Here is a 72,089-nt window from a genome sequence, read left to right on the forward strand (position 1 = left end):
TGTTATCCATCGTGAGCTTTGCTTGGTCCAATTGCACCTGGTGCATGCAATACCGAGCCCTTGTGATATACCATACGATACGATGCAACGCATGTTGCACACAACCACATACAACGTGCATCACATGGCCCATATTCGTACACAGACATCCATCGTGCGATGGGTGATGCATCCGATGCACTACATCATGCGATGTATAGGGCCCGTGCTCCCCAAAAAAAATTTATATTGAGCAGGCATTAGAAAAGAAAATATGAGATAGATTTTCTATTTTGCCACATTTCCTCTTGTGCTTATCTTAAAAAATAGAGAAATCAGAGACTTTTGATTATGCTAATGGAGTTATCAATCCCATGATCGATAAAAAATCAAAAAAAAATTCACATGTGGCATCCTCTTTCTTCCTCATTTCTATAATATGATTATTTTTTTAATTGGTACACATTACATAATCAGATATTACACATTAAGTAAATTAATCATCTAATAAACCAATGTACACATCTACATCATTTCTAGAATATAGTGTCCACTGGTGTACAATACATAGCTAGATGAAATATACATAGTAAATTAATTATTTAGCAACCCAATACATACATTCAAGCAAATTGATACAAAATTTTCGAAACACCATATTCATTAGTATACAATATATGGCAAGCTTCTTTGATATACATTCAAGAATGATCCAATACATACTTCTAGGTAAATCAATACTTTCTAGAATAAATTTTTTACTTGAAGATGTGTACCGATCACTCGTGGCTATATATCAAAAAAATTTGCGATAGCAAGTCAACAAATATATATCATCTAACCATATAGTATGTACTAGTGAATATGAGTTCCAGAAATTATATATTAATTCACTTGACAGTATGTATTAGCGGTTGCTAAATTACTAATTTGTTGAGTGTATATCATCTAGTTATATACTGTAAATCGATAAATTTTATATTTTGAAAACTATATATCTAATTATCTAGAGGTGTGTATTGATTTACTTAATGATTAATTTACTGGATATATATTATATAATCATATAATATGTATCAGTAAAAGATATATTCTGAAACTGAGGAAGAAAGAGAATGATGTGCTTTTTTCTTTAATCATGGGACAGTTGACTCATTAGTAGGAGGAGTTTTTGACTTTAAAGTTTCTTTTTTAGAATAAATATTAGAAAAAATGTGGTAAAATTGGAAGTGCCGCCCATATTCTTTTCCATGGTGCCCGCCCCATATGATTCTTGTTCACAGACAAGGAGACCTTGACATTCCTGCAGCTTCTTTTTGTCTTTTTATTCTTCTTCTTGTAAATAATCTATGTTTGCATGATGAGGGAAGCTTCTTTCTTCCTCCATTTTTCAACAAAAAAACACAGTGCAGAAGATAAAAACACAAATGGTTACAAATGGTTACACAGCAATTACAACCTATGCCAAGGAGCTTATATATATAAGGTCCTTCAATTATAAATTGCATAGAAACTCATCTAAACATGGGCATATTTAGTTAGGGAGAGTTGGACTCTAGATTAGGGATGGAAATTAGTGACTCCCATTCCAGCTATTTAGTTGAGGAGAGTTCCATCCCCATTTTAGAGAAAAATGACAATGCCCCAATCTCCTAAAATTCAATCCCTACTCTCCTCTAGTATTAAAATCTTATTTAGATTTTAATTTTATTCATGAATCAAACATATAAGAGGATATAACTATTCTGATTTTCATTCCAATCCATTTCGATTTCGATTACAAATCAAATGTGCCAATAGCTCTTAGATATTCCTTAGGTGAAGAGAACATATGACCCTTGATCTAATGCATTTGTTAAACCAATGAAGGACGAGATGAGGCACGTGTTGTGACGTCTAAGAGTCTATTTAGATGGTTGGGCTCAAAATCCTATTGAATTCATAGTTGAACAACCAAAAATATAGATTTATAAGCTGTGTTTGGTCTATTTTACAACTATTTAAGACCACATTTTGAGTGAGCTAGTCTAAATACCGTAGGGAGAAAAAGAACCTCAAAAGATGTTCTGAATGTACAATTATAAAATAGGCTAAGCACAGTCTATAATTCTATATTTTTTGTAGTTCAGCCACAAATCTAATGAGATTTTAGATCCAATTATTCAAATAGATCTTAAGGTGTTTCTCGTACATCAACACATCTTCTAATTAATAACTGTTACTTTGGCTTTTTCAAAAAGTATGAAGTTATTATATTCACACTTTTATTAGATGGAACCAACAATCATTTATGACAAAGGATTTTTCCAGGTGGAGATGAGTGAAATCAATTCTGCCGCTATTGTGGGGGAAGATGTGACCAATATAGCTGATGGGATGGAGACCGGGGCTGTAGACCTTGAGGTTAGGTTTCGGAATCTGCTTATTTTCCCCATTAAATAAGATGACAAGATAATGTTTGCATCGTTGAAATTGATACTTGAAGTAGGTGAATGCCTCATTATTTCCTATGCTAATCCAAAATATTATTATCTCTCTTAACTTTTTTTTTTTTCAATTTTTCTTTTTAAATTAGGATGCAGAAGTTATGGGAAATAAAAATGATGGTATTGTTTTTCGTCTCGATATGAGTTGGCGCCCTTGTCAGTAGGAGTTCTCCTTATGACAATGCAACAAAACCATGGTGTACTAGATCTATGTTACGTGATACATACATTAATTGTTTGATTAATGCATGCATAAAAATACAAATACACAAAGTCGTTTGGGATTTACGTCATGCCACCCATCATCTATTCCGGTAAGTGATCCAAAACAAGGTTGTATTAATGATAGTTGATATCATATCCTGCACAATATATGGTCTGTAAATATCCAACTCTACCAGATTTTAGTTTCTCGATATTTTATGATCTGTAGTTCATGATGAATAGTACGGATTTTCAATTTATATATTTTTGTTATATACTATATTACGCTTATTACTACTATTATCCATTTATTCAGGCTACACAGGCCCTTCTCCCCTTACCTGTCACTTCACTGTTCAAGTCTATGCAAGCCTTCGATTCCACTCGTTAAGTCTCCATCTCTGCTGAAGACCTCTAAGGATGGGAATCCTCATGGACCCTTGGTCTTGCTCTCCTCCTGTTGTCATCTTTGCGAAGTACTAATCCTCCGTGGTATATTTCCCATATCTCTTATTTTCTACCCACAAACAGGTAGGACCCTTCGAACAACTATCATAGTTGCATGGACTGGAAACGACTACCACAACGGCCCTCTACGCAGAATAGAAAAGGACATCATTCATTTAAATCCATTAGTACTTGATGGCTATATCTTATTTTATTCAATAATAGCTTGGAGAATTGTTTGACTTATATTAAAAAATTAGATGGAAACATTGTGCAATTACCATTAGTTTAGCAAGAGTTTAGGAACTTCTATGTTGATATTTTATAGTATATTGTGACCACATAACAATCTGACTGCAGCCGCTCTTCTTTTTTTTTTTTTTATTAAAAAAAAAATACAGGCGCAGCTTAACAATGCCAAGACTCTGGAAAGTCAAAATTCTGATAATGAAAAACGACGAGAAACCATGTCAAAATTGGCTGGTTGGGCATTTACGATTTCCTTTGCCGCTCTTTTTAGTGTGTTATCAGCAAATCTTAGAGAAAACAAAGGGGGAATTCACGTATTATTCATATTATGTACTACGTCACTGGTAGGCGCTCTCTTATGCAGCATAATTATGGCGATGCTTGTACACTTGGAGGCCAACTTCCATTGCCCCGCATGCGCTCTTGAGGTTATGTGCTATGTCACCTTGGGATTGCTGATGTTATCAGGGATCCTTGCATTTGCTTTACTGCAAGTTTTAGCTCTTCACAAAGCAACGTGTTAAAGTTTCTTTTGGCATGGTGGGGGCACGACATTATAGTAGAAATAATCAAGTGTAAAATATATGAATGAAACACATTTATTCTGCATCTCGATAACATATGTTGCTTCTTCAAAGCTTGGTTGGATGGGCAATTGGCAGGAGTTCAGTGTTTCTTGTTAATTTCTTCACAAGCTGTGGCACTTCACTGGGAATTATTATATGTTTGGTTCTGTTGTGCAATACACAGGAAATCATTCAGGACAGTGCTTCCATGTGTTCTGACTCCAGTTTATCAGTCAACTATTCTACAAGGGGGATCTGCTTTACAGGTTATTTATGTCAATGAATTCAGCATCCATGTGCTTGAATGTTATGTGATTATTTAGAATCAATGATGATATGAATCTCTCATTTTCTTTCCGTCTACTTTTCATTTGTTATTTCGGATCTATGTTCCTTTTCTTTCCTATCCATTTTTTTACCAAAGTAAAAGAAGAAAAATCTTTGCCTTTTCATATGTAGAAGATCTGGCATGCATAACTTTAGAATTGACCGTATGCTTGTTATACAAAGCTTGTGGATTAAATTTAAGTTCACACCGAAACCAAGGTTATCCCCCATTCCCCCTGGGTTCCCAGGCCTTGATGGTGGTGTAGGAAAAAAAAATATTCCTTTCTCCTTTCTCTTTCCTTCTCTTGTCTTTTTCCCTTCGTCCCCACTCCCCCCACCCTCTCTTCCTCTCATCCTTTTCACACCTGTTTCTTCTCCTTCTTCCTCCCAAGTCCCTATACGTCCACCAGCACCACCACCTCTCACACCTCTCTTTCCACTATCCCGTGCACAGTTCTTTCAGCCCTCTTTTCTCTCTCCCCTCCTTCCATGCGCCGCCAACCGCCTCTCATATCTTCACCCTCGACCCTCTCACCTTCTTCACCTCCAACATCCCTCACGCCCTCTTCCACGAGAAAATATTCATTGCAACAGTGATACCACGTCACCGTTGTAAGAAATCAATAAAAAATTAGAAATGAGTAAAATACATGGGTAATATGAAGTATGATTTACAAGAATCGATATAATACATGATAATTAATGAAATATAAAAATTTTTATTAATTTATTTTAAATTTGATATGATACCACCGTTGCAATGAATATTTTTTTCTCTTCCACGATCTCTCTCTAGCTCTTTCATCTCCATCCACACGTGTGCATTAGAAAAGGTGCAATTAGACCGCGCCAAAGCCCACGGTGGATAACACACCACGCTGCCCCTCGTATTTCACCAATTCCCGATCACACACTATCCAACATGCATATGCTTCGAGATTTATGCTGCTTCACTTTGATTTTGTGCATGCAATAATTTCTCGTATTAGCGAGTGAACGGTTCACTCAAATGGCACAGAATAAGTTTAGTGGCTCGTTTCTCTAACTTATAACTATAGTGAGTTAGAAAATATTATTATTTTTATCAAAAAAATATAATTATTAAAATTTTAAGAAATTTTAAAAATTATTTTAAAATATTGGTGTGGTAATAATTCAATATGTATGTAAAATTTTGGATTATTATGTCCTAAAGGTCCCGATGAAATTATTAGATTATCAAGTTATTGACATTCAAGATAAGTAATATTTTATACTTTATAGTATTTATTTGGAATTCATTATAAAATATATCATATTTAATGTTGTGCAAATTATTTTGATAATTTTAAATTTCATTGTGCATAAAATTTTTTTGAATATAAAAAATTTATTCATGCATTGTATTTCTATTAATTAGACTGTATGGTGGGACCTATTATAGTTAGATCAAACATGTAAGATTATAATTATTGCATGTTCGGATATAAAACTTAAAGTACAGAAAGTTTTATATATATATATATATATATATATATATATATATATATATATATATATATATATATATATATATATATATATAATACGCGTACGAGTGTAAGTTTTAGAAAGTTATATATATATATATATATATATATAATACGCGTACGTGTGTGTATCATGACTCTTGACTGATGGATCTGGACTACTAGGAATAAACAAAAAACTTGCTTTACCGAGTTACTTTTGGTCATTTAACCACTCAAAACAAACATATACAAATGCGCAGGTGCAATACCGTGAGTTGCCATCTACCCCAACCAGATACGATAATGAATTTCAAATTTCAAATCAGGACATGTATTGGCAATACCTTATCCTTGTATAACTTGAAAACATACTCAGCACAAAGACCGATCAAATTTAATACACAACAAGATAAAGAGTACACATATACAATGCATACAAACAAACATACTGATAAGCAAGATAAACATATTTATAAATTACCTTGCTTCTTCCTAGAATGAAGCAGGTTGAACTTCAACTACTCACGTAGAGCTATCCAGACCTTCTAATTAGCGAGTTCCCTATTATATCAACGGTCATACTGGCAAACCCGTCCATGTTGGGGACCATGGTATTAGAATGAACTAAGCCTAGAGAGATGAAAATTATGGAGGTCATCAGAAATTTGTTTTTTTGATATCCTCAATAACAAATGATAATCTGGAAGATCATTTTGTCGATGTCTTTACATGCAACTAGCATCTAGCTAGCTTGAGAACACACAAATCAACATAAAGTTCAGGATAACAATGAGTATAAAGGGGGGGAAATTAAAATATACTAAAAGCTTGCATAAAAAAATAATTTTCATTTATCAAATTTATGAATGAAAAACAGGTAATATGTGAAACATGAAGGCAGGTGATAATGATTCCTATACAAAAAAGCAGAACTCACTTTATTTTTTCTGCAAAAAATAATGCAAGTTCTTCAACAAGTGGTGATAAGTATAAAGAGACACAGAAATGCTTTCACAATATTTTATCAATGCTTAAATCGTTGACTAGTGGAGAGACATCTGGTTTATACTTGAAATTAGCAATTGCATGACAGGTATTCACAATTTAGAACACACTTAACTTTATAAAAGAGTGTTGGCACCAATTCAACCTTTACAACTCGAGTTCAGTCACGGACTCCCAATCATGATGAATGTTAGACAGGTAACTTTCTGAAGCTATAATTCCATTTCTGACGGGAATTCAGGAGTTTTCTCTCTGCTTGTCAACCCTTCTCAGGACAATTTGGTTTAAAAACTGATATGCCTGGAATCCAGCCTCTACTAATGTCATCTGAACTGATCAATGGCAGCTCGCCACATGGTCTCCATCAAAAGTGCCAAAAAGTTATTTAAATCTTCTCCAACATGCGGTGGTTACAACTTCGCCCATGATTGTATACACTTAATCCTCGCGATATATGAGACAAAATTCCTTCCTAACCTAGCAATCGAAGGGTCATGTGTTGGAGAAACTCCAGTAATCCTTCAGTGTGGACTTTCTTTCCGGTTTTCAGGTCAAACAATTAGCGTCAACTTCTTCTTCCAAGCACAACCACTACCGAACCACTCTCACCAGCTCATCCCTTCAGCTCGGAGCTCATCTGAATTCTTCAAGCACGGTACTTAGATTTGGCCGCAACAAAAAGAAAAGTAGAATTTGTTTCCATAAAATTTTGTAACTATAAATGCATATATGTAGGAATTTATCGTTCCTTCAGGTCAATTAGAAGATCAACCAAACAAAACCAAAGAATTTGATCTAAACTGACCAAAATTGAAACTTTGATCTCATACACATAGAAATATAACATTGAAACATTGAACAGCTCAGACAGTACCTGTGGATAAACAAAACCTTTGGATGCAGAGTACAAGGCCTCAAGTTTGCAAACACGACGAGCCTGCTCTAAGCTGATCACGTAACCCTGTTTCAATCCTCATATGCTTCTCATTTGCACTCCAGTTATACCCGTAGTATTTTCCCCACACCATTCAAGAAAAAAGAAAAGGGGCCGGGGCTCAAATTTCATTAAAACCCTGAGATGCGATAACAGCATAAAGAAACCAACTTTCTGAGCTTTGCGACCGTATAAACCTTAAACCCTCGGGATTCTGGAGCTTTCAGAGTTGCTTTCGTGGAAGCTGATGAGGGAGAGGATGTCCTTAGCGACGGAGATGACCTCAGGATTGATGCCATCACTAGGGAGGAGGGTGATGGTGTAGCTTCTCCTCGGTGGTGGATGGATGGCGAAGAAGTGGAAACTTGTGAGCCTATGCGGGGGAGAATATCGCCTGAAATTTAAGGAATGCTAGCAAGTTCGCCTACAAAGCCACCATCGTATACCCGCAAGAAAGTAGAGAGAGGGGAATTAGCGACCAAATCGATATTCCATTCCAAACATGTGCATTCAAATTCTCATGCGCCCACACAAGATCTCCCATGGAACAGTTATTTATGTTGGTTATATAATGCATAATAAAAATATAAATAAAAAATTAAAATAATTCTATCTAATTATTATATTCACAATTCATTGATTGCTAAACATTTATCAAGCTATCATGTGTTAGAAAATGAAATCTAAATATCATAAAATTCTAATTCAAGAAACATACAACATAAGTTAGTGTGCATAAACTGTTTTGTACAATTTAAGTGGGATGTAAGTTATTCAATATGTTTAGAATAAAGTATAGCAACAATTTTTCTAAGTTTGGACAAGAAATACATTGACCCCAACTAATTTTCAATTAGACATTATGAGCTAGCCATCCATCCATGTTTTAACATTGTTAATCGACTATGAGAAATGTCTAGGTTACCCTTTATCTTCATGAGGCCACCCATGTTTTTTAAACCCCCATGCTCAACCGCGACAAACAGCACCTTGTATGCCACACTAGAGTAACCACAAAAGAAGAGATCCTGCTGCTCGGCCATCCGTACTAACCCGAGGAAGAACCTGGCAAACAATTTTTTTTTTTTTTTTTGCTAGAAAAATGATGGACCATTTCAAGCCCAATTCCACCAATATCAGCCCTCCCTCCCCTCGGTTGGTCCCAGATTGCTCCCACCAGAGGAGCACCACCGATAGCCAGAGCCCTGCCATGTCATCACTTATTGACCATGTAATCACCTATCTAAACATTTTTGACCATATAATCTGCCATATAATCAACGGTTAATGCTAGTAGGAATTTTTGGTGAGAAAAAGTGACCTAATTCGGGAGGAAGGATGACGTTAAAACAGTTGCAAAATAATAAGAACTGAATTGGAGCTTTTTGGAGTTTAGAGTCCTATTAAAATACCAACCTAAATTTGGAGGATCAAAAGCATAATTAATCCTAAAAATAAATTAAGAGGTATCAAATTCATTCATAATTGCAAGTTTACGATGATAAACCGGATAAATAGATGCAAAAAGTTAATTATAAAAATATAATTGAAAAAAATAAAGGCCAAAAATGAAAAGGGTACGCACGAAAACATAGGGGATTAATCTAAACAGATCCAGAACTTGTTTCAAAATGGATAAATCAAGTGGTCTAAGTAATTAGATCAATTTGAACTAGACTACTCAACATAGTTGAGCTAGAGTAGTCTATTCTAGATGCTAATGTGATAGCTGGTATGGCAAATGAACTGAACTGGTTTTGCCTGCCAATGCTGACATGATGGATGCAATGCCAGCTAAGTGGGTAGGATGATGTAGAAATTGACTTGGCATGGATGATGACATGAGAACTAATGTGGTAGCTAACATGTCCCGTATTTTGTTGATGTAGCACTGATTGGATCCTTATGTTAATTGGTTCTAGATTGGAGCCTCCTTATGAATTCATTTAGAATATGCCAATCTGACCTCCTCTCCTTCTTCCTCATAAGGACTTGGGTTCAAGCCCTAACTACGACAATTGTGCCACACCACTCTGTGGAAAGAAGTTGATGGTAGTAGAGGCTTCCCAACGATGGAGGTGATGACCACTCATGGTGCCACAATGAGAGAAAGTCCAAAGGTTGCTGTTCCTCGCAATAGAGATTTTGGGTAGTAAATAAAGACTAAAATAGCAATCTCAATGGGCATGATACTTCGACACAATCGACCTAAGATGATGAAGAATCATCGGGATGAAAGGAGATAGAAATGCAAACCAAGCACAACGATCAACCACAAATCAAGAAAAGACTTGAAAGACGATTATTGTTGGAGGCTGAGACTGGCACCACCGTGGCCATGAGGGAGCTGCAAGGCCCCAATATTGCTCCAGCAAAAGACAAGTGGGCACTTGAGATGGTAGTGATGGTGAGAGTGATGCTCATGCAGACGAGGATGGGGGTCCTAACGTATGCTTTTGATGATGAATCATTTTTGAACCACATGTATGGCTTCTTAAACTTATTTTCTTGAGTCCACACAAGTTAATAGTCTAAGACATTGTTAACAAAGAAGATTTGGTTCAGAAAGCCTAGCAAAATCTTTAAAAATTTTATTTAATGAAACTCCTAGTATTCCAAATGATCCAATAAGAAATACATTGTTAGAATAAACAAAAGCAGTAAAAAGGATTCTAGATGCTTATAGAAATTTATTAATGATTTAGAAAAACAAGAGAAAGAATCTAAGGAAAAATAGATAGATGATCATGATGTCCATTCAACAAAAACCAAATGCATGGTGAGGTACATAGTGATAATGATTATATACCAATTCTATTAGTAGTACTAATATGACTAGTATAGCGATAAAGCAATAGAGGTGGCTTTGATATGCTCATCACAACAATTGGATTTTCACCGGAATAACAATCAAAGAATCTTTCCACGCCCAAAGACAACATAATTACTTGAAAAATGTATCAATGGAACGAACATTTCCCCAGCATTTTTTTCAAGGTGCACCATGCCTGTCATATGAGCAAATTATAAAGATCTTTCCTTGTAAATGGATAGATGATCAGTACATTGTCTACAAGCATGGCTAGAGAAAGCGGCGCACTAAGTATTGTAAACTTTTAGCGTATGCGACAACACTTAAGCACGTTTCTATTGCATGGACCAACACCAAAATTAACCGAATATACAAATGTGCCCTCTGTATTTATAAATTACAACACATTTCATATAGTTCAAACATGCTGCCTAAACATAAAATTAGCTAAATGACAACATGAAGCATACCGCCTACACATGAAATATACAACACGTCTCATATAGATCATACTTCCCTACACATGAAATTAGCTAAATGACCTCCTCTTTTGGTATAAAGCTAAAAAATCTGTTCGAACCCTGATTGCATACGTTGTTGCTGCTGCATGGATTAACACCAAAATTAATAGAATATAGAACCGTATGTTCCATGTTCATAAAATAAAATGCAACTCATTTAATTTAATGTGCTGCCTATACATGAAATCAGCTAGTCTTTTTTAGTTCCCCAGGAGAAAGCTACAAAGCCTGCTTGGAATCCCGAAAGACTGCTAATTTGCCTGGAAGAATCAGCACTCCTCAACAGTCTATCTCATGATTCTTTGAAATCGTAGTGTTTGTCTGTAAGTCTTGGGCTTTGCTTTCATGAAATAAAAAAATGCCAAAAGGAAAAATGGTAATTCATATGGGTCTCCAAAAGCTACAAAACTTGTGCCAACTGAGGTCACTTCTCTAGCAAGATGTGAAGAACTATTAGCTACAAAATAATAGGATGATCTTCAATCACTCCAATTACAACTCCCCTGGGAATAGCAGACATATCCTGATCGTAACATGTCAAGTACCTCTTCATCTAGATCCTCAAGTTCACCAGCATCAAGCAGCTTAGGATATAGAGGGGCAATGCTGTTGACACCAGCTTCAACTATTTTCCACTGACCAATGCTTGCAGCAAAGCTAATAATCTCAACTGAAGATCTTTTGTCTGACTTCAGGCATGAAACCACCACTTTCAAGCTCTGTTCTCCGACATCTTCTAAGCACCAAAATTCTGCAAGTGAAGAAAGCTCTACATATGCCTGCAGCTCATGGAACTGCTGCTCTGCATCCATATTGCTCCATATACAATCAATACTAATACTGGGCAACTCTCCTAAATAAAACCAGCTGACTAATTTAACCAACGCTTCCCAGCCAACAGGAACTTTGATGATCTGTGAATGGCTGCATGCAGACATGAGTTTTCCTAGAGCATAAGAATTTGATAGAAGTACAGCAGAGGAATACATATTTTTCTAATTGAAGGACAGTGAAAATTAAGATGAATTAGAAAAATTATACAAATCCCAAAATGAATCCTAAATAAAGTAGGCTTTTACTTTTTCCCCTGTTTGGTAGAAAAAGACCTGAGCAACAGGCTACGGAACAAGGGGTAGAGTTCACCCTAGGACCCCCAGACAACCCCCAACTCTGATGAAGGCAGGATGCATTTAGTTTTCATAGATCTAGAATTATTCATGCATGGGAATGTGTTTTTGTAGATTTTAAGAGCAAGCGACATAAATATAACTACGTAAGTTTGATATGGCAATTGATTATAGTTACCAGGCAAAAAGATATATTGATAAGAAGTGGCAGATTAAAAAATCATTAAAGTTTGGATATCAGCCATAAAGATACATACTTATAAACAACAAATCACATAGCAGATTGAAAGTCCTGAGCACAAACTCTTTGCAAAGATTGTTATGAATTACAATATAGGGCCACAAAGGATACCTAACCGTGTATGCTCATGTTCTTGGCTTGTGTCGTTTCACATAAAGGAAAAGAAAAGGCATCATCTTACTATCAGTTATTAGAATATCAGAGCATATAGTTTCTTCTTATTCTATCATGTTCTGATCTTTCATCATTCTCGATTCTCATCCTGGTTCATTAGAAGATTGACAAACACCCTCACAGGCATGTATGATATCAGAGCAACAGTGCTGCTAAGCTTTGTGCAATAAGCAACCCTAGTTATGTTTTAGTTATGTTTTATCAATTAAGAAATATGGTTCGTGTAACTAGAAATGAGATCATGAAGCCAATCCAATCAAGTCCAAACCCTAAGAAAACTCGAACAATTTACAAACAATTTACACAAAGCCTTGAGCACACGCTCTATGAGGAACATAATCAAATAACATTCTACAAAAGCATCATTCTATCCTTTCCATAACCATGTTCATACAAGCTGGAGGATGGAAGGTATTATGTGGCTCAGATGTGCCAAAGTGGCATCATGATTGTGACATGAAGTTAACATGCATAAAGGAGATCTAAGAAACTCAAATAATTAATTAGTTAGTTGGGTTGACAACTTCTAGTGATCTGTTGATCACTAGTAGATTCCTGATGCTATAGTGAAATCAGCTGCTACAAGTTTGAAATATATATCATCTTTCCATCCAGAGATGGGAAACAAAGCTTGTCTAATTGCAAGGATGGTAGAAACCAAGATCTACCATGCTATGCGGAACCAGTGGTTCAAGACATACCAAATCAGACTGGTAAGGACCAACATGGTTTCAGCTATTATATTGGTGTGCCCCTCTCATGCTATTAAACCATCCTGGCTTGTTTGCACCCGACTCGATTCCACGCCATTGAATCAGGATGGGTTAGTTTGCACCCGTCCATCCAAGTCACTCTCGAACAAGCCACCCTTGGCTCACGTCGATGGCTCTCCTGAATGGACCCTTGCCTCCCCCCATGCTCATGACCCTCGACACTGCTCGCCCTCCACTCACTGGCAAAAAGGAACGGACCCCACTTCCTCCCTCTCCATCTCTCTCTAGCACATGCATGGGGTCAGATTTAGGCTTTCAAGCCATCTCTCTTTCAAGACCCCCCTAACCGCAACAAGGGCTTTCAAGCCCTCTTTCTCTCTTGGCCTCTCTCTACCCCTCCCTCTCTCTCCTTCCCTCTCCCTCTCCCTCCCTCTCGGACTCTCTCTCTTCCTCTCTCCTTCTCCCTCTCCCCCTCCCTCTCTAGCTCTCCCAGTGTCAACACACCCTGGAATGGCATCATACAAACCCGTACCATGCTGAAAGGATCGCCAACTAGCACCCCCTTCAAAAATGGTTTGGCAAACCTTGGTAGAAACCAAGGTTTGATATCTTAGTACCAGACCCCATGGCGAGACCATCCGATTACTATGTCTATATATGGTACAGTATAGGATGGCAAAGCGTACATAGTGTTAACATGGTACAAGACTACATACCGGTTTAGTACCGATACAATTTAGAACATTCAGTCAATATGGTATTGAACGATACGGCAAACCTTGGTAGAAGCCAATCTTTTTGCTCAGAGAAGATAATAAAGCTTCCGGAAAAGTTTCTTTCTAAAACTACTTCCAATTATACTTCTAACAATACATAAAACTAGACTAGTATAAGAAAATGCCGTACAATTTATTACTCAGTCTTGCAAAGGCCTATAGTTAACTTTTCCGGATTTTGTTGCCCACACAGGGCTTACAATTTAGCCTTCATCAAGAAAAGCCAAAATGTACTATCATTCGAACTGTTTCTAAAATTGTTAGTCCAACTAATAAGTTCGATCTTGATTATTAATCCTTTATTTTCAATATACCAGTCCTTGGGCATAGTTTTAGTAGCAGTCTAGGCTGTCACATTAAGTCCTTATAGGGAACAAATACAAGGAAAATAGGTGCTATGCACAGCTTAATGCAACACTTTGTGTGGGGTTCAATAATTAAGATCAATGCAAAGCAACTGCTGCATGAAGCTGATCTCATAATACCATCTACAAAGTTCACTATATTATATAAGTTGATTGTAGTCCAACAAAGATACCTCTTTTTTTTTCTTTTTTTTCTTTTTTTTGTGGTTGCATGGCAGTTTAAGAAGCTACATAAGAGCTTATATCCAGAATTGGGCTCAACCAAACTAGTTGATGCTTGAGAGCAGCTCCTAATTTTCATGAATGATCGACTACTGTGTTCATCAGTCTATGCACAAAACAAAGTTCGAGCATAATGCATTTCTTGAATATATGGTGAGAATATGGTGTATAATGTCCAGTAGCCTTGCTGAGCAAAGATTTTCAAGATTCAATATTTGGGATAATTGTAGAGTGTGGTACCCTTATCGCTCCAATGCCAGCTAACAATTAGCAAGCATGAAGGATCCCCACTGCAACCAATCTCATATTCATATCATACAGGACCTATTTGGGCCTATGCAAAAGTTGATTGCAATGATCTCAAAAGAAGACAATCCCACTCACTAAGCCTTGCAAAGGAGAGTTATAAAAAGGAGACTCAACATATATACATATATATGTGTCGAATAGAAACATAGCACATGCAAATGCATGAAAATCTTCAAATGCCAAATAACAAAACAGGTAAGATTTTTGATGATTAAGATGCCATATATAATATAACTTATTTAATGGGTTTATAAGAATAATAATAATATCTTCAATTATTTTTTCAAAGAATCAGTAGACCGAATTATTGAATCCATTTTTTGAGACTATTTTATGGAATAAAAACAGATTAAAATTTAAAATTATATTCTTGATACAGTTTTGTCGAGCCCTGCATAACAGGTCTGAATAGATGCCTGAACACCTAATCTAAGAGTATTATCTGTGGAGCAGGGGAAAGTCTTTCAGGAAAAAGCAATCAAGAAAAGTTTGAGGGAGTGAAGGAATTCATGACCCGGTTACCCTATTTTTGAAGGATAACATAAATCACTTATATAATAGGATTTGTTATCCATTCTCTTAAAGCTTGCAGTCATCAGCAGCCTCCCAAGATCTGTCAGATTTTTCTTGAAAACACTCTCTCAACAACTCCCACTCATGGAGATAATTATCCTAGGATAATAAACTTGGGCAAAGAAGCCACCAAAATACAGTCATCTGAACAGCCTGCATATGAAAATTTTGTTTCCTCGACTTCGATAACAAAATTATGTTTACTAATACTAGGGATAATTCAAAGATTTTTTAACAAAAACAACAATACAAAGACAGAAAATGGTTGCACATATTGATTAATGTCGAAATATCTTAAATTTTTAATGGTTATGTTGTTATTGTGACTATAGAATGAAACATGATGAATTTAAAAGAACCTATATTCTGCATTGGAAAATCAAAAAAAAGAGTCATGGATAGAAAGAGGGAGTAGTTGGATAAGTTATCAAATATACAAATTTTTGAGGAAGTGGATCCATGTCAAACCGGTGGCCAAAATAGGAATTCTTCAATGCATTAGAGTATGATAAAAAAAAATTTGAGGTTAACATTAATACTGAAATGTTGCTTAACATTGCCAAGAGGGTACGTTGTAGTGTTCTATGCTTTGACATGTTGAATTAATAAAACTGAAAACTTATCAGTGACAACCTTGGGTTGGGAACAAAAAACAAAAAGAAAGGAGGGAAGAAAATGCTTGCTCATAAACCTTTATGGGAAGAATACCCTTAATATTTTACATTATAACAAGATTTAAAGGAGAATGATGACAATGGTGTTATTGACGAAGTCATTATTTTTAAAACAAAATATTATTTTTTTAAACCTATATAGCGATTCAACGGAACAACCTTATTTTACACTGATGAAATTAGGTTACATGAAGGACCTCAAAGGCATCAAAGGATAAAGGTATGATGACAATCATCCTAGTATAAATTGACACCAGCTCATTGCAGATGTCTATAACATATCACTGACCTCTAGAGCCATGAAAATGGCAGTTTCAATCAAGGTTCGCTGAACCACTACTGGAGGTTGTATTGGCTGGCAACCAATTTGTTACAGATCTATACTGTGCGGTTCCAAAGCATACCAAAAATAGGGTGGAAGGGGAAGGGACAAAAGGAAGAGGAGAGAGAGAGACATAGCAAGAGAGAGGGTGGAAGGGAGGAAGGGTGAGGGCTGAGGGAAACCCTGTGCGAGAGAGAGAGAGAGAGAGATGGGGATGCTTATCAGTGACACTAGGAGAGGAAGGGGAGCAAGTAGCACTGATCAAGCCGAAGGGGGGAAGGGGGGAGGTGTTCTCAAGCACCATTGCAAGCAAGGGCGAGCTTCTCTTAAACACTACCACGAAGTGGAGGCACTCCTCGTTGGACAATCACGAACTGTGAGGGTGGGAGTTTTTAAGTGAACCAGCCCTGTCTCGAATAAATAGGCTGAACCATCTCGGCCTGCGATTGATCCAATTCAGTATGCCCCGAACGGGTTGATTCGGCATGGTTCATCCATCCTTGGTTACAACGTTGTAAAGGCCATTGTTTTAAACCATGAAAATCCCAACAGAAAGATGTTAGGACACTGAATAAAAGGAGCAATCTTCTTTCCTTAATAAGCATCATAGTAGATATATGACTTTAGTATACTTTGCATGAGACAACAAAAATTTCTAATCAGCATTCAAGATTCTTGAAAATCAAAGGGACTCGGGATTCAAGATTCTTGAAAATCAAAGGGACTCGGGAGAGGAGCTGGAGGTTAAAAGATACACCTCTGTTGTTGGCCTATGTTGGTGTCCAAATTTTTCTCAACATTTTGGCCTTATCTTATGATTTATTATTTTAAAGTTGCATCTTTGTAGAAGCATAATGTGTATTAATTTGAATGTTCAAATCATCCTATTAGATGTGCACTTAAGTTTTTCTATTGCTAGTTTATTACATAACTTTATTTAAAAATACATTGAAAATCAACATGTGTGCATGAACAATTGAACAATTAGGGATTTTTTTGCACCTAGTCATCCTCATTGTTCAGACCTCCACAATCGATGTTCTTAGTTGTTCACAACTTCAAATCTTGGAAAACACCAAAAAAAGGATTCAAAGGCTTCCTCATAAAATACAGAGTGATATTGATCTATTCCAAACTGCTTCAATCTTGATTTACCCCAATTTGGTGTAGGATGGATGGATTTTGGTCTGATCAAACTAAAGAGCACTTGCTCGGTAGTGTTGGCAACTAGCAGGTATGGTCGGTATTTCAATCCATGATATACACATATACAAAGGAATATTATGCGCCAAAAAATATCATGATAGCTCCAAAATTAGAAGAAAACTCTGATAATGCCATATCATGAAGAGAACCTTTTGCCTTTTCCATTTACCTTCAACTTAGGTTCCTATTTAAGCATAACTAAAAGAACTCGAGGCTCATCTAGTCCTTGCACACTAAGGTCCAATTGACATTGCTTTTAGAGGGCCAAAAACTGCTTCTTGGAGGCCCAAAACCTCTTTTTTGATGATTTTGAGGTGTTTGGTAAAAATTTTGGATTGACATTTTACTTCCTCCAAAAGCAAAAAAACAAAAAAGGTCTATTAGGAGAAAGCTCCAACTTGGAGCTTTTGCAAAAACTTTACTGAACTACCAAAAGTTTGTTTTTATTTTAACTAAAATTTCATAGAGACGAAACCCACGATAATACAATAACATAATAAGATAACAAAATAACAACATAATAGTATTGTAATATTATAACATAACAATATTATTATTTTATTATAATGATTTATTATGTTATATTACATCACTATATTACATAACACAACAATATTATTGTATGATATTATATTATATAATAACCATATCATGATAAATATTATAATATAAATAATAATAGTATAATATCTTATCAATAATATTATTATAATATAATATTAAAATATGATATTATAAAAAAAATTATTTTAGTATTACTATTTAAATACTAATCATATCAAATAAATAGTTATAAACTAAGAATATTATACAATAATAATTTTTGATAATATAAGCAATATGCAATGCCCTTTGTTATCATTTTCTTACACTAAAAGCACTTTCTTAGTTTGATTACCAAACAAATGTTAATGTTCCACAATGCTATCACAACGTAATCACCGAACAGCAAACAGCTTTTTATTACCAACAACAACACAACCACCCAAAGCTATAAAATAAAATCTCCACTACCTAAAACAAGGGCTAAGACTTTTCAAGGAAAACCCCTCCTAAATAAAAGCAAAGAAAGTTCTCTTCACTCTTTCCTATAATCTCTTCGACTCTCATAAAATTTTAGTGATCATTTATTCATCAACAAACTTCCATATCTCTCTCCCTCTAATCTTATATGCTCAAAATTCGCATGAGATGATCTCTGAGAAACCAACACTGATAAATTTGTTTTGCATCACAAACAACAAGCTTTATCATCCCTTTGTGATCTTTCATCTTCATATCATTTAGCAGGTTACCCTATCTCATTATGACCAAGGTGATGCCTAACTGTTATACATTCATTATTATGTCAAGGAGACCACTTCATAATTCAACACTAAGATAACGTCTTTAATGTACTAACCTGCACTACCATAATCAATGATGCTATAGTTTTAATGCGACCAACCCACTTAGATGTAGCCATGGCCTTCAACTCTAGGGTTTTCTATGATAACACCACTAATCGTCCAATAGACAAACATGAATTGGATGCCCCTAACAATAAGCATTAGCAAGACATTATACAGAAGTTCCATCAGCCAAACTACATAGAGAAGGCAAAGTGCAACCAAGAAGCAAACTAAATTTAGTTGCTTTCAACTCGGCCCACTTGGCCCAAGTTTGGACCATTCCTAAGCAAGGATTTCTACATCACTAGGTTGCTAAACCCAAATTTTTAAACCAGCTTGAAATTCACACTAAGCCCTTGTTGAATAACAATTTCACATGCCCAACCCAAACTTCTACAAATATGCACAAAAAAAAAAAAAAATATGACATATTAATATGTGGCACAAATATAGTTATAACTATGATAATGATCACTTTGCAAAACACTTCCTTTGTCCAAAATCCAATAAGTCCACCTGAATCACCTCTGCGCCCATTTCTCCACCTCTCTCACCTTTAACCCCTTTCCTCATACCTCCTCCATGTTATACCCTCATCTCTCAGCACCTCAATCACCCATATCTCTGTTCCATGTTCCTTTCACCCCTTCCTCTCAATAGCCACTCACGAGACTACAACCATATTGCTCTTTGATCACGTATATTCCATCTCACTCTCTCTCTCTCTCTCTATCTTTGTTGCTCCTAGTGCCAACTGTCACCATACTTACTTGTGCAATGAATCCCATGTCTCTCCTTCCCCTCTAACCTTAGAATTACACTTGAATTGTCAGATTTGTTGTCTCAGGGTTGATCACCTCAGGCAGGGCTATTCCCAAGCTTGGAATGTTCCACTCTTGACTAAGATCGAACAGAAAAATATAGGAATGAAACCAAAATGGGTTGAGCTTGGGTCACCATGTTGGACCTTGACACTATGCCACGGCCTCGGCCAAACTTGGCCCAACCTAATAATTGTCTCGGGCTAGTTCAAACCCTAACAATTAAACCTTAGACATAAGCACACCACAATGGTTTTGATTTTCTTTTTCGTAGGCATCACATAAGATTTATAAATATGCAGGAAAAGAAATCAGTTCTTTCTAATGGTACATTAGTTGATGTAAAGCATTTACATCAGAAGTCATGTATATGTTGATAAGCAAGGTCTGGAAAAACAGTATCAGGAACAATACCAATTCGGTGTAGCAGAATCGGTACAGTATATCAAGACAGGCTCCCAATACATTTTTCACACTCCTAGTCATGGTAGTTCTGCTAAGTACGGATACATTTAGCTCATATACAAAACTGAACCTCGGTACGATATCAGTACCTTACGCTAAGGTATGGTACAGTCAGCACAACAGACCTATTAAGTATAACAAGATAAGTGGTCTTATAAATTAATGTGCTTATTGATAATTTAAATTTTAAACCAAAAATCACTTCTACTCTTTTTTAATTATTTTACTACAACCCTCATGATACAAAATGTGCATACAGTTTCTATAATATAGTAAGACTTTCAAGTTGCTAAAATTATTAATAATAAAAAAAACATAGTAATGGAATTAAAATCACTCATTACTTTTCAATCTATTTTCAATTTTGTATAGGCATGCATATTTATAAAGAGGTAGAAAAATGCCCAATACTGTTAATTTTTCTCTTACCTGTCATGCATCCCTGATTGGAATAATGCGCGTAGATAATCACTACCAGAATACAATACAATTTTGTGTGCATGCTTGTGTGGTGATGAAGATTGGCACAAAGTACAACTCCAGATCATTCCTTCAGCTGCCCTGGCTTCCAAAATGACATCTCTGTGAACAAGATAAATGGTATGTACTTGAGCTAAAATTCACCATAAGTAAACCCTAATTGTGAGAAATATGATTCATTAAATAACAACTTCCCAAGAATACTTTCATGATGCAACTAACAAGCATGACCTACTTAAAAGACCAAATGAAAGATAAAAACTAAAATGCATGGAGATATATAATTTGGTTATTGACAACCAGAATTTCAAAGTCAGCTAACACAATGTAGCTATCTTCCTTCTACATTATGTTTCATTTATTTTCAGTTGCTCTATCATTCCAATAACTATCAATGCATCAGTATAACGAGACTCACGATAACAAATGTCCAGTTGGTTCCAGTGCCCCATTGAAGATGCAACTGGGACTACTTGTGCCCCATTTTGGCAACTTTCGGTGAAGCATGTCTGATAGAGACCTCAAACCACAACACTTGGCAAGAACTTTTAACGGCTTCACAAGGTCATCATCCACATGAATAAATCCTGTATAAACATATTCCAAGATCTTCTTTAAAGCACCACTATCAACACGATCGGACATTCGAACTTCATGTCTTGATCTTCCCTTATCCTTCCTACTCTCTTGCTCTTTGGAAGATCCATCACCCCAGGTTTTCTCCTTCTGAAAAGATTCTTTAGGAGGTAGCAAATATGGGCACCTAGCTGCAAGAATGGCTCCATGGACTGTAAGAGATTGACCATTTGAGAGTAACAATTCCAAATCAGCAAGTACATCCTCGTGAAGTGCTCTCTCCATCTTTCTGCCAATCTTGCTTGGAAAACCATAAAATCCAAAGAAACTCAAAATGTGTGCACTGTACCATTGAGGACCAGATCCAAAGATGTTACTTGAGATATACTGAAGAATATTAATTAAATCTTGAGATTCACAATGTTCACACATTGTGCAAATAACAATCTCACCGGATGTTAACTTATGGTGATTGCACGAGAGATTGGAGAACTCTATCAACTGAGAAAGTGTCTGGAGACTATAGAATAAAAGAATGTCTTCACCTTCCCAGTCTTCCACATGGCTCCAACAGCATGTTTTTCCATCAGAACTACTACGCAGATGAGAAGCAACACTAGACCTACTAACATGTATATCACTATTTAAGCACATCTTAATAATGCCAGACAATATCTTTATACCTTCACTATTGACAATGAGCTTTTGATACAGAGGTAAAGTTGAATAGCATGCCAAACTCATAAGGTTATTAACAGCACGAAGACTTTCAGACAATAATGAGACTTGTCCAGTAGCATTTAGTTGGAGGGAAGCTAGAATGCACTTCAAATAGGCATCACCAAAAGGTCCCACCATATCTGACAGACAGTGCCTTGCTTGTCGTTGAATGTATTTGGACGATGAAAAGACCATCAGTGAAACTGCCCTTAATACAGGTTCCAACTCAGACGTATAGGAAGATGATGAATTGCAACATTTCTGCATCAAATCTGCAGCCACTGAGCTATATGCAAATCATCCAATCAGCATAATGCACATTTTAACAACATATTTGAAACGAAAGAGGCAGAGATAAAATGCCTATTGGCCATGGTATATTCAAAAACACATTGCAGAAGTAAGGCCAAATATTTACCATGCACAAGAAATAAGAAGATTCAGGTAGCACAAGTTTCCTCGAGCTCTAGGAAGAAAATCTTCTTCATAACGTACCACCAAATTTCCGAGTATATCCCACACATAGGGTCTTGCATTTGTAACATAATCATTTACTCGAGCTATTAACTCTTGCGATGAGGGTGCCAAATGAGTTAGATAAATAGTGCTGCAATTGCCAAGAATAATATTAAGAAGGATTACATGGATATCATGATTCCAAAAACATGAATGATGATTCCCAGCCCAACAAGTTAGTAATGCAGAGCGACATGCTTCCATTACTAAGGCCATCTGATCGGTAGGTATCTTCTTCGAATTTGATGACCTCCATTCACCCATTGCATCAATGATTCCTCTGATAACAGGTTCACAATATGAAGTGGTTACCATAGTGCATCCTTTTGCAGAGCCCTGTAATGAGCAAAAAAACAGATCATAATGCTCTGTAGATCCAAAATTGTCTTAAAAAAAAAAACAAAAAAGCATAATATAAATATAGTGTAAGTTAAACCCATACAGTTAGACGTTGAAGAAGTGTTAAAGCCTTCACTCTAACACTGTAATCACGCATCTTTCCCATGCTTTGCACAACCTGAAAAAGTAGCTCTTTCCTTTCAAGAAGCTTCACTGCCCCATTACCACATAGAGCTGACAGACATTTACAACATTAATTTTACTAAAAATGAAAAGCAATAGACTTGACAAAGAGAAATCACCATGGAATAAATATACCTAGCACAGAGAATAGCTCCAGGACAGAAACTACAACTGATGTATCAGGGTTTGCACAATTATCTCCTAGCTTGGCCAACAACCTAGTGTTATTCCATACATGATATCTAGAGAGAGGCCACCTCCACAGAATGGTCTTGAGAAGAGATGTCATCTCTGTGAAATACTCAGGTGATTGAAATCGATCTTCAGAATCTTGAAATGCAAGGATAAGATTGCCAACTGTGCCAGCTTTCTTCAAAACATTCCAAACTTCCTCGTGACTTTTGCCTCTCACTGGCCCTAGGTTTGTCAGGATGTAGTTCAATGCAACTGCAGATGAGATTGCAACGGGTAATCGACATAATGACAACAAGTGTGATAAAGAAATAATAACCTCCAACATAGGATATTGGCAAATGGATTTCCCTAAGCTCTTAACTAACTGCAGGGTCACATCACCAGCCAGGTTCAACATTCTCTCATTTTCTGCTTGTAGAATCCCTTCCAGAGCTACCAGCATATCAAAAATGGAATCCTGGAAAGATAATGACATGCTCTGAGAACTAAATTACAGAAATAATGGGCCCTACCTTACCATACCGACACTCAGTACACCGACTTGGCACTTATTGACATAGTAACACAGGTATGGAGTTCAATACCGAGACGGCAAACCTTGCATACACATTAACAATTTCGTCTGTTTTTGACTTTTTTTCCTATCATAGCACTTTACACATCTTTCAAATGTTGTTAAGAGATCTTTCATACATTAAAACAAAAATTTAAAGCTATAAACATTGTCACAAATTGAAAATAAGTCATACAAGCATTTGCAATATTGTGCATCATGTCATTTAAGCTAAATACAACATCCTTACACTGCATTAACATCACATTAATGACCGTCCTTGATAAAAAGACAGCAATTGTTTATAAATTTTGGATTGGAGAAACAATAGAGACAGAATAGGGGGGAAAACAGAAGGCATGTGTGTTGAATCATAGTTTGTTGATCGGTGTCATATTAGATTAAAATTCTGAAATCTAAGATACAAACATCATCTTTCCTGACTTTTGGACCTGAAAATGCTTGGATATAATAAAACTTACAGCTTTTCTGATTCAAGAAGCTCCCTAGCATTTAAAGCCACCATTTTGACCCAATTCCAAAAATCTCGAATTTGTTCTTGAGTTAGACTGTTGACCTTCTAATTTTGCTAGGAATTTGAATTTCAGAATATATCTATTGAATTTTAAACAATATTCATGTAAGTAAGAATTGTTTACGAGTTACAAGTGTTGGTGCAAGAGCAGATTCACTGTGGGAAGAGCAGGTCTCTTAATCCTTTTTTCCCCTTATAAGGAAGCAAGTGTGGGGACAAGTTTCTAGGGAGATTCCAGAGTGGGTGAAGCATGCTAAGCAGAAGATTCCTGCTACTAATGTTTACTTTCACCTTTCAATTGCCTGCCTGTTGAGTTAATAGTTATAGGCTGCCCACAGAAATAAAAACCTCCAGCTTCCTCTCCAATGCAACGAAATGGTGACCAAAAAAGTGATCAGAACCTTTTGGCTTTGCACCAATCAGCAAACTGAACCATATCAAAGTAGTATTGTTTGACATAAGGCAGTATAGTACTGGATACCTTGCACTCTGCAGGGTATCCCAGCGATATGCCTTGTGCTGGGCCAAACTCCAATAATCACATGCCTTCATGGATATAAAATTGCTTTTTGACATTCCCTAGTCAATGTAAAGATACTAGCGAGCAGCAAAGGATTCTGTGTTATAGTATTATAAAATTGTATATCTATCACATAACATGCAAAAATGATGACCATCCATCTTGCAGTGTCCCATTAGCACTAGAAGAGACGTTTCCAAATATCTAAACAAAACAGTCACAAATAGTCAAAAGAGAAGAGGAAGAAAAATCTTCATTGTGATGCAGCTAGAAACATATTTTAACTATTGAAGACTCAAAACTTATAATAATGAAGCACATAATCATTCAAAATGATTTATTTCTACTTTAACAAATACAAAAGGCAATCAAGATATTCTCAAGATTATTACAAATTTAGAATTACTCATGAATATATGTCGGGCAAATAATTACACAATTTATTACAAACTACTTGTACTTTCAAGTGAAATCAGGAAGCCAATACTTTTGTCTTGATGCTTTCATCCAACATGCACCTTTGTTCTGGCAAACTGGTTCTAAGCCACTTAGTCTCTAGGCTCACAAGCATGTGAATCCAATCTAGATTAGCTGGTTTAACCCAACATAGTAGAGATATCTCTTTCCTTTAATAATACTCATTTCTTCTTTCTCACTAAGGATATAAAAGGCACCTTCTCTTTTTCCCTCATCTCTACAGCCCCACCACCTCAAGCCTCACACTGGCGGTGAAAATAGACCAGGTAATACCCGGCCAAATTTGTTTCCATACCCAAAACTATATGGATATGGAAATAAATTTCAGCATCTGAGATTAATACCATATATGTATCCATATCCATTAAAAAAACAAAGGATAAAAATATTGATAGACAACTATCGGATGCATGGTTCTATTTCCAATCCTATTTAGGCTTATATAGCTCGCATGAACCTGAAAAGCAAAGAAGCACTAAGATTAGAATCATCTTAACTTGATTTACCTTCTATACAGAGATACCTTTGGTTTGGTGGTTCTAGAGTTTAACTATCCGATTTATATCCATATTGTCAATATCTAATTTGTTTTTGTATTCATTTAATATAAAATATGGATATGATATTTTAGCATCCAATAAATATCCATATCCATACTCATCAACCAAGAATTGATACAAATATAGATCATTGATATCCAATCGATATCTGATCCATTTTCAGCCCTATTTTGAACTGAACATTGGATGAGATGGCTGATTGTTCAGGATCCTCTTGTCCTTGTGCCAATGAAAACATCCATGGATGACATAAATGATCTTTTGCTCTCCCATTCCATCTTGTCTCAAATGCGTTTTCCTTTCTTTCTTCTTCAGTTTCTGATAACCTGTGCCTGCAGGATGCTTCGCTCCTCTGGTCATTTCTTGCTGTCTTGCTTGGATATGTATCAGTTTTATCTTTCCCTTTTCCTATCTCATTTCTCCAGATCATGTCTAGTTGCCCTGCTTTCATCATCACCATTTTAATCCATATTTTCTTGTCCATATTGTCCTTGTTCTGTGATTTTAGGCTTCTATATCCATTTCAACCAAAAGAGAGAGGGATTTTCACCCCGCCCTTACATCTTCTCTTAGGTGTGTTTCCTTCTTTTCTCCTCCCCTTTTTTTTTTTTTTTTTTTTTTGCAAAGAGAAAATTTCAGAGATTTCTCAAACTCCTGCTTGCATTGATATGTTCAAAGTTTGCATCAGTTATTGAGTAATTGTCGATCAACTCGTCTATTTCTTTTCACAAGAATCAATTGATTTGTCATTAAACTTAGCTTTTATATGTGCATAGTTCAAATAGTTTTTGATGATTTAAACTAGACATCAATTTTAACTTATATAAACAATTATACATATAATAAAAGATTCTACAAAATGATAAAATTTGGTAATGCTTAAAATCATGACTACTAATTTTATGCAATTGGTGAAATGCTAAACAGGGTAATGTTGCAAGAACTTCAGGCAGATTCATCCCTATTTGGGCTTTTCTCAGCATGGCTATGGCTCAAAAATCTTATTATGCAGATACAAGATTAGATTTTTTTATCTTTTCTAAACTAATAACACTATAGAACCAGCCTATCTTTCCAGGATTGGTGCATTGACCTAAAAAAATACTGTGCATCTGACATTTTATAAACTTTCTCTGAACCTTTAATGCTTTGGCTGCTTTGGTTAAATACAATTGGGTTAAATAAAGAATGAACTTTATGAAATAGATGCATGACCAGTTTATAATTTATTCGATAAAAAAGAAACATATGAAGAGAAAAGCTTTAAACAGAACTCCTAAAAAGAAATCATATTTCAAGGATTCAATACCATATGTTTCTTGCAATTCCCATTACTTTGTTTCCCATAATTGATTAGGGTGATTCGGCATGCAACCTTATTCTCATTTTTTTGTTTTATGCAATAGTGCAAAAGCAGCAATAATGAGATATTAGTGGAGATTCAGATTTACTGTTTGAATTGGCTTCTGTACTGCAAGAGGCAGTAAGGGTTTTAAGGGATCCAATCTTCTCTTTAGATGAGATAAACAGAAAAATAGCATCACCATTTTCACCGGACAGCACAGGTCAGCATTTATTGATGTCAAATGATGGCATCAGCAAACAAGCTAGAGATGCAAATTGGCATGTTTCAAGGCGCAACTTTATTGGTTTATCAGCAGTTGAGCAGAAGTAAATGCTAGTCAGTCATCAAGTTGCTAAGCAGAAGCAGGTTTGCCGTGCTTCTTGGGCTAGTCTTGATGAGGCTTCAAACCTGGTAAGTTATTGAGTTGTCTCAGATTTGTGCTCTCACCACTCTAAGCTATTCAGAAACAATAATTTTGCTTTTCTTTTGGTTAGTTATAAGTTACATGCAACTATTTTGATCTCCAAAATAGCATAAAATAGCAAAATGCAAATTGTGATGGGTTGACCTTGGAGAAAAGGAGCACTTGGTCTACTAGACATACACCAGATGAAAATAAGGCTTTTACTCTATCCCTATCAACCATTGGCAATATCGTCCTTACGCCGAAAAGCCTTCTTTCTTTCTTTTGGTTGAGATGGGTAACCACTCTACTGTGGATATACCCCCAGAGAATAGAGCCCAAATGATTGGCCGCACCAGTAGCTACCCAAACAGCTGCAGCACTGCATTCTACGCAGCCAAAAAGCAAGTTCAATCGCATACCAAACATGCAAATACTCAATCATCGGTGGTATTCGCAGTTTCATGCCTCATGGGTTAAATCTCCTATCAGATTAATTTGGTTTTTCTTAACATTTCAATAGGAAAAAAACAAACTACAGGTATCCAATAACCAGTATCACAAAATAGGAATTCACAAATTTATGGAAAAAATAACGTGCTGTTGCTGCTTCCTTTTTTTTTTTTTTTTTTTGGGTCGCGCTTCTACTGTACTTGAGTTTTATCATCACTTATATGGGGATATATCATTTATTTTAATTTTCTTAATGCTTCTGGAATCTATTTTAATCCATTTACAAACTTCTATTACAATGTATCAGAACATTTCCTATTTATGATTTCTTACCATGTGCTGAAAGATTGTTGAGCCAGTCCCAAAGAACAACTAACAGATATGAATGTGCCAATGAAGATAGTATGAGTTTTATGGAGGCATGGTCAGACATCAATTTTTTATTCCAGTTGATGTTATTCTACATATGAGGATAAAAAATGACATGATATTCATATGCATGTTATTAAGAGTTTCACACTCTCCCCTTTACAATACCATGTTTATGTTTTACATGACAGTGCTCCGAAATTTCTTTGATCCAGATCTTTCCTATCATTGCAATATAGTAATGGGTCATTACATAAATGACATTACACCAAACGAAGTCATGGGCTCAACATTCATGCCTCTGTAAAGCTAGGTGTCTATTTACAATTTATCTCTCAGCAGATGCCATCTGCAGAGCATTTCATCGTAACCACTCATGTTAGACCACACTTTAAACCAATCAACACATATTATGCACCTGTTTGGATAATCTTGTAAAATCCCACTAGATTCATCAGATTCCATACACCCAATTGAAGATAGAGAGGGTGGGATGAAGGATGAGGTGAAGGGTGGGAGGAAGAAGGAGAGGGAGAGGGCAGGAGGTTGGTGGGGGGAGAGGCCCGAACACCGCAAAGAAAAAAGAATAAACACTTGTGGAGGTCTCATTTTTTTCCCTCCACCGGAACGGGCTTCAAGATGTCCTGTTTAAGTGGGTTGGTTCATGCCCTTTATACTTTTATATTGGAAATCCTGTTCCCAATCCCACAAATCCAGCAGGATTATCCAAACAGGACCTAATAGCATAAAATTTTCATGCATGGAAGAAAAATTACATGCTTGAACTTATAATTAATACTCTGTCTTCTTTACCACAATTACAGATGAATGTATCAGGTCATCAAATTCTTTCATACTTTGGAGGATCTTAGAATCAACAAACCTTCTAGTTAAGCTTCAGCTATCGAGTATCGACAGCCTTGTATGGACCATAATGCAGAGTACCATAATTCACCCTTAGCACTGACCACTGGACCAGTCCTTCCTGAAGAATTCCCTCTCCATAACAAAGCTTAGTTTTTGTTTGCTCCCAGGATCAATCAGTCTAGGCAGTCAATCCAGTCCAGCCCACCAGTTAAGTTAGCGGTGGATGGAATCTTCCAGTAATGAATGAAAAGCAGAATGTTTCTTTTCTTTCTTTCTTAATCTTTTTGGAGGGATCGAAAAATTTTTATTTTGTATATTTTTTTTTCTATTGGAAATTCTATACTGTGCCGGCTCAAGCAACAACATAGAGAGCAAAGACAACATATATTTCTAGGAACATGCTTTATAAGTGTATCTTTAAGCAAGAAGCATGAAAAATTGATTTAATCACAAAGAGTCATAAAGGAAGGCAAAATCCATATGCTCATGCATGGAATATGGAGTGTAAACAATAGTGATACCCCAAGGTGAATATGATAGCAATGTCCTTATGCTCAATTAAGAATAGATGAATGCAATCCAGTGTAACTACTATGATTCCAGCAAAAGAATATCTCTAATATTATCTGTACTATTACAACATCAATTTCTTGACATGGGAAAAGTCATGTCCAGGTTAGGATTTCTAGAGATGCAGTTTCTCCTTTTGGGAGGATTTTTCCTTTGGCAGCCTTCAAAAGGATAAACTTTGCATCTTTACCTCCATGATTTTCCTTTTCATTTTTGTCATACTACCTTAGTTTGTCTAGGTTAAAAGTTAACTTGTTCATCAACAACATTATCCTCAGTTTATATTAATTCTTTATGTTTCAAGGTAAATATATGAATTTGGGTGTTCAATTTCATATAGAAGAGCATATCTGTAAAAATCATTGAAAGGATAAAATGATAATAAAGCAGTCATTGGAGGATGTCATCTAATAGCGGAGGTGTACATAGAACTATAAGATTTTGGAAGGACAACCATGCAAGTTTCAGACTTTTGGTAAGTGCTTTTAGTACTTATCACTTTTTGAGGCGAACACAGCAAAGCACTTTTTGACAGGCATGTATGCAAAATCACTTTTCTCCCTCAACAAACAACAGTTTAGCTTCTGCTTCCTCATTGCTCATAAAGGCTCAACCTCTCTCTCTCTCTCTCTCTTATAGACTCTACCATCTAATACTGCCTATTTAAAGGAGGGGGTCAAAAGAAAAGTGTTCTTTTGAAGGGCATAATGTCACTTTAGCCTCTGCTTCTTCTATCTTTTTTAGGGCACATCTCTTCTATCTACAGCTATTTAAGAGGGGAAGGAGGAGAAAAGGAAGGGAAGGGCACCAGCCAAAAGAGGAACTGCATCCATCAAGTTAAACAAACTATAGAATTATATTTAAATCAGGTTGTGGGTCACAGCTGTACAGGCTTCCTTGCGTGTGCATTGCGCATATACGATGCTACTCTGGATATGTCAACCTTAAATAAAAAGTATAGAAGTGCAAACAATCAAAGTTTAAGAACATTTGCTGACCAGCACTTGAAAATGACTCCCATAGTGAGATGATGAAAATCATGATTGAGGCACTTTGCTAGAATACATATTTCAGTTCAAGAGACCAGGAGCAACCTAGTTAGATTCCCCTATAATTAGAAAAATCTAAGCATTTGCACATTAGATTCCCCTGCATGTATGTACGTATGCATTCTATCTTCATGTAAACAACAATCCAATACCACAAGCTGGAAACAGAGGTGCATTTGCACAATTGGATGACAGTAGCTAAAAAAACATTCTTCTTCTTCCCTAGCAGAAATTTACTTTCATAAAAAGACAGGAATACCTTTATAAGAGGATGCTGTAGTAGAGAGAAAGACAAACAATTGATAAATGCAGCCATCGTTTTAAGAGCATGCGCCTGTATTTCAGCATCCATGCACTGCCATTTCCTCATTTTGTTACCACAAAATCTGCCACATGAAAAAAAAAATATGTATATATACATATATGTTCTAAAGTTCCACAAAAAAGATCCTAAAAAAAAAAAAAAAAAAAAATCAGAAACTGCATTATAAATCCATAAGAAATCATCTTAACGCTGGGATCCAAATAAGAAAATTTGAAATAAGGTCGGAGTGGCATCACATTGATCCAATGGTTTATCACAAGATGTCATGTAGAAAGATGTTAAAAGCTTCATTCTTCAATTTTACTTTTGAAGGGCTTCAACTCACTGCTGGAACCAGAGTGATGAATGGCAATTGGCCTCTGTAAATTTATCGATTGCCTTAAGTTCTCACCAGAGTCAACATTTACCACTGACAATCTGCAATTTTTCTTGGGAATTGGGATTACCTCTTCTTATATCTTTACCCATTGGGGCATGTTCCTTAAGTTGGGTTTTCAATGACCCCATGAACCAACCTCGGTGTCACACCATCCACAGTTAGTTTTCCTTTACCTGACCCTATCTGACCCTCAGTTCACTATCTCATGCCATCTCAACTACAACTAATGCAGCCCAAGCTTGAGCCATATCTATATAATCTGTTCATCCTTTCTATCAAAATACAAGTCATGAAAGGCGCTAAATCCTACTGATATACAAAACTAAGATCTGGAAACATAAGAGTTGTCAAATCCTCTATTTTTCTTCCCATCTACCCATATGCATCCCTCTTTCAGAGCTTGTATCGGTCTCTCTCTCTCTCTCTCACGCACACACAAAAAAAAAAGGATCCAAGTATCCAACAATTCTTTAGTATTCAATCACTAAACTTCTTCAAGTCTGAATCAGACATTGTCTCCATGCTTTCTGGCTTATCAAAGGACAACACCCAGACTCAGCTCCAAGACATCTAAAAATTAATATTTCAAAATCGAGCTACATATGAGCATTGGAATTTCAAAACCCAACTAGAATTTTGACATAGAGTATTACAATAATAGATAAACAAACTACAAGTTTCAAGGTGACATGTATAGAAAGAAGGCCCTTCATTGCAAGAAATAGCAATGCACAACTACATATAAAACACTTCATCAACCAGCTGATAAAATAAATATCAACCAGCTATTAAAGTAATCCAACAAAGGCATATAGGGCTGTAGCCTAATGGTTGCACAATGTGTTACATGCACTTGAACATGAGAATCAGGTGCAGGTGCATGTCAGTGTGTTTAGGCTTTTTATTCTCTAAATTCCTCTTGGAGACTCATAACCAGCTACCATTACCATGTCTAAGTAATGCTGCAGGTACTCCGGGTAAGTTGAAGGAGAAAATTACCAAAGGTTGGACCTCTCTTCTATTGGAAATTGTTTGTAAGTGTTTGATATGGGGTAGTTGTTCTGTCATTTCTTAAATGACTGATGGCATTCCCACCATTATTTTCAATAGTAATCATGATAACAATAATAATAGTATTAACAACTATAATAACAACAACAATAACAACAAGCCAATCAAGTTTTGTACAACTCGTTTTGAAATGCCCATGCAGATTGCAAATTATGAAACAAGTAAGAGGAAAAGACAATAGAAAGAGCATAGTACCATTTAGAGAAGTGGTCAGATTTTCATTAGCAAACTAGGGTACAAAATGAGAAAGTTCCTTAGAGATTTTCAGGTTAACCCCCCAAGAAGTGAAGGATTTGATGGTAATTCATTAACTAGTACAGTGGAGCTCTGTCTTAGGGGGGGACCTTGTTTCAGTTCCTGCTCAATATAGCAAATGCATAGAGGTCCTTCCCAATATAGCAAACGAATAGAGGAAATACCAAGTTTAGGAGTGTTAATTAATAAGGATAGAGATTGTATTACTTGGTGAACGAAATTTCATAAATATATAGCGATGTGCTAACTAGTGCAGTTTGAGATCAGACTTCTTCTTTTAAAAGTATAAGACACTAAGAGATGATGGCCGTAATTATTACAGGAAAAAGCCATGGTTTATGTTGTTTCTTATTGAAACTTGTAGCTAGTTACTTCTTCCTTGTTACTTTGGATTTAGTTATAATTTTTGCAATTTTTTGTATTTTTTGCACAGTCAATGTTGTCATCTTGTCTTAATGGAATTTGATGCCATGGTTGTCTTAGGAGACCACTTTGAGCCGTAAGCTATATTTCAAAGTAAGCCCAGAAGAGAAACTTAAGAAACTATCCCAAACAATCTGTAGACATGATTTGACGTATCACTCAGAACAAAGTTAAAACTGAAACTGGCCCAGAATTGATCTAAAACTGGGGAAATTTCAAAGTTCTGGACAAAACTAATTTAGCATGCCAAATGTAATGCGTATATTGGTTGATAGATTTTATTGTTTAAATTTCTTGATTCTTTAATTATTTGGAAGCATTTTATTCAGACTAAACTTAAACAGGTTTTGAGAACATTTAGAATCACTGTTACATTAATTTCTGAAGATATCAAGGATAAATAATTTATTTTGATATGGGTTTGCCTATGCTAGAACTTAAAATTTATATATATATTTTTGAGATAAAGATGGGAAAATATTTCATAAATAAACATTTTTGTTTCATGAACATCTTAATTACCATATATTGAATTCCCAATGATATGGTACACTCTAAACATCTCTTTTTGAGGAAACAACCAAAGTATTGCATCGGAAGGTCCTATATAGTCTAACATATATTGAAAAGATATCAAATATGTTAATCTTGACAAACATTCTTTTTCTTCATTATATCAGTTTTTCTTGATTTTAGTTGTACTTCTGAATCGGTTTATTTTGTGCAACTGAATAGCCAAAACTAGAGAGAAACCACCAAAATTGCATGCTTGCCAAAACCAAAACCTAATTGTTCTAGCCTAAGCCTTTTTTCAAGCTGAGTTTCAAGCCTTAGTCTTGATGATAAAAATTGAGGCGGCATCCATTCGAACAACATGATCTAACCAAGTTCATTGAGGCTTCAGCATCTATGTGAGTTATATAAAAGCTACAAGAAAGGTCCAAGAAATTTATGTGGGCATAAGATTACATAAACTAAAAATAAACAAGGAAAGATGCAACATTATTTCCTATGCAAGCAACCTGTTAAACTTTTGAAGCACAAGGCATGGAATAAGGTCTAAATATTACATAATACAGATATACTGACAAAACAAATCTTGAAAAATAGAATATATTGTGTCTAAGACACACTGTGTCTACAAGTAAATATATATTATTTTTTTCATATACTAATAAAGCACAGCAAGTTTTCAATTTTCATTACAACATAATCCATACTCCATACAATAATATCAAATCCACAAACTCTACCATTTACTTGTTATTCAAATCCATAAATCAAAACGCATGCTCCATAAAGTAACAGCAACATCATAACTCTAAAATTAACGATCCATCATCAAAAGGTCAAGCCCTCTCCCCTCATCTTCAAAGGTATCCATGAAGTATTTCAGAAGTACACAGAACACATCCGAAGTCATTTTTAATTTCAACAATACGATAACCAAAGGTTTGCAACATAGCCTAGCCATATTCAGCGAGTATCTAAATCTGGTGCGCATGAAATTTAAAGTACCTGTAGTTCTTAGGTTTGAATCAATTATACGTATTAGATTTTTTTCGATCTTATAGAAGGATGGTGAAAGAAATATTCTGACATGCAATCAACGTACCAGATGATAAGATACCCCAATCTCATATCAGCAAGTTATCGATAGAAAAGATTATTTTCTTCATCTGAAATTTCTGACAACAAGATATCAAAAACGGATTTATGAGGACATTACTAAGCTAAGCAATCTAACAATCTCAAGAAAAAACTATAATTTTAATCCGCAATAAAAGGGGTTATTCTAAACCCAAAATCCACAGGATTGAATCACTCGAGTGCAAAATTATCCAGATTTAGAAGAACAAGACAAATATATTGTATGTCTGAAGTGAGGGTTTATATGGGACGAATTCCGAATAAAAGGGAAACAAAAGTTCAGCAAAAAAAGTGAAAGAAAAAGGAGACAAGCGCAAACTTGATTCCGAGTGAGAGAGCCTCGTGAAGGCGCCGTTGAAGGATGAGTATGTAATCGCTAAGCTCGCATTTCCTTCCCTTCCCGGCCTTCGAGGAGGAACCCATTTGCCTCAACAGACGCCCAGAGAGAGAGAGAGAGAGGGGCCGACTTAGGACATCCTGTATGACGCCCGCCAATTGGGCCCGCCAGTGAGGCGGTGCCCCTCCCCTGCCAATTAGACGGCAGCTCCAACTCCTTTATTTTTTCCTCTTTTTTTTTTCACTCACCGGCTCGTACCCTCCCCTTGCATCCCACCTCTCTATCCATCTTTTCCTCTCTCAATTTCACTCTCTGTGCACGTGCACGCTTTTTTTTTTTTTTACATGTAAATGTGGGATGAGCTCTACGGATCCACCGTCTGAAATTTGCCATCTGCCTTATCCTTGTACAGCCATCATTTGCCGCACCGAAATGGCAATTAGTATGGAGCAATAGATGGGCCAATAGAATAAATTACAGAGATAAAAATGTAGTTTTCAATACAAAAAAGGAAATTACAAGGAGAAGAGTATATTTTAGATAACTTTTGAGCAGAATTGGACATTCTAAACCATTAACAGTCTAAACCTAGTCTGATCATTTAGACCTACTTTGAGCACAAGGTTGTGCCCAATCAAGAGTCCAAGTCTTTGATGGGCCAAGCTTGTACAACTCCTTAACTTTTAACCCATGTTGACCAGTTTTATAGCATCCGGTCCACAAGCAAATACCTATTGAATTTCTGATCACTGGAGAACAAAAAAGGCTTCCATATTTCTTCATCCGGATGACGATAACAGAGAATACAATAGCGGGGGGCGAGCTTGAACTGGAACTTGATGGAGTTGATACTTTCCACCTCCCCCTCTACTCGATTGACCAAGCCAGCGTCATCTACCATCTATGGTGAGCGATGGCGACTAACCCCCGCACCCCTCTGTCATTGCCAACGTCGACTGCTTCTTCGGTGCCAACCTCTGCAACTGCCCTAATGGGCGACCAAACTTCGTGATTTAGGACGTTGACCCCTGGACCGTAGATTTCATGGAGATCGTTGTGATGTCGGACGACCTCCTTGCCTCCCTTTTCAACACCAATGACGACGATGATAAATTTGCGAGTTCAAGTTTGTCGGCTTGGTTGGCCTCAAGTTTGTGTTTTGATGGGTTATTTTTTTGTTTTGAAGGCCATGGAGGTGCTGTCGATGATGGGGTCGGCATCCTGGTCACACTCCCTTACGGGTTCTTCCAGAAGGCATGTCCACCTAAATTTGGTTTCAAGGGATCTTTGTTCTTTTTTTGATAGAAAAAAGGGCTTTTGTTCAGGTTAGGAATGCGATATCATTTTCTTATTTTTTTTATCTGTCTCTTTTTGACTCTCTGTTTCATAGCTGGTGGATATCTCTCTTAGTCTACTCTATTTTTGAGGTTTAAATTGCTACCACTAGAGAAATTTGCGGTCGGATGTTCTTCTTGCCGCAAGATAAATGCTGATGCAACAAAGCCAAATATGAGTTCATCGAGGTAATCTTGGAATTGAAATGACAATTTATAGAAAGGAAATCAGAAGATAAGTCGCAATTCCTTTTGATTTGTTTGTTGTAAGATGTTACAATTTACAAAAGGATGATTCTGGTAATTTCCTTAGGGGATGGCATCCAACTTCTTCCACTATCTCCCTCTCTCTCTCACTCTATGTCTAGGAGCAAAGTGTGGCTTTCTACCTTGGAATGACATGGCGGTCTAACTCGCTAGGAAAAAATTGGTATTAATCATATTGTCTTGGTCCACTTGAGTTTTGGAGGAAATAAAAAGATGAAGCAAGGGGGTAGTGTTCTGAGCTCTTCTAAGATTAATTATTAAATTGAAGGATTGGGGTATCACATGGCATTTGGTAGCTTTTTACTTTTTTATTTTAATTATATAAAAAGAGGGATTGACTATATTTAGGTTACTTTAATGCGTCGACAACAAATATATTAGCTACGTGCTGTAGTATATTAACTATGTATTGTGGTATATTAAGTATGTGTGATGATACATTAAGTATGTACACATATCTAGTAACTATACCTTATGGTATATTAAAATTTTATTGTGGCATATTAAGTGTGCATTGTGATATATTAACTATATAATGTGGTTTATTAAATTGTGATATATTAACTATATTGTGGATTATTAAGTGTGTATGGTGATACATTAAGTATGTTCAATGGTATATTAAATGTGTACTCAACTATATTAACTGTGTGCTATAGTATATTAAGTGTACTAGGATATATTAATTGTGTATTGTCATATATTATATATAGTGGTATATTAAGTGTATACATATATCTAGCAACTATGTATTATAGTATATTAACTATGCATTGTGATATGTTAAGAGTGCCCTGTGGTATATTAACCATGTATTATGGTATATTAAGTATATACAATGATATACTATGTACTAGGATATATTATATATATACTATGATATATTAAATATGTACTATATTATATTAACTACATACCATATTATATTATATATGTATTATGTTAATTAACCGCATATCATATTATATAAGAAGAAAGATGTTTCCCTTATTAAGAAATAAAAACACAAGATTATAGGATCTAAAAACTCCGACATACAAACTAGATATATAACACTAGATAGGGAGAACTATAATACAGCTATAATTATGTAAATAGTAGGTGACCTAAAATACTCCCCACTAAAGGAAAGATAAGATCTACCAATCATTAGCCAGCAATAGGTGGGATAGAAGACTTGGCATCCAATTGTAACTTTATAGATCTCCTACCGTTATTCAAATTGAATCTTGAAGATTGCCTCCATCATCTTAAAAAAGTCACACCTGCTACATCTGCCAATAAAATAGCTGTAAAATCTGACATATGATGGGTAGAAGATTGGAGATAAATTTCACTCAGCATTGCCTTATTAGCCATATAATCTACAACATAATTAGCTTGATGATAAATATGTTTGACAACAAAAACTTGACACACCCTCCTCCATGCCATAATATCTTTGAAAATGGGTTGATTCTTTATCCTGCTAACATAATTGCCATTAATAATATCATATTCCTGATCCGAGAGTGCAAGTTAGGAGTCATGGCAATCACCACATACTTATAGAATATATTTTCACCAAGCATACATCTCATCATGATATCAAATACATCATAATAGAATAATTTATATAACTAAAAGTCAAAATTTCATTAACTAACAAATCTAACTGATAAATAAAATTCAAAAATCTTACATCCATTGAATCTCAAATAATAGTTCAATAGAATATAGTAATAAATTCAAATCTAAATTATGTTGATACTGTCAAATTCACTTTTAATTTCACTCCCAAAGTAGTACACACATCCGCAACTAAATATTTGAATCTGAAAAAGAAAAAGAAAATAACGAGCTTGACAGTCTAGTAAGTAATGAATATCTTGACTAAATAATTCATATGATAATATAGGATGCAATATTCAAAATATAATTTATTATTAATCAATACACAAATATGATCTAATTCATTTTTAAAAATATGAATTCAATAATATCAGTATCTTTTAAATATTCATATATATATATATATATATATATATATATATATATATATATATATATATATATTCATATATCTGATTTTGAAATCAATCATCTTCAGTAATTGATTCAAAATAAATTTCATTTAACTCATCAATTTTTAATTATAACTATATTTATATCATGTGGTTGGACCAGAATATCATATTTATATCATATGATCGGATCAAAATATTATACTTATATCCTATAGTTGGGCTAAAATACTAGACCTATACCCTATGGTGGAACTAAAATACCATATTTATATCTTATGGTTAGACCAGAAATAGAATCATGAGCTTAGCAATAATCAAAGTGCCAATATATAAATCTTAATTGTTAGGATTCAAAACATAGTTAGACTAAGAGTCTAAATCTAATTCATATCAAAAAAATTTTCATATGCTAATGCATATTTCATAATCAAATCAAAATATGTATATATAATTTCAGGTCAATAAACAATTACAGTGATAGTATAAGAAATATAACTTCAAAATTTCATATCAATTTTTATTCAAAATATATTTTCATAAGATTTATAAATCACATATAAATTTATTAAGAATTTATTTAATATTTAAAATAATATTATATAAATAAAAAATTCAGAGAAGGTGAATCATTACTCACCTTATGAGCAAAATCAATTGTTCCATCTAATTAATTCTGAGAATCTCTCTTAAAGTCCATTACCACTATATCAGAAGTCTGTGTATCTTATTGCATAAGAGCATAAATCCTTCTTTGGATCCAAATTTTTAGATTTTCATCCTTATTTTGTTTAGCTATTAGGACAGACTGAGTCTCAGTTCTTTGAGGACACTCAACTTTTTTGTGATCTATCTTACCATATTTAAAGTAAGCACCAATGATCCAACGGCATTTATTATTAGCATGAACTTTACCACATCTAGAATATTGACATTATCAGTTGGCCTAGATTTGTTACATACTGATCTCTTATTCGAACTCCTAGTATGTTTACTATTCTGTCCTTGAGATTCATTCGATCATTTTTTATTTCTTTTCCTTTCTACACATTCTTCATTGACTTTCTTTTCAAGTATTAATACTTTATTCACCACATCTACATAAATAATTAATTTATATGCCACCACTTACTTTCTAATTTCTATTCTCAGATCCATCTCAAATTATACGCTCAGTCACGTTCCTCCGTGATCAATCTTAGAATAAATTTGGCAAGCTCCATAAATTTAGCCTCTTACTTTGCAACTGTCATATTTCTTAATTTGTCTCAGATAAATAAATTTATGTTCTTTCTGAATCCTTATACTCTGAGAAAAATACTGATTACAAAATATCCTTCACAATCTCTTTCAGGTGAGTTGCTTTCCATCTTCTTCATATTTATATTCCAGTCTCTACCACCAATTAACGCTTCACCTTGTAACAAATAAACTGCATAATAAATTTTTTTCATCTATTAGTTCTAGAATTATTTTTGATGATGTCAAAGATGTTTGAGTACTAATTATATTTATTAATGATATTTTTAGGAGCAATTATAGGATTTCTCAACGTGTTCAGTTGGTTTACCTAAAAAAAAGGTCCTCTCAAAAAAATTTATATTTTCAAGTTAAAGATCTTTGGTTGGAAGCAAAAAAACTAAGTTTTCAAAGAAAAGTCTAGTTTAGAAGTACTTTTTAACAAACCTACATATGCACAAATTAAGTTTAAGATGCCAGTCTAGTCTAAAAAAAAATTAATCAAGAAAAGTTATCTAAACTATTTTGTACCACGCTTGGCATGTCGCTGAGTCGATCAATTGAGGAGCTTAACCGACCTAGTCCCAGTCTGAAGAAAAGAAAAAAATCAAGAAAAATTTGAGAAACTTCCATTGGAGGCTTTTTTCTCACTGGAGTCGATATACAAAGAATTTCTCCCCATAACCCAACTCAAATATTATAGACCACAGGGTGTAAACCCATATTGGACCCAAAATTAGGAGGCCTAGTTACTTTCAAACAAGCCCAGGCTTTAGATTGGATCGGATGTCAAAGACCACTTTTTAAATCATTTCCTCGACTTGGGCATGTCCTTCCAATGTGATCAGGGATATCTCAATGCAATTCACATCTATTTAGAATGAGGGATGGCTATGGATTGACTGGCCAAAGGAGTGGTAATTGGTTGGTCGGCTGATACCCGTATCCACCCTATAATTAAAATTTACGTACCTATATCCATCCTATACCTATCTCAGGTTAGATGGGGTAAAGTAGATGGTATGGATCGGATCAGTTCTGATAGATAAAACGAATTGAGTCGGGACAAATAAGAAATTCATCATACAAATATTTTAAAATAATTATAACTTGAAAGAGGAAATTTAGATTGAGGTTATTTCAGATTGATTTGAGATTGAGCATACTATTATCTATATTCGTTTCGAACCTACTTTAAGTATTTGATGCGGATTCCATATTTGCCTAGATTTTAATCTGATCAGATAAAAAATCCACTCCATTGGGATTGAGTCAAATCGGATATTTGATGGATCGACTGCAATTATCATTCTTATTATAATTCATCTCTTGGGAGCCAGTAGCACACCCAAGATTCTCACACACAAGATGATTAGTGATCAAACTTTGGAGTTTGGCTTTGTCCATTAGCGAATCTCTCTACTACATTTCCGGCTGCTACTTCTCTCATTGTAGATAAATATACTCCAAGTTTGCTTTTTATTTTGAGAGAGAGAGAAAGAGAGAAAGTGTGTGTGAATTACCCCAAATTAGTATGGTATTCATAAAGCAAAAAGAATTATGTAAAAAATGAATTAGAGATTGAATCCACCGAAGCAAGCATGGATTTGTGTTTAAAGAGTCAACATAAAAGTACAATCGCATAAGGCTCAAGCTTGTGAAGATCAATGGTATAGAGATACATTTCAATAGATAGCAAACAATCTTGGAAACTACGTTTCCTAAATGTACTTTAGATATGCAGTTAGTTGCGTTCCTAAATGTTTTCTTTTAAGAAAGGGTTAAGACTCCATCCAACGTTCTTAATATCGCTAGTACTTAAAAGTCTTAAACAATATACCCATAAGACATCTCAAAAAAATAAAGTTATTAACAACCTTAGGATAGGCTAGTGATTATACATCGGGCATGAGCATATAGGACCTCTCCACGGCCTCTACAGTGAGATTAACTTCAAGTCGAGGGCTGGATGAGGGATTCTATGGATAGCAATATTTTTAAAATCGGATCAACCAACGGATCAGCAAGCTATCCGATTTTAAATATTTGAAATTATTCCACCAAATGTCCTCAAACCACTCTCATCCCAGCTTCGTCCATTCTTGCAACCTTGCTCGGAACTGCTTGTTTTTAACTAAAAAATTATTTTATTCTATAACAAATTTTTTATGCACCACATGCAGTGTAGAAAATCTGATATAGAGTATACCGTCTCATCCAATTGATCCACGTAACCACTATCTTTTAATACGTATTTAATACATTTAGATCGATTTTTTCATTTAAAAATTTTATATGATAAAAATATTTCTGTTTTTCGAAGAGAATTATGATATCCTGTGACATAATATATTCCAGAATATCATAATATGATCTAAAATATTATAATATGAAAAAAATATTTTTATTTAATTATTTTTTAATATATATTTAATATCTACAGATCAATATTTTATTTAAAAATTTTGAATGATAAAAATATTTTTTATTTTTTTAAAAAATTATGACATTCTATACATATTATGAATATACAATATCGTAATATAAATATAAAATATTATAAATTTTAAAATATAAAAATATTTTTATTATATAAAATTTTTAAATAAAAATTTAATATATATATTTAATATATATTAAAAAATAATAACTATGTGTGAACGAAGGCGGTGCACTCCACGTGAAATTTTAGACACCGCCCGCGGTGCACAGAAAATTTTGCTTTATTCCATTCCATCGCGATATGTCGGGTTAACGCCCGTCGGCCACCCCGCCATTCCCACATTCATCCATCAGCTACCTTATAGTAAACAGCAATCATGCTCCCTTACTGACGTATCAAGTCTTTTCTCATATTCCACCAATCATAAATTAACAGGCTATCACATCAGGCTGCTTGCTACATAACACAAGGTTGCTGGGCAATTGAGCTTAGGATCTGGGTCCCACATTTAACCCAAGGTTTCCGCGATGCGTTCTACTAACCCAAGAGTGAAGTTCACACATCACTAATGCGGCCTCCGGCTTTTGTCCGAGCCTATTTAAAATTTAATATTTTCCGTGCCCAAATGTGGCTTTCTTCTCCTGCTCAGGCTCAGCTCACGTGACGGTAAGTTCCCGAATGCAGCTTGGTCAAAAGGGAAACTTCGTGGAAGCTTCCCTTTCTACCGCCTACTTTCCTATAGCTTGCGTTTATAAGCCATGCGCGCACCATCCCCTTTCTCCGCAATCCATGCACGCACCATTCCCTTTCTCCATCCACAATCCAACTTGCCTATAGTATTACAACGAGAACGAGCAAAATGGATGCCCTGGAGATCCGAAACGCTGGCGAGCTCGATGGCCGTCGAGAATTAATGAATCAATTCCAGAAGTTTTGGGCCAAGGTTGGATTCCTTACCACGGTTTTCTCGGCAAGCGGGATCCTCGGGACTTCTTCTGTGGACAACGGGATCGTTTCCACCATGCAACTCTTCTTGTTATACATGCAATTGGTGCTGGGATCGGGGTTTGTTCTACTCTCGGTGATGCTTCCTCTAGCTGCGGGCATGATCAGGCCTGCCACGTTGGTGGCGCGTGCCCTGTCCTGCTTCTTCTTTGGAGGTCATGATGAGGAACTTTTCCTTTAGCCTAAGAGTCTTTTGTTATGCTGTTCTCTCCCTGATCTGGTCTGTTGTAGATCTCTACGATCATAATTATCTTGGATTTACGTGTGGTCTATGTGTTCAGTGCTTAAGTTTGATGTCTTATGCGTGTTTTGTTTTTCACGTTCGATAACTGAACTGATATATGCGATCCTTTTCTATTTCCTCTATATATGATCGAAACTGTATAAGAAGTTATGTACCAAAAAATGCATAAGTTTGATGAGTGTGCTTTGATTATAGGTTTATTAATTTCTTGGGTCCTTATTTTCTTTTGCCTGCCAAATATAATATCACTTCTGCCATCACTTTCATCTTTGAAACTAAAGATATTTTTTGGACTTTTAGCGATAAAAATTAATTTCCATCACTAATAATTATTTATTTGTGATGAAATAAAAATTTTCGTCTTTAATAATTTTTATTAAAAAAATAATTTTTTTCCTTTAAAATTTTTTTCTCTAAAAAATTAATAAAAAATTATTTACGATAAAATTTTAATTTGTGTCGCTAATAATTATTATTAGCATTGGAAAAGTTTATTCCATCGCTAATAATTCTTACCAAAAAATAAAGTTTTTCTTTAAAATTTTTCTCTCTAAAAAAATTAACAAAAAAATTTGAAAAAAAAACTTATGATGAAAAATAATTTAAGTATTTTACGACTGATTTTTTGGTTGTAAATTTTTTTATATGTTACAACTAAAAAATCAATTGCAAATATATTTTACAACCGAACATAATTTTTTTTATTTTTTTTAAAATATGATATAATTTTAAAATTTAAAGTCTATCTTCACCATTCATTATCTAAATAATTATCATTAGAATATAATCATAAAAGATCGCCTCGATCTTTATACCCAAGCTATGTCGATCAATAAAATTCGATTTCAATGGTCACGAATGGCTGCATGATGATTTGATAGATAAAGATTATCGATAAATTTAAAAATTTATAACGATGATATTTGTAGTGCACTATCAAAATTTTACTTCAATCGGACATCATTATCATGATCAATTTAGCACGGAATAATTTAGACCGTTAAATAAAAAATGAATGATCAAAAAATCAAAAGACATCCAATTATAAAGTAATTTTTTTAGATAAATAATCTTTGCTGCTACTTTGATTATTTGTATGATAGTAATCAAAAAATTCAAACCGTACATATATAAACTATCCAAAACTATATGTCTCTTCATACACATTCTTAAAGTCCTTAAGTAATTATACTTATATGCCTTTGTAAGATTTACTTAACGTGAATGGTTCATATACACAAGATTTGAATTTTACGATCACTACTATACCGATTATTAAAGTAGTAGCAAAGATCATTCATCTAAAAAATCATCTTATAATCAAATGTCGTTGGGCCTTTTGATTACTAATTTTTTATTTAACGGTATAAATTATTTCATACCAAATTGATCATGATAATGATATTCGATTGAAGTAAAATTTTGATACTATGCTACAAATATCATCGAGATCATCGTTACTAATTTTCGGATCTATCGATGGTCTCTATCTATCAGATCATCATGCAATCGTTCGTGATCATTGAAATAAACGATACTCTAACGATAATTATTTAGATAATAAACAGTAAAGATAAACTTTAAATTTTAAAATTATATCATATTTAAAAAAAATAAAAAAATTATATTCGATTGTAAAATATATTTATAACCAATTTTTTGATTATAAAATATATAAAAAATTATGATCAAAAAATCAATGATAAAATGCTTAAATTATTTTTCATTGCAAATAATTTTTTTAAATTTTTTTGTTAATTTTTTTTGGAGAAATAAATTTTAGAGAAAAAAAATTTATTTTTTGATGAAAATTATTAGCGACGGAATAATCTTTTTCATTGCTAATAATAACTATTAGTAATGTAAATTAAAATTTTATTGTAAATATTTTTTTAATTTTTTTATTAATTTTGTTTAAAGAAAAAAATTTAGAAGAAAAAAAAAATTTTTGACAAGAATTTTTAAATTTGCTGATTATTTGCTTTACATAGCAAATAATAAAGTATTTATGATAGAAAAATAATTTCATCACAAATACTTATATATTTACGACGAAAAATTTTCATCATAAATAAGATAGCATTTATTTATTTTTAAAATTTTTTATTTTTTATAGATTATTGATGATTAAAATTTTTATCGTAAATAATAAATTATTTATGATGTAAATTTAATTTTCATCGCAAATATTTACTATATATGATGAAAATTATCCATCTTTGTGCACATTTTTTCTACTCTCTTACATAAGCATTCAACATTTAGAAATAATTTGTTCACGCGTCCAAGCAAGCCCAATCTATTGAAGCCAAAGAAATTCCCTCATCGACCTAAAAGCCGATCATAAATGTTTATTATTTACGATAAAATTTTTTCATCATACATAATTATATTTTACAGATTATTTGTGACGAAAAATTTTCATCACAAATAATCAATATTTATGATGAAAATTAAATTTACGTCATAAATAATTATTATTTACGACGTAAATATTTCATCGTAAATAAGATGGTATTTATTTAGTTCTAAAAATTTTAATTTTTCATCGATTATTTGTGACGGAATTGTTTCGTCATAAATAATAGATTATTTATGATGAAAATTATTTTTTGATCATAAATACTTCATTATTTATGACGTAAAATTTTCATCGTTAATAATTAAATATTTATTTATTTTTAAAAAAAATTATTTTTCGTCGATTATTTATGATGAAAAATTTTTATCATAAATAATATAATAATTGTGATGCAATTCTTAATTTTATCATAAATATTTAATTATTTATGATAAAATTTTTATTACGTCATAAATAATTGATTATTTATGAAGGAATCATTATTCCTTCATAAATATTTTTGTTTGTGATAAAAATATTTATATCATAAATAATTATATTATAAAAATTTTATTTTCTCATATTAAATCTCAGTCTGAAAGAAAAAAAGAAATCAAGAAAATTCTGAGAAACTTCCATCGGAGGCTTTTTTTTTTTTTTTTTCCTCCACCGGAGTCGGTTTACAAAGAATTTCTCTCCATAACACAACTCAAATGCTAGACCACAAGGTGTAAACCCATCTTGGGCCCAAAAATTAGGAGGCCTAGTTGCTTTCAAACATGCCCACGCTTTAGATTGGATCGGATGTCAAAGACCACTTTTTAAATCGTTTCCTCGGCTTGGGCACGTCCTTCTAATGTGATCAGGGATATCTCAATGCAATTCACATCTATTTGGGATTAGAGATGGCAATGGATCAGTCCGCCAAAAAATTGACAATTGGTTGGTCGGCTAATACCCATATCCATTCTATAATTAAAATTCACATATCCATATCCATCCTACACCTATCTCAGAATGGATGGGGTGAAATAGATGGTATGGATCGGATCGGTTCTGATAGATAAAACGAATTACGTTGGGATGAATAAGAAATTCATCATATAAATATTTTAAAATAATTATAATTTGAAAGAGAAAATTTAGATTGAGGTTATTTTAGATTGATTTGAGATTGAGCATACCATTTTCTATATCTGATCCGAATCTACTTCAGGTATTTGATGCAGATTCTATATTTGCCTAGATTTTAATCGGATTGGATAAAAAATCTACTCCATTCGAATTGAGTCAAATCGGATATTTGGTGGATCGACTGCAATTATCATTCCTATTATAATTCGTCTCTTGGGAGCCAGTAGCACACTCAAGATTCTCACACACAAGATGATTAGTGATCAAACTTTGGAGTTTAGCTTTATCCATTAGTGAATCTCTCTACTACATTTCCGACTGCTACTTCTCCCATTGTAGATAAATATACTCCTCCAAGTTTGCATTTTATTTTGAAAAAGAGAGTGTGTGAGTGTATGTGCGTGAATTACCACAAATTAGTATGGTATTTATGAAGTAATAAGAATTATATAAAAAATGAATTAGAGATTGAATCCACCGAAGCAAGCATGATTTTGTGGATTTACATGTGTTTAAAGAGTCAACATAAAAGTACAATCGCATAAGGCTCAAGCTTGTGAAGATCAATGGTATAGAGATATATTACAATAGATAGCAAACAATCTTGGAAAGTACGTTTCCTAAATGTACTTTAGATATGCATTTAGTTGTGTTCCTAAATTTTTTCTCTTAAGAAAGGATTAAGACCCCATCCAACATTCTTAATACCGCTAGTACTTAAAAGTCTGAAACAATATACCCATGAGACATCTCAAAAAAATATAGTAACAAACCTTAGGATAGGCTAATGATTATATATCGGGCATGAGCATATAGGACCTCTCCACGGCCTCTGCAGTGAGATTAACTCCAAGTCGAGGGCTGGATGAGGGATTCTATTGATAGCAATATTTTTAAAATAGGATCAACCAACAAACCAGCAAGCTATCCGATTTTAAATATTTAAAATTATTCCACCAAATGTCCTCAAACCACTCTCATCCCAGCTTGGCCTACTCTTGCAACCTTGTCCAGAGCTACTTGTTTTCAACTAGAAAATTATTTTATTTTATAAAAATTTTTTTGTGCACCATGTGTGGTGTAGAAAATTTGATATAGAATACATCATTTCGTACGATTGATTCATATAATAACTATTTTTTAATACATATTTAATATTTATATATTAATTTTTTTATTTAAAAATTTTGTATAACGAAAATATTCTTCTTCTTTAGAAAAAATTATGACATCTGGTGGCGTAATGTAGCTCAGAATGTCATAAGATGGTCTAAGATATCATAATATAAGAAGGATATTTTTATCCTATTATTTTTTAATACTCATTTAATATCTGCAGATCAATTTTTTTCATTGAAAAATTTTGGATGATGAAAATTTTTTTATTTTTTTAAAAAAATTATGACATTTCAAATATATTATGTATATACAGAATGTTATAATATGAACATAAAATATTATAATTTTTTTAAAAAATAAAAATATTTTTATTATATAAAATTTTTAAATAACAAAATATTTTATAAATATTAATTATATATTAAAAAATAATAACTATAGATTTGATGGAACGGGTGTACTCCACGTTAAATTTTCAGAATTCCCCTTTATTCCATTCCATCATGATGTTTCGGGTCTTACGCCCGTTGGCCACCCCGCCATTCCCACGTTCATCCATCGGCCACCCCACTTACCTTATCCTAAACAGCCACATGCTCCCTTACTGACGTCTCAAGTCCTTTCTCATCTTCCACCAATCATAAATTAACACGCTATCACATCAGGCTGCTTGCCTAACACAAGATTGCTGAGCAATTGAGCTTAGGATCTGGGTCCCACATTTAACACAAGGTTTCCGCGATGCGTTCTTCTAACCCAAGAGTGAAGTTCACACATCACTGATGTGGCCTCCGGTTTTTGTCCGAGCCTACTTAAACTTTTAATATTTTCCGTGCCCAAATGTGGGTTTCTTCTCCTGCTTAGTTCAGTTCACGTGACGGGAAGTTCCTGAATGCAGCTTGGTTAAAAGGGAAACTTCGTGGAAGCTTCCCTTTCCACCACCTACTTTCCTATAGCTTGCGTTTACAAGGCCATGCGCGCACCATCCCCTTTCTCCACAATCCATGCACGCACCATCCCCTTTCTCCACAATCCAACTTGCCTATAGTATTACAACGAGAACGAGCAAAATGGATGCCCTAGAGATCCGAAACGCTGGCGAGCTCGATGGCCGTCGAGAAATGAATCAATTCCAGAAGTTTTGGGCCAAGGTTGGGTTCCTTACCATGGTTTTCTCGGCCAGCGGGATCCTCTGGACTTCTTCTGTGGACAACGGGATCGTTTCCACCATGCATCTCTTCTTGTTATACATGCAATTGGTGCTGGGATCGGGGTTGGTTCTACTCTCGGTGATGCTTCCTCTAGCTGCGGGCATGATCAGGCCTGCCACGTTGGTGGCGCGTGCCCTGTCCTGCTTCTTCTTTGGAGGTCATGATGAGGAACTTTTCCTTTAGCCTAAGAGTCTTTTGTGATGCTGTTCTCTCCCTGATCTGGTCTGTTGTAGATCTCTATGATCATAATTATCTTGGATTTACGTGTGGTCTATGTGTTGCTTAAGTTTCATGTCTTATGCGTGTTTTGTTTTTCACGTTCGATAACTGAACTGATATATGCGATCCTTTTCTATTTCCTCTATATATGATCGAAACTGTATGAGAAGTTATGTACCAAAAAATGCATAAGTTTGATGAGTGTGCCTTGATTATAGGTTTATTAATTTCTTGGGTCCTTATTTTCTTTTGCCTGTCAAATATAATATCACTTCTGCCATCATTTTCATCTTTGAAACTAAGGCTATTCACAAGCCGAAGGGAAGTGGTTATATATATTGAAACTCAGATCATTCCAGTGTTATATACTGGCAAATAAGCATGTATTGATTAGGAGGTACCTCAGAAGTTGAAGCACAGAAAGGAGAGTTATGACACACTGCATGTTCACTTGCAACGAAAGAGGGCACATCCCTTCTACATGGATGAATGTTCAGGTGGAGGCCACAATCACGAAGAACTGAGAGGTGATATCGGCAAAAAAGAAAACAAAAAAGAAAAAAAGAAAGCAAGTCAAAAAGAGACGGCTAAAAGCCAACGAAGTGCAACCTCATGGCCGGCCCAAGATTATTACGAAGGCCGACCCCAATAAAACTGTTAAGTAGTACCAAATTTTTAGGAAGACGACCAGAGTTATTTAGGACTAGATCAGGACTTATAAATGTGTACGATAAATTAAAATGCTGCCCCATTTAGGCCTGGCTTAACCCCTCATAAAACACTGTCTATGTTTAGCTCAGGCTTCAGGCCAACCCGGTCCATTTACCCCCTAACAATGGCTTGCCAACGTTTCTTTTCTTCTCGGCTTGCTTCAGATTATGCTACATCATGAAGGCATCTCTTGGGTTTGTGTATGGATATCATGTGGTTCCTGTCGCATGCACCCACGGACTGGAACACCTTAGTTGATGGGACACGTACCGGCATATGGAATTAATCCTTTCCTTAGGCAGCGTCAACAGCAGAACAGGTGCCAAAAAAAAGTGCTATTATGCCTGAGGTCCAAACTTCAATTTCTTTTTCTTCGTTGATCAAAAGAGTTTCGAAATCATCAACATGTTATGCTTCTTTCACTAGTAGTGGGATGCCAATTGGATGCATTTTAACCACAAGTTGTCAAACGATACAAACCACACAAATTTTTTTCAGCCTCGTGTAAGCTCTACGTCTAGCCGAGGAAGAGATTAGCTCATTATAAACAAACCAAACCGCTAATGATAGGCGAAAATCGGGGGAAAAAGACAAGAAACAAGAGGAAAGAAAAGAAAAAAGTTGTAGTTCCAAATTGAAAATTAATAAAAACTCGTACTGCTCTAATGCATGGTAGTTTACTTTGGTATTTCTCTTTTGTCTCTTCTTCACGAAGAATGTTCATGTTTCGAATCTCATGGAGCTAAGCTTGGATGCACCTTTTCTCATAATGGCACAAGTTTATGTCAGTCTAGTGGCACACGTAAAGGTAGTTCATGTCAATCAGGATTGTTTTTTTTGATCAACATGTCAATCAGGATTGTGTTTTGCAATCTGATGTGCTCTAATAATAACAGTCAAAGTAGATATGCAATCTCTGGTCAAAACATTCCAAATATGTCACCTAATGCGGTCATCAAAGCAGAAAGCTTTAAGCTAGAAGGCAATTGCTATTCTAAACTCTTATATAAAATATTGTAATAGCATCTAAAATGGAAAAGATATACGCTTCTAAAATTTTTAAAAGTCTACCATCTGTTCAGCAAGAAAATCTTTAAGATAAAGCCACCTATCAATCTTCTCTTATAAAATTCCATATATGAGCATTTTGAAAAATTAAGAACCTCCAGATACCTTTATCTTCTGTACTGCATAGATTGAAGATATACCTATTTAGACTAATAAATCGAACTATAATTTCTAAATAGAACTATAATTGAAAGACTTCTAAAACTTATGTGCTATAATATAAAATTAAACTGATCTTTTTTTCTAGGATTGCAAGTAGAATTGCAAGGTGTACATTATAGAATGTCATCTATTCAACAAAAGTTTTTAAGAAAAGGGATCTTTTAAAAGAATGCCAAATGTTAAATGGATTAAAAAACTAATAAGAAGCTCCAGCTTCTTCGTCTTCTTCAATTTTTTTCTCTTTATCTTCAAAATAAACTTTTGTTATTAATGACAAAAAGGAATGTTTAAGAAAGCGGAATATAAAAAGGCTACGATAGTCATGGTAAAGGTTCCACCTCTTCAAAATCCACCAATAAGCACTACAGTGGAAAAATCCATGCATATTTACTATTTATAAATCTCTCTTTCTCTCTCTCTCTCTCTCTATCTATGATTATTTACTATGTAACCATTACTCATGTCGATGACTATGCAAGCACTAGTTAATTATACATGTACTATCTAACATATCATGAAAATATTGTTGCATTATTACTTATTATTTATAATAAAAAAAACCATTCTTTTGTAATTCAATGAAAACTTATGAACATTTGTATGCATACCACATCATGTGAATTGCACGGGTCTACAGCCGGGGATGTTCTACTTTCTTGGTCCCTCCGAACTCCAAGCAACAAAGCGTGGGGAATAAAATAGACACTAATGTACTTAATTTAAGTTGGCTGGACCCGGTGACGTAGCATCTATGAATTAGAAACATGGTGCTGAGCGTGTCTCCCTTTTAGCCATCTAATTGCAATTAGAAAAAAAAAAAAATGGAATGATAGTTATGTCTGACCCTGGTGCAACACTAATAGGGTTAAGAATTAGGATTTAGATCCAAATTTTTGGTGCTAGGTCATGCAATTAATTGAGTTTATGTTCTTAAGTGGCTAAACTCACTATTTTGAGCTGACATTGGTGTCTAATCAATTCTATTTAGGTCCATATATGTATACTTGATTTGGCTACATGGATTGATCTTTCCTAGCTAACCATCATTTATTGGATAGCTGAGCTAAGAGCATTTTCCTAGCCTCCATCCAGTTACAATCTATAAAATGCATCTGTCCATGATGATCTCCAAATCCCATCCAAGTGGCTCTTAGATACAAGATTCAGGCTTAATTTTGACAATCAATGTGTGGATTGAGTTAATATTTAAGACAATATAATCTATATCTTCAACCAATGTTACTTATATATAATCAACTCCATTGAAGTTCGATCAAATCATGTTTAGTCATATGAAAATTGTTGCGGCCGATCCCCTCGTCGCCTTGTCGCCGGGAACGAGCGCTTGCAAAAGAAAGTCCGCACTGATCGGAGGCGGCTCCGGTGGGGACCCTCCGACGGTCAAGTCAAAGAGGAGACCAGGCAACAGTGAGAAGAAAGTAAAGAACTCAATGAGAGAGTGAGGGGGCGAGCCTGTTGTTTCGAAGATCCTCTAGCACTGTAGCCTTCCCCGATATATATAGTGGAGTGTAGTATGGCGCCGTCATTAATGGCGCAGACAATTGAGGAATAGTCAACTCACTGTAGACTGTCAGAGTCGCCGTGAAGGTGTCACATCACCGTGGGACTGTCAAATCACTAGGGTTGACAATGCCCTAGGTGGGATAATGCCCTTAGGTGGCAGTGCCGCATGCCGCTGTCAGGGCTGACAGTCTCTGACAGCTGTATGGCGATCGGAGGAGTCAACCGACTTTAGGTCGGTGATCAGTTGTGTGTCGTCGGGTGGAGATTCGGGCCCCCCCGACGGTCAGTCAGGCATGTTGCGAGAGTCGGCCATCGGACTCCCTGGTGCAGTCGGTTGGGAGAGAGGAAAAGGTCTACCCGACCGACATATCCTCAGTCGGCAGAAAGCCATTAATCGATCGGTAATGATCGGTCGGTCGGCCGGTCGGTCGGTCGGTCGGCCGGTCGGTCGGTCGGTCGGTCGGTCGGTCGGTCGGCCGGTCGGTCTTCCCCAACAGTTGCCCCCCTCCACTCCTGAGTCGGACGGTGCGCTGGCCGATGACTTCGTTTGGGCAGCAGCACCGGGCGAAAAGGAGTGGATTCACTGCGTGCCAAATTCCGACCGTACCACGGGTTGATATGACGTCAGGTGTTTCATGAATGCCGAGCGACTTGCTGGCGTCAGGTGTCCAGTCGGTGTCAGATGTCCCGTCCCGTCGGTGTCAGACATCCTGTCGGTGTCAGACGTCTCGTCCCATCGGGAAGGAGAACCGCCGTTCCCGCCGTCCCTTCGGGGATACGAACCGTCGCGGCCTTTACGCCACGTGGCGTGCGGCCATTGGGACGGGTTCGTTGGAGCGGATGGAGGAGACGTGGCTCGATCTGAAGGTAGGTGCGTTGAACCGTCGGGCCGACGGACAGCCCGGATGGCGCCACGCGGCAGGATCTGGGGAGTCCTCGTTGGTCGTGCCTTCATCTCGACCGTCGGAGGGCACTATATATACAGGGTCGCCCCTATTCGATTTTCACCCCCCTCATTTCACTGTCGAAACTCTGCCCGCGTAAGTTCTCACTCCAGGTACTCTCCCCCGTTTCTCTTTTTCTTTGTCTTTGTAGTTCCTTCTTCTTCTTCTGAGGGCCATCATTATCTTCACCATCTCCTTCTTCTTCTTTCCTGTCATTTGTTTGAGTCCATGGCTAGGACGTCTCCACGAGGTAGTCGGTCGGGAGAGCCGACCGACGACACTCGGTCGACCCCGGAGGTGGAGGTTTCTTCACTTTCGGAGCCGAACGTCGATCGGCTCCGGGAGCAGTATTGCATCCCGGGGCAGTTTCGGCTGTTCGCCCCTGGTGCCGGCGGTCGAGTTAACAGCCCGCCTGAGGGCCAGGTGGCCTTCTACTTGGAGGACCTCCGGACCGACCTTCGTTTCCCAGTTCTGGAGTTCGTCCGAAACATCCTCGACTATTACGGGTTGTGCCCGACACAACTTGCGCCGAACTCAGTTCGGCTGATAGTCAGCTTCGCACTCCTGTGTCGGCTTTTGCCGACCGATCCTCGGATCTTCCTTTTTCGAGCTTTCTTCATCCTCCGACCCCACCCTAAAGCCCGAGGGTGGTGGTACTTCGTCCCCCGAAAAGGGCTCTCCTTCATTACTGGTCTTCCATCGTCCATTCACGGATGGAAGAACCAGTTCTTTTTTATGTCGTCTCCTGTTCCTTGGGGGTTCCCTGTCCGTTGGGGGAATCCCCGAACTGAGCCGAATGAGAATAGTCGAGTGGAGGCTGAAGATCGGGAGGACTTCCACCGGCTGAAGGATATCTCGGTGCCAAAGCAGAGTGAGCTCGTCACCGAGCAGGCCCTGTACGACGCCGGCCTTAGCCCGGTCACCCGCTTAGGTCAGTTTTTCGCTTTTCTTGCTCCTTTTTCTTCTTTTCATTTTTTTTTCTTTTCGATACTGACCATCTGTCGTCTTCTTCAGACATGCCGTCGAGAACACGACTGAGGGCAGCCGACGTACGTCAGTACGCCGTCAGAAAGAGGCCGGCACAGGGGGCCGTGCTGTCGCGGCCTCCCAAGAGGCCCCATGCGGCTCCACCGAGCGAACCGACCGGGCCGGGGGCGGAGCCAATCATCGCACTGTCAGTGCCGACAGTGCTCGTCGAAGTCCCATCCGAGGGACCGTCGGGCGAGGACGCCGCTTCGCCCGAGAGACGGGCTGCTGAGTCCGCAGATGGCGCGCCGGCCGCCTAGCCGGCGGAGGAAGATCGGGAGGAGGTTCGCGAACGCGAGCGACCGGCGCCTGCTGCCGCCGCACCGTCGGTCGAGACTCGGTCGGGCTCAAGTCTGCCATCGATCTCGGATGTTAGGGCCTGGGCGTCCGGCCGAGGGAAGGCCCCCATGGCATCGGGCGACGAAGGACGGTCGGCTGGCGGAGGATCGACCGACTTCCCGCTACCCGAAGGCGCGTCGGGCCTGGCTGACCACGACTTGGCCAGGAGACTGTGCCAGGCGCTCCTTCTTCCTGCCGACATCGATGCAATGAAGAACCAGCGTGTCTCCGACATGCTGTCTTCATTTTATCCGATGATGATCCGGGTAAGTTTCTCCTTTCTCGGCCTTTAATGCAGTTCCCGTAAATTCGGTCTCTTATCGGTCGGCTCCGTTTTGTGCAGCTGGTCTTCAATATATCCGAGCTAGAGGCCGGATATCGGAAGTTCGGCGACATGCGCGCGGCTTGGAGGGACAAGGTCGCGGGCCTTGAAGCTGACAAGGTTATCCTGGTCGACCAGCTGCAACAGTCGGTCGACCGGGAGGGGCGACTTGAGGGGGAGGTCTCCCAACTTACGGAGGAGGCCTCCCGACTCAAGGGAGCCTTGGCATCGTCGGAGTCAGAGCTGCAGTCGATCAGGGACGATGCGAAGAAGAAGTCCCGGACCGTCCGCCGGCTTCGGCACGAACGAGACAACTTTGCCTAGGAGCTGGAGGCCGACCACGAGTAGCTCCGAATGAGCCTTGGGAATCTTGCCAAGGCTGAAGAAGGCCTATCCATCGTCCAGGCTGACGCGGACATTGCGAAGGCTGAAGCAGAGTCGGCGAAGGAGGCATTGGGTCGGGCCGTTGAAGACTTTCGTGACTCGGAAGAGTATCGGAAAGAGCTTCTGGAGAGCGGCTTCCTCTCGTACTGAGTCGGGTACGAGAATGCTCGGGAAGCCGTTCGAGGCCTGTACCCGGAGCTCGATCTCAGCAGCGTAGTTCTGCCGGAGTCGGAGGCCCCAGCTGCGGAGGAGACGATCGAACCAGTATCGGAAGGCCTTTCCACCAGGGCGGAAGCCGAAGAAGATGCAGAGCCGGCTACCGAAGATCAGTCGGCCCCGACTGCCGAAGCCAGAGTGGATCCGCCGACCGTCCCCCATCGCTACCCAGTGGAGGAGGCCGACTCCGACGATTAGTTGGCTTTGTTTTTCCTTTTTGCTTTGCCCCAATTTGTATCCGGGCTTCGGCCCATCTTTGTAAAGTCCATTTTGATCTTTAATGAAACCAAAGTTCTTGGACTTAAACTTTTTTCCTCTGCCTGTTTTTTTTTTCATGTGTTGTAGAATGCGTCCGAACACGTAGGTCGCTAACCCATATAGATCGGTCAGGACGTTCGGCAATTTGTGCCGCTACGAAGGTAGAATAAGTCCCGACATTGGATCGACCTTTCGATGGTCGATGGCCTAAGTCGGGCGTCGTTCGCCAGGCTGTGAGTCGGGTGTCATTCACCCGGCTGTGAGTCGGGCATGTCCGTTGAGTCGAAAGCCGACCGACCGTCGGGTAAAGCTTGGCGGTCGGGCTTCTCCTGACGCGTTCAGTCGGATGTCGTCCGACACGTTTAGTCGGAGAAACGGTGATAAGTCGGATCCCGATACCCTTGTGTCGGGTATTTACACTGTGCCTCAGGATATACGGTGGTAAGCCGAATATCTTCCGACCGGTCGTAGCTCGGTCAGTGCGACTATGGTCACATCGTGTGATAGTCGGTGGCGAGCCGAGTATCCTCCGACTGGCCGTAGCTCGGTCAGTAAGTCACGACGGCGGTCGCGCAGGCCTTTTTGCCTTTCTTTGATCGGGGCTCAATCGGTAAGTTAACTGATAGTCTGGTCCGAAAGTTCGACCGTAGAAGGAGTGTCAACTCCCGTCGTCGTGTATGGTTCGGTTCTTGCGAGTGCCCGATGCGTCGTCGGCGGTCGGGCAGTCGATTTAATACGGACGCAAAGTCCGAGTCGGGGCGTCGGGACTCGATCTTTTTGGTGAGCGCCGACCGTCAGCCGAAGAGTTAGAACTCCGAAATCTGAAATCGGATGTGTATTTCGAATGAACAAGTACAAAGTTCACTGGTGATACAACTTTAGGTTATCGGCGTTCCAGGTCCGGAGAATGGGTTTTCCCTCCAGAGTCTCCAGTCGGTAAGCCCTTGGCCCATAGGTGTCTGCTACCATATAGGGCCCTTCCCAGTTCGGAGCCAGCTTCCCTTGGTCCAGGGGCTTCGAGACTTCTGCCCTTCTCAGGACTAAGTCCCCAGGTCTGAAAAGCTTTTGCTTGACCTTGGCGTTGTAATATCGGGCTACCTTCTGTCGGTACGAAGCCATGCGAAGTTGGGCCTCGTTCCGCAGTTCGGAGAGGAGGTCTAGGTCGGCCCTCTGACAATCAGAGTTGTCCGGCTCTTGATACCGCTCGACCCTGGTAGATGGTAGTCCAATTTCGAGTGAAATCATCACCTCCGTCCCATAGGCCAAACCGAAAGGCGACTCCCCGGTCGGAACGCGGGGGGTCGTTCGGTAAGCCCACAGAACGGAGCCTAGCTCGTCGACCCAGAGGCCTTTGGCTTCATTTAGTCGGGTTTTGAGTCCGTGTAGTATGGTCCGGTTGGTCACCTCGACTTCGCCGTTGGACTGTGGGTGCCCGACTGAAGTTAGCCGGAGCGTGATGTGGAACCTCGCGTAGAAGTCTCTGAAGTCTTGGTTGTCGAATTGCCGTCCATTGTCGGTGATAATGGTATGCGGCAATCCGAACCTGAAGATGATGGATTTTTGGACAAAGTCCTCCATCTTCCGTTCGGTAATCTGCGCCAGGGGCTCAGCCTCCACCCACTTGGTGAAGTAGTCGATGGCGACTACTATGAACTTTTTTTGACCTGATGCTGGAGGGAAAGGGACGAGAATGTCGACCCCCCACTGAGCGAAGGGCCATGGAGTGACAATAGGAGCGATTTGACTGGCCGGTTGGTGCTGCACGTTGATGTACTTCTGACAAGGTTCGCACTTTCGGACCAACTCAGCCACGTCCTTCCTCATGGTGGGCCAATAGTAACCCTATCGCAGGACTTTGTAGGCTAGGGATTTGCCCCCCAAGTGACTCCCGCAGATTCCTTCGTGCACTTCTCGGAGAGCATAATCTGCGTCGGTCGGTCCCAAGCACCTGAGCAAGGGAAGGGAGAACGACCTTTTGTAGAGTCGGCCATCCATGATCACATATTGGGAGGCCGACCATCGGAGCCGTCTGGCCTTCGTGGGATCTTCAGGACTGGTTCCGTCAGTCAGGAACCGAACAATCGGATCCATCCAGCTTGTTTCAGCCGTTAGTTGTAGCACCTCTTCGACCTGGTCGATACTCGGTTGCTCGAGGTTCTCCACGAACGTCCGGCCCAAAGAATCGAAAGCCGAGGTCGCCAGTCTGAAAAGTGCGTCGGCCCGGGCGTTCTCCGACCTAGGGATGTGGAAAATTTTAAAATACCTGAGGCGCGTTACTAGATCCTTCACTTTCTGGAGATATTTGGCCATGGCCGGATCTCGTGCCTCGAATTCACCTCTGACCTGCCCCACGATCAGCTGAAAATCGGAGAATGCCCGGAGGCTGTCGATCCCATGTTTCTTCGCCATCCTCAAGCCGACAAGGAGCGCTTCGTACTCGGATTGGTTATTGGAGGCTTTGAAGTCGAATCGGAGGGCGTACTCGGCAACCACCCCATCCGAGTTGGTGAGCAGGAACCCAGCCCCACTCCCTTGAGCGTTTGAAGCTCCGTCGATGTGCAGTACCCAGATGGAGATCGGGTCTGGCTCGGAGATCGCGTCTCGTCCCGGGTCCGCACCTTGCGATCCTTGGTCGTTCGCCGGACATTCGGCGATGAAGTCGGCCAGGACCTGGGCCTTCAAGGCAGGTCGCGATTGGTACTGTATGTCGAACTCGCTCAGCTTCATCGCCCACTTCGCCAGTCGTCCCGACGTATCCGGTCGGCGCAATATCGCCCTCAGGGGCTGGTTGGTGAGAACCACGATAGTATGCACCTGGAAGTATGGACGGAGTCGTTGTGCAGAGACGGTCAGGGCGAAAATAATCTTTTCCGTCTCCGAATATCGAGCTTCAGCACCGCGGAGCACTTTGCTGGTATAGTAGATAGGCTGATGGGTTCGACTCTCGTTTTCTCGGACGAGCACCGAACTGACCACCTCAGAGGAGGTGGCCAAATAGAGATACAAGGTCTCCCCGACCCCTGGCTTCACAAGCAGCGGCGGGGAAGCCAAGTACTTCTTCAGGTCTTCGAAGGCCCGTTGGCACTCATCCGACCAAGAAAAGCCCTTCGCCTGCCGTAGAGTTTTGAAAAATGGGAGGCACCTTTCAGCTGATCGAAAAATGAACCGGCTGAGAGCGATGATTTTTCCGTTCAGCTGCTGGACCTCCTTCTTGGTGTTCGGATGACGCATGTCGATGATCGCCTTTATTTTCTCAGGGTTGGCCTCGATCCCTCGCTGAGAAACTAGGAATCCGAGAAACTTTTCTGAGGTCACCCCAAAAGCGCACTTAGTCGGATTCAGCTTCATTCGATGTTGCCGTAGAGTACGGAAAGCTTCTTCGAGATCCCGGACATGATCCGGAATCTGTGCACTTTTCACCAGCATGTCGTCCACGTATACTTCTATGTTGCGCCCGATCTGGTCTTTAAAGACCTTATTGACAAGTCGTTGGTAGGTGGCGCCGGCATTCTTCTGCCCGAAGGGCATCACTCGATAACAGTAGAGGCCCTTGGGGGTCACGAAGGCAGTGTGCTTTTCTTCTGTCTTTCGGGAGCAAAGAACCTTTTCTTCTGCCTCACCGGCCTCATCGTCGGATCGATGTTGAGTCGGTGGGTTATTGTCTCTGGGAGGATGCCCGACATATCTGCTGTCGACCAAGCAAATATGTCGGCGTTGGTTGTTAGCAGCTCCATCAATTGTCGCCGTTCTAGGTCGGGTAGTTGAGACCCGACCCATACCTTTCGGTCGGGGTTTTTCACGATCGAGATTGACACGAGCTGTTCGGCCGGCGAGCCCCGTTCTTCCTCCTCCCATTGGTCTAGTTTGTCGATCGTCAGGGAGCCTCTCAACTCGTCATTCTGAGCGGTGATCTGGAAGCATCGGCGAGCGAGCTGTTGGTCTCCATGCATCTCCCCGACTCTGTTTCTTGTCGGAAATCGAACTAGAAGATGGTACGTCGAGACGATCGCCTTGAGGGCATTAAGTCCGAATCTTTCAAGTATGGCGTTGTAGGCCGAAGGTACTTGGACAACCGCGAAAGTCAGATGAACCGTGCTTTGTCGTGGTTCGGTGCCGACCGTCACAGGCAGGGTAATTTCACCTTCCGTCGCGACGGCGTCCCCGGCAAAGCCTACCAAGGGCCCAGGGATCCTCTTGAGTCGGTCGGTTGATAGTCGCATCCGGGAGAAGATCGAGTAAAACAAAACATTTGTTGAACTTCCATTATCTACAAAAATTCTTTTTACATCATAATTAGCTATTGTCGCCGAGACAACAACAGCGTCGTCGTGGAGAGTTTGGACGCCCCGAGCGTCTTCCTCCGTAAAAGTAATCACGTCGTCCGGGCGCAGCTTCTTCGTGGGTTCCCCTCCAGCAGTCGTCCCCGGGCCAAGTCGTTTGGAAATCATATTAATGACCCCGACCGTCGGCTGATTAGTCGTCGCTTTCTCAGTCGGCTGGGGTTGTCGGTCGGCCGCTGGCCGAGTCGGCGGGTTCCTTCGAAATTTATCGAGATACCCTCGGCGGATGAGAGCTTCGATCTCATCCTTAAGCTGGATGCATTGCTCGGTATTGTGGCCGTGGCCCCGGTGGAATCGGCAGTACTTCCGTCGGTCGAGGCCTTTTGCCTTCAGAGGTGGAGGCCGTCGCAGGTATTCTTCCCCCTCGATCTCCATCAAAATCTGCGCACGGAGAGCGGAGAGTGGAGTATAGGAGTCGTACCTGGGGCGTGTCGGCCTTGGAGTCTGCCGTCAGGGCGACTTTTGGTTTCGTCACGGGGGCGAGACCCGACCATCGGTCGGGGGTCTTTCTAGATTCGACGGGGTCCCGACCCTTCCTTCGCTTTTCCTTCGGACCCTTGAACTCAGTTGAGCATCGGTCGGAGGCTCCTTCGTCCGCGCGCATATACTTGTACGCGCGCTCCAGCAATTCGGCATATGTGCGGAGGAGGGTCTTGTCCAGGGAGTAGGTGAATCGGGACGCCCTCAGCCCCCATTTCATGGCTGAGATAGCCATGTCTTCGTTGAGGTCCCGGACCTCAAGCGTGGCCGTATTAAATCGCGCCACAAAGTATCGGAGCATCTCATTTTTCCCCTGCTTAAGGGAGAAAAGGCTGTCCGACGTTCGCGGCGGCTTCCGACTGGTGCTGAAGTGAGCCACGAAAGAGTGCTCGAGCTGTCCGAAGGAGTGGATACTTCCCGATCAAAGACCGGAGTACCAGGCCCGGGCAGCCTTGCGGAGCGTGGCGGGAAAGCGGATGCAAAAAAGAGCGTCGGTTGCCCCCTGAATCGTCATGAGAGCTTTATAGCTCTCCAGATGGTCGATTGGGTCGGTGGAGCCGTCATAGGGCTCCACGTGTGGCATCTTGAACCGACTGGGGATCGGTTCGTCGAGAATGAGTCAGGAGAGAGGTTGGGCGGTTTGGAAGTCAACGTCGTTCGAAGACTTCTGCCCGTCCACCTGCAACTGTGCAAGCCGACGGTCGATTTTCTCGAACCTGCGTTCGTAGTCGTCCGTCCGTCGGTACTGGCAGACCCCAGGAGTGGAATCTCCGAAAGATTTTGAGAGAGAAGCGGACGGCGTTCGCGGTCGCTTCTCCTTCCTCGCTCGTTCCAGTGGGGAGGGAGAAGGCTGCTGGGACCGACGGGCATCGCCCCGCAACTGCCCCTCCTCCTCTCTGTGGGAGTGCCATGGCAGGCGCTCGCGCGGAGGGACGGGGATCGACGCGGGCGTCGGCAGCTGCTCCTGGAGGGCATCGGACGTACCGTCGGTTGTCCGGCTGGTGATGGCGGTAGCCGTGCCGGTTGTTGCTGGAGGCTTTTGACCGCATCCGTCAGCACGGTCATCTGCTGTACGATTGCCGCGATCTGCGCCTCCGTGGTTACCGCGGGGTGCGGAGAGCTGGGTTCCACCGCGGAGGGTGGAGGGGAGGCCTCTTCCCGACGGGAAGAGCTCCTCGCCGATCCGGTGACTCTCGATCGTTGAGTTCTTGTCTTTGTCATTAGTATCTACTGCTTGCTGTGGGCCCCTACCTGGCGCGCCAATCTGTTGCGGCCGATCCCCTCGTCGCCTTGTCGCCGGGAACGAGCGCCTGCAAAAGAAAGTTCGCACTGACTGGAGGCGGCTCCGGCGGGGACCCTCCGACGGTCAAGTCAGAGAGGAGACCAGGCAACAGTGAGAAAAAAGTAAAGAACTCAATGAGAGAGTGAGGGGGCGAGCCTGTTGTTTCGAAGGTCCTCTAGCACTGTAGCCTTCCCCGATATATATAGTGGAGTGTAGTATGGCGCCGTCATTAATGGCGCAGATAATTGAGGAATTGTCAACTCACCGTAGACTGTCAGAGTCGCCGTGAAGGTGTCACATCATCGTGGGGCTGTCAAATCACTAGGGTTGACAATGCCCTAGGTGGGATAATGCCCTTAGGCGGTAGTGCCGCATGCCGCTGTCAGGGCTGACAGTCTCTGACAGCTGTATGGCGATCGGAGGAGTCAACCGATCTTAGGTCGGTGATCAGTTGTGTGTCGTCGGGTGGAGATTCGGACCCCTCCGACGGTCAGTCGGGCATGTTGCGAGAGTTGGCCATCGGACTCCCTGGTGCAGTCGGTCGGGAGAGAGGAAAAGGTCTGTCCGACCGACATATCCTCAGTCGACAGAAAGCCGTTAATCGATCGATAATGATCGGTCGGTCGGTCGGTCGGTCGGTCAGTCGGTCGGTCGGTCGATCGGTCGATCGGCCGGTCGGTCGGTCGGTCGGCCGATCGATCTTCCCCAACAAAAATGTTGATTGAAATCTCCCAGAGAATAACATATGCATGCAATATAGACTGCCATAAATACATAGAGCTCCACGGGTGCCCCATGTTGTTGTTTGGTTTATACTTGTCTTGGGTCTGATTCAAGTTAACTAGTGGTCTGGTTTAGATATTAATGAGTGGCACACAAAATTTTTATAAATTAATTTAAGTATCGAATCATGAAACAAATATTGATTTGAATAGTTCTATCGTGTGTATCCTACGATATTCAATAAAAAATTATCATATCAATTCAAAAAAATAAATTTTTTCATCCGCATTAACAAAAGTTGCTTGGTAGCTAAAGTAAATTTTTTTCTCTTCAAAATTTTCAACCAGACTGGGATAACATTATTACTTGTTTAATAATTAATGATATAATTGGTGGCTAAAGCCTGAAGGGCATTATGTACGGATGATACCATCTGGACCCACGTGGGTTAAATACCTACCTGTGAATGTTCCGGCGGTTCGTCAGAACGTTACTTCGCCCACATAAATCAAGGGTCGCATGCTCCTATTGGTCGGCACAAAGTGGGGCCCGCTCTTCAAGTCTGCCGTACCTGAGGGCTTTTCTTTTGTCTGCGCCCCCATCCGACGTGGATTTTCGAGCAAACTTCCGCTGCTTTGCCTGCAGCCAAAATGCGGTAACTATACATTCCGTTCGTCGCCTGACACGCCAGCAAATTAGCAGTTTCCGCGTTTCTCTTTCGCCGGGCCGGTTCTAATTGAGGGAAAATGGTGGTTCCTGTTGGAGAGGCGAGGGCCGTCGGACTGAGAGGCCAGGAACGAACCACGTCCCTCCGCGACAAGCTGCGGCCCGAAGAAGTGGGAGGCTGGCGGGCGTGTGGACCCGACGACCGGGGAGAACTGCACGTGGGCGGGAGACGGAGAGGGGCATCGTCGCGTGGGCAGCCGTGGGGCCAGGGTGGCATGAATCGCAAAGGGACCCCCCACGTCATCAGGCAGAGAGGAGTTCACGTGGTTGGGTGGATGGTGTGGGGACCACGTTGAGGACGTCGTAATTCCGACATGCGTATTGTAGACGCTTGGCTGGCACGAGCAATGCACGTGTGTCTGTGTTGGTTTTTTTTAATTAGATTCTTTTTGAACAGCATATGTCCATGATGTATTTTAATCATGAGTACGTTTATCGAGGCGCTGGCGTTTGACTCTCCAAATAATTACTTCTATAGATTATTTTTTTAAACAAATTTATCTTTTTCTTAGTGCATGAATCGACCCTCTTCCCTCTTGCAATGATTAATGATTAACCAAAAATAGAAAGGATTCCTGCAGATGGTGTCTAACATTAATTAATGTTAGTCCAGTCATTAAGAATTAGGTGTTATTGACTCGGGTTGCAAGACTTGAGTTGGTATATAGCATACTAAAAATAAATATCCCTCCCATATGCTCTCTTTATTTTGTAAATCTATATGCATATTCACTATAAATAACATGATTATTCCCACATTAGTTTTCTATTAATAGCTCCCGTTCTAAATTATTGAGGTAGGAAAAGTACTGTCATTTGAAATTTTACCTAGAAATTCTGAATTAAACTTTATTATGTATAAAAATTTAATATGGTGTCTAGGATATATGAATTAGAGTGCTTAAATTAATTTTGAGCTTCAGGCTAGCTCATTAATTGCCAAAAATATGACCATATTAATGTTGTTTCATAGGTTAAAAATACGGCAATATTGGTGCTCAAATTAATATCTCATCGTATACTTAAAATGTGGTAATATTGATGCCTCATTACGAGTTGGAAACATAACCATGACTTAGTCCATAGATGAGAATAGCTTGCGACCTTTTGTTGTAGACTAAATTATTTTATTAGTAGAAAACTCTATCATGAAATTGTGAAATAATAGATAATTCCTCTAACTGAAGTTATGAATTTTGCCTACAAATTGTACAAGGATAATTATAATTATATTTGAATGTTGATGAATGTATTTAATTAATTATGCCGATGAAATGAACATATGATAACAATCTAAATCTATTTTTCTTGTGCATTTATTGTGATTTACATTTAGCTATTATATGGATATAATGTGTGTGTGAGTAGTGAAATAGTAGAGCATATGCAATCTCTCTTAATGACTTTTGAAGGAGCATGATGCCTAGAGCTTCTTAAAATTGCTTGTTGTAGGAGATATAAGAGATTGGTATAATTGAATTCTAGTTGAATTTTAGAATGTACTTATTATTTTAAAAATTTTCGATAGTTGGATGATTCAACAATAGTTGATATTGTTGGAAGTTATTACTTTATGAACAGAATAATTAAATTATATTTACAAAATTGATATTTTAAAATATATTTCAATGATCAAAAATAGTACTAAAGTGTATCTAATATCATAAGTTTTTATATAGATTTTGAGATCTAGGCCATGTCCTCTAGGATATGCTGTCGTTACATGGGATGGCCTAGTGAACGACTTAAGTCGATTTGGCCCATGACAAGCCATCAATTTTTTTTTTTTGGGTACAAACAGGCATTCAAACAAGTCTAGTCAGAGAATAATCCAAGAAATCAAAAAAAAAAAATCCCTCGAGGCTCACGGGTAGTTGTTGTCCTGGCATCATCTCCAGTCTTCAATGTGCTCAACAACAAAGGATGCCACTCATTCCGCCGCATTGTTGGTCTTTCGAAACACATGCAGGCTAGACACCGCAACGCACTCACGAGTGGCTCTCAGATGTCGCCGAAAAATGGATGGGCCTCGTCGTGCCTGATCTCCTCTTGAATCTAGCAGATAACCATCAGAGAATCTCCCTCAATAACCAATTTCCTTCGCTGTTGGCGAGTTCGCGGTCAAACCTAAAGGGCCTGGGCCAAAAGCCCCTGGAAACCTTAACTTGGTCCTGACTTAGCTTGGAAGGAATTTCTTGGAAACTTCCTCTTCCCCCTTTCTTTTTCATGGTTCGCTTTTATTAAGCCATGCAGGATCCTGCCTCTTTCTCAACCATGTCTTGCCCCAAGCTCGTAGTGCAACGCGGACGAGCAAAATGGAAGCTGTGGAGATTGGAGACGCTGGCGAGCTCAACGGTCGTCGAGAGCTGAACCCATTCCGGAGGTTTTGGGCCCAGATTGGGTTCATTACAATGGTTTTCTCGGCGAGCGGCATCCTCTGGACTTCTTCCATGGAGCATGGGCTCGTTTCGACCATGCACCTCTTCTTCTTGTACATACTATTGATGGTGGGGTCGTGGTTGGTTCTGCTCTCAGTGATGTCCTCTAGCCGCAGGCATGGTCAGGCCTGCCACGTTGGTGGCTCTTGTGCTGTCCTCGTTCTTTGGAGGTTATGATGAACTTTTCCTTTGGCCTGAGAGTCTTTTATGACGGTGTGTTCTCCCTAATCTGGTCTATTGTAGATCTCCGTGATCATAATCTTGGATTTACATGGGTCTATATGTTATGTGTGGTGCTTAAGTTCGTTGTCTCTGCTAGATGGCCGCCACGTTCCAGCTGATGTATGATTTTGAGTCACCGTACAAACTGTTTTTCTTTGGTTTCTGCCTTTCTCTCCATGGCAATATTTCTTTTACTTAATAAAAGCCAGGTCTTCCTTATTATTAAATAGAAAAAAAAAGGTTTGCATGTTTTGTTCTGCAAGTTTGATAACTGAACTGATATACGTGATCCTTTTCTCTTTCGTCCATATATGATCGAAACTGTACAAGAGGTTTGATGAGCGTCCCTTGGTTATAGGTTCATTGATTTCTTGGGTCCTTACGCTCTTTTACTTTGGAAATATAATATCAGTTTTCTGTTACCACTTTCATCTTTAAAGCCAAGGCTAAACACAAGCTCAGGCTTCGGGCCTACCCGGTCCATTGAGCCCCCACACAGGACAGCTCGCCAACATTACCTTTATTCTCGGCTTGCTTCAGATTATGTTGGATATATCTTAAAGACCACCACGAAGGCATCTCTTGTGTTTGTGCATATATATATATATATATATATATATATGCACATGCGCCTAACACGCCTCCTATTGCATGCATCAAGTGCAATTGGACCGCATCAAATCCCATGGTGGATAACACACCATGCTATCCTTTGTATTTCACCAATTCCTGATTTTACCCTATCCATCATGCATATGGTCCCGGATTTGCCGAGGTTCACTTGGACCAGGTGCATGCAATAACTTCTCTTCTAGGGTGCCTGCCATACATTGTGCTGGCACCTGAAAGATGGCTAGTAAAAAATATGCATCATATGTATATATAGTCTATGCCTGTACATATATCATATAGAACGGCACGCTATATATAGTAGATTGATTGTGTCCGTCTAAAATTTAAAATAAATATTAAATAAAAAAATAATTATGAAAAAATAAAAAATTAAGAGAGAAAAATAATTTATTCAAAGAAGAATAAATATCAAAATCTCACGTATGTGCCTTACAAAGGAGTCTCTACACATACAAATAATCTCTCCTCTCTCTTTCTTTCCACACCGTTGTCTACGATTTTCCATATGGTTTTTACAGTTCCACGTACAAAGGAGACACCAAAGGTCTCTTTAAATAGATCATGATGTGGATGGAAGTTCGACTCCTATCTTAACACATCAATCAAAAACCTACTAGGATACAAATACTAACAATCTTTAGAAGAAAATAAATAAATTGAGTAATATTAAAAATAAAGTCCTATTTCAAATTAGACATACAAAAAATGGAGTCCTAATTGGACATACAGTGATTCTCAACACTCTCTTTCATTGTGAAGTCTATATTGAAGTTATCGATGTCATAAAGCACCATCATAGCAATCATCATCATCACCGTAGTGACAGCAATATGTAATAATTTATCAAACCAACAATTGAATAGTAGAACTCCTTTATTGGCTTAGATAATAATTTTTTTGTTGGCTCATTCTATTTGATGTATACATTGAACACGATGATATCCTACCGTACTTCCTATCGGTATTGACTCTACGATCATGATATCGAGACTCCTTCGAGCATCTAGTTCATCCTAACCAACATCAAGTTATCGGTTGTAATAACTATGAGCATTGATCATTACCTACATATAAGTAAACTAAAAAAAAATAAAATCTTGATCATATCTATATACCCCTACTTGAGGAGCTTCAAGTATTTACATATAATTGGCTTCTATATATAGAATCAAATCTTTATGCATAGAGTCTTCTAACAGCTGGAACTTTGAAATCACTTCAGAATCATTCAATAGCAAGCCATAACAAGAATCATCTCCACCAAGCATTTCTTCTTATTGATCCTTGATCTTCAAAGCTACTTCAAAATTAATCATCTTGTCATATTCATAGCCGACTAAATCTCCACAATAAGCATCTAGATTTTGGATAGCTTCAACATAGAATTCTTCAATATGATTCAATTCTTCAATACATATTTCTATAACTGGATCAACTATGGCATCTCTTAATTCTTCTTGAGCAATTTCATAATCAACAAATTCTTCAATTACGATCTCTTGTGAACTTGAGACTGTAGCCATCTGATCAAGCTTCTCCTACTCAAAATTCTCTTCTGACTTGATTGATCCTCAAACTAATGAACATTGTTATGCTTCGAGTCTTTAGAACTTGATCCAGTAGATAATGTGAGAGATAAATCACTAACACTTTTAACAGGATGAAATGAATTACTAGCAATAGCAATAGCAATAGCATTAGAACCAATATAATCATAAAAAGAATCAAATATCTCTCTATGATCAGTCAGATGATTGAAGTATCCAGAATTAATAATCCAGTCATAAGCAAAATCAATATTTGGCACATGAGAAGTGAAACACATGCATGCTGACGATCAAGGTTAGAATCAACAATAGTAATACTAAGAGTCTAAGTATTACTTTCTTTCACTCCCCCATGCTCTAACAATTCTCTTTGAATTTATAATTTTTACTTTCGAAAAATAAAGCCTCTTCTTTTTGAAGGGATATCATCAAATCATGTGTTTGAGTATTAAATACTTTTTTTATTAATAAGTATATTTTTTAACTCTGCTAATACAAGTTGTTGAGCCTATATCCAAAAATATCTAGCATATAGCACTATACTCTTTATTCAAACCATGAACGTTTATTTTCATCATAATGAAAATTTAGATCCAGCATACCAAGCTCATCAAATAATTTTTTTTTTAAAAATATTAAGAAATTATAGGATTATTTTGTTTAAGAGCACCAATATCATTTTTCAAAAATTAAAGCCAAGCCTCATAAGTTTTTGAGTAGAGATTAGTAAAAATATCCCATACCATTTTTGGCTTCTCTATACTTTGAATATGCTGGTAAATATTTTCATCCATATTCATTAAAAGAATAAGAAATATTTTTCTCACTTTTATATTATCCTCGTATAAATCTTTTTTGACCAAATAAAATTTAATGTATAATTCAACTTTTGAACCGGCAATCAATCAACAATAGGCAGTCAATGTGCGATCAATGCTTCTTGTGGGATTCGAACCTAAGTCCTTGACCAAATTCGATATTTCACTTTACCAACATGCTACTATTACTTTTGTGCTTCAATCTTTTTTTTTTAAAAAAAATTTATACTCTTCTCACTTTCCTTCTAAAGGCCATAACTTTTGATCCAGAAGTCAGATTTAGGCAATTTTTTTTTAATTTCATATAACTTTTTGATATCTACATGACTGTGATGACTATTTTAAAAAATAATATCATTTTATCCTCAAATTAGAGTTTTAAAAAAATTTAATCGAAGCTTACAAATAATTCTGGATGATTACGTATGTAAATCTACAATAGTAAAATCGAATTTCAAGTACATCTTCATCATTCATTATCTAAATAATTATTATTAGAGTATCATTATAAAAAATTATCTCGATTCGGTAGTCCTAGCTACATCGATCATTAAAATTTAATTTCGACGATCACGAACGATCATGCAATGATCTGATAGATAGAGACTATTGATAGGTCCGAAAATTTATGATGATGATCTCGATGATATTTGCAGCATACTATCAAAATTTATTTCAATCAGACATCATTATCATGGTCAATTTAATACGGGATGATTTTGATAGTTAAATAAAAAATGACTGATCAAAAGACGAAACAATGTTCGATTAAGGTCATTTTTTAAATAAATTATCTTTGCTACTATTTTATTTATTTATATGATGATAACCATAAAATTCAAACCGTGCATATATGAATGATTTAAAACTATATGTCGCTTGCTACTCATTCTTAAATTCCTTAAATAATTATACTTGTACTTTTGTAAGATGTGTTCAAGTAGTTTCTAACATATACGCACGGTTTGAATTTTATGATCATCACCGTATAAATGATTAAAATATTAATAAATATTATTTATCCAAAAAATCATCTTGATCGGACGTCGATCGGCCTTTTGATCACATATTTTTCATTTAACGGTCAAAATCATCCTGTGCTGAATTGACCATGCTAATGATGTCTGATTGAAGTAAAATTTTGATAGTGTGCTACAAATATCATCGAGATCATCGTCACAAATTTTTGAAGTCTATCAGATCATCATGCGGTCGTTTGTGATCGTCGAAATCGAATTTTAATGATGAACATAGCTAGGTCTATCGGATCGAGACGATCTTTTATAACGACACTCTAATAATAATTATTTAGATAATTAATGATGAAGATGTGCTTAAAATTCGATTATACTATTACAGATTCACGTAATCATCCAAAATTATTTGTAAGTATCGATTAAATTTTTTTAAAACTTCAAATTGAGGGGTAGAACGATGTTTTTTAGCAAAATCATCATCGTAGCTATATAGATCTCAAAATGTTATATAAAATCAAAAAAAAATTATCTAAATCTGATCTCTTGATCAAAAATTATGATCTTAAAAAAAAAGAATATAAATTAAAAAAAAAAATTACATAGACGGGGTAGCCCATTGGTAAATCCGTTGGCTTGACCAAAGCCGGCGCCCTCCTTGGTTTGTCCATGTAGGCCTTCCGCAGTAGAAAACGGGTTCATACGCCTTCGCGATCGAGACACATTTGAAGTATTATTTTATGGATAAATTAAATTCGAATCATGATTAAATGACGATAGCGTAGGTTGGGTTCCTCGCAAATTGCGACATGACAGACCTTGACATGGTAAACACAGAGGAAAG

At 38.0% G+C, this 72,089-nt stretch overlaps 1 protein-coding gene across 6 annotated transcripts; it reads right to left on the reverse strand.

Moving 5' to 3' along the window:
• Positions 1-10,858: 10,858 nt before the first annotated feature.
• On the reverse strand, positions 10,859-35,791 carry LOC105059827 (BTB/POZ domain-containing protein At1g04390). 6 transcript variants are annotated; one of them, XM_019855660.3, is made up of 9 exons: positions 35,532-35,782; positions 35,178-35,250; positions 31,369-31,495; positions 23,349-23,865; positions 23,134-23,264; positions 22,594-23,027; positions 21,298-22,461; positions 20,829-20,981; positions 10,859-11,944 (listed from the first exon to the last, which is right to left on the reverse strand). In XM_019855660.3, the coding sequence occupies exons 3-9, from the start codon at positions 31,477-31,479 to the stop codon at positions 11,500-11,502; spliced, it is 2,955 nt and encodes a 984-aa protein (XP_019711219.1). In that variant the 5' UTR covers positions 31,480-31,495; positions 35,178-35,250; positions 35,532-35,782; the 3' UTR covers positions 10,859-11,499. The 6 variants fall into 6 exon arrangements, with proteins under 6 accessions (XP_019711219.1, XP_010941581.1, XP_073100270.1 ...); XM_010943279.4 differs by lacking the exon at positions 35,178-35,250 and having other exon boundaries at positions 35,532-35,788; XM_073244168.1 differs by lacking the exon at positions 35,178-35,250 and having other exon boundaries at positions 11,684-11,934; positions 35,532-35,791.
• Positions 35,792-72,089: the final 36,298 nt, after the last annotated feature.

This window comes from Elaeis guineensis, chromosome 10, assembly GCF_000442705.2.
Source record: "Elaeis guineensis isolate ETL-2024a chromosome 10, EG11, whole genome shotgun sequence".
Lineage (NCBI taxonomy): Eukaryota > Viridiplantae > Streptophyta > Magnoliopsida > Arecales > Arecaceae > Elaeis > Elaeis guineensis.

Excerpts from the sequence above, each read along its gene's own strand:
- LOC105059827 (XM_010943279.4), bottom strand. The coding sequence starts at position 35,635 with ATGGGTTCCTCCTCGAAGGCCGGGAAGGGAAGGAAATGCGAGCTTAGC. Across the intron at positions 23,866-31,368 it reads TACAGCATCCTCTTATAAAG|GATTCCATTTTTGATATGCT; the intron begins GTATTCCTGTCT and ends TTATCTTTCCAG. Across the intron at positions 23,265-23,348 it reads GGAGCTATTCTCTGTGCTAG|CTCTATGTGGTAATGGGGCA; the intron begins GTATATTTATTC and ends AATGTCTGTCAG.